General features: G+C 38.0%; 1 protein-coding gene and 1 long non-coding RNA gene across 3 annotated transcripts; one reads left to right on the forward strand and one right to left on the reverse strand.

The window, feature by feature from the left end:
- Window positions 1-9,904: 9,904 nt before the first annotated feature.
- Window positions 9,905-55,251, reverse strand: NDFIP2 (Nedd4 family interacting protein 2). 2 transcript variants are annotated; one of them, XM_054628006.2, is made up of 9 exons: window positions 55,067-55,203; window positions 36,651-36,807; window positions 35,078-35,205; window positions 31,281-31,340; window positions 28,163-28,250; window positions 19,621-19,745; window positions 16,526-16,592; window positions 13,319-13,424; window positions 9,905-11,454 (listed from the first exon to the last, which is right to left on the reverse strand). In XM_054628006.2, exons 1-8 carry the CDS (start codon window positions 55,100-55,102, stop codon window positions 13,321-13,323), a joined length of 765 nt encoding a protein of 254 aa, XP_054483981.1. In that variant the 5' UTR covers window positions 55,103-55,203; the 3' UTR covers window positions 9,905-11,454; window positions 13,319-13,320. The 2 variants fall into 2 exon arrangements, with proteins under 2 accessions (XP_054483981.1, XP_054483983.1); XM_054628008.2 differs by lacking the exon at window positions 31,281-31,340 and having other exon boundaries at window positions 55,067-55,251.
- A 269-nt stretch (window positions 55,252-55,520) lies between these two features.
- Window positions 55,521-60,344, forward strand: LOC143693339 (uncharacterized). Its single transcript, XR_013180897.1, has 2 exons — window positions 55,521-56,215; window positions 56,788-60,344. It is a non-coding gene; the product is annotated as an uncharacterized LOC143693339 (long non-coding RNA).
- Window positions 60,345-68,412: the final 8,068 nt, after the last annotated feature.

A 68,412-nucleotide genomic window follows, 5' to 3' on the forward strand; every position in this document is an offset into this window, starting at 1 on the left:
TTCTCACTTGAGAAAAATTCCCATTTTATCTTTTCCATTTGTATTAAAATGTTTTTAAACAGGAGAGGCTTAATATGCAGGCTGTGCAATAGTGTATGATACAGATAATTTCTCTCGCCATCTAATTTTAACAACATATGGAGACTGGCCTGAGCTGCCAAGGACATAAATCTATCCTTGCCTCCTGGTTTGTTCACTGAATAGCAATTTTCTATTACTGCACATTCCTCCACAGGACTTCACCAAAACACCTGGTAGGGACCTTCCAGATGAAAGAATTTCACTCTTCTCAAAGAAAAGACTCCTCTTCACCCCACCCCCAGAAACAGCCCACCTCCCACCAGTCTCCTTTCCCCCAAATCCAGATTCCCATTTCCATTGATAAAGCACATTCCATTAACAAAACTGATTCATGTCTACCATGTTATATAAATGTCTACAATGTTGTTTGACTTGTGGGTGACTTCAGGGCTCCTGATGGCATGGAGCATTAGTATCAGCTGGAGCAAAACCAGTGGCAGGCAGGTAGTGTGCCAGCTTCCTCACCATTTTGCCAGCTGACCTCACTCCTGACATGCCAGTTGGCTGCTGATCCCTTCCCATGCCAAACTCTGCAGTGGTTTTGAGATGCATACAAATAAACTATCCAAAAGGCTGAATAAACCAATGCTTGAATTCAAGTTCCAGGATGAAGATATTTACACAAACCTTGAACTCTGTTGCAACCAAATTTGGACATTTCAAGGACACTGGACATTACTCTTGTAGCTTTTATTACTTACTGTAGAGAAATAGCAGATGAAATACTGGGGATGAAATGTAATGTAATGACAATTTTGTACAGAGCTGTAAATGGACTTACAGAGCAGTTCGCTGGAAAGCCATGGAAAAGGGAGCAATGCTGCAGACTTGAAATGGGCTTTTTTTTTTCACTTTCCTAGTGCAACTTCAAGACAAACATGGATGGTTTTGTCCTTCTCCTTGCATACAGCATTAAGTGTTGCATTCTTAGGTACATAGACTCTTGCTTGCAATCGACCTATGCCTCTGGTCTCTCACAAAGCCTGGATGTGAACAGTAAAATGGACTCAAATCCAAGCTGTGAAACCCACATCTGCCTCAGGTGAAACCAGATGTTAATTGATGCCTGCTTATTCTCCTCTTTATGTATCCTGTCTCTTTACAACATATGTAATGTACATATTTCATCTTCACTGTAGCAGTATGAATAACTTTCAAGTCTGTCAGAGATGGAGGACTAGGCTGTCATCAATACAGTCTATGAACTCATTTCTGTTAAAGCAAAAGTTAAGTATTTAAAGTCAACTGGTAGAATTTTCTTTAAGAAGGCTTTGCTAACAGTCTGTGGAAAAAATCTGGCCAGAGTTGCCTGTGGAAGTTAATTCAGAACTATTTTAATAAAAAATACCTGGCCTAGTATTGAGCAATAATTCTTTTTTTTTCAGTATTTGCTAGAATAGCATATCATCATATGCCAGATTATTCATTATAAACTTCTGGCATATTGTCTTGCATACTATTAATCCATCTGGATTTGAAAGAATGTGCAAAGTTGCATCTTCACTTTTTCAATCACTCATTAATTATTTTGCTTTGGATTTCGGGCTTCTCCCCCATTTCTAGTTCTTAATCCCATTAGGAACTAGAATACATTATACCTAAATAATATCAGCATGCAAAAAGTATTATCTCAAGGAACTGTGTTTTCTTTTTATGAAGAAATTAATCCAGAGCTTGTGTTTGGAGGAAGAATCCCAAACCTGAGAGCAGCAGGTAGAGGAGGAGGAGGAAGCAGGGCATGTTATGCCCCATCTAGACAGAGGCTGGGGTCTCTCCTTGCAAAGCATGACACGCCAGACCCCAACCCACAGCTTTTTCGGTGCTGGGACGCACCTCACCTTTCACAAGCAGTGAAAGAAAGGAGGCTGCACGGTGCAAACGCGATTTTATCGCTATGTCAACAACAGTGTGGGCCCCAGCATTCAGCAAGAGATGTTTGCATTGGACCTGAGAAGTTCCTCATCAGCCGGGGCAGACAGCACACACCACCAGTTTCACCACAAGGCTCCTGTTTGTTTTGGTGGCGATACAGCAAGGTGCAGAAATGCCTTGTCCAGCTGCTGTATTTCTCAGGTGGCGAGTTCAGGTCGAGCTCTCACTGCCTCAGGCCCCATGGAGAGGGGATGGGAAGGAGGAGGTGGCTGCAGGGCAGAGAGCACAAGGAGCTGCCTCCCATCCACACTGTTTGCCAATGTAGAAAAAAGTCTCACAAATAGGTGACTCATTAAAACTTTATATGGCTGAATTCAGGAAGCCTCTTCTCACTAGAACAATGGCAAAAGGAAAAAAACCAACAAAACAGGTTTTTATAGAGCCTTCTGGGTGGGCACAACCACCAGGGATGAAGACAAAGCCCAGGTGAAGCATTACCTCCCAGATACCCATCCAGCCCCTCAGAGAGCAACTGATTATCCTTTATGCTTGTGCCAACAGCTCTGCCATCGTCTCTGAACCTCATTACAGAAAACCAAATGAGGAAAAACACAACTAAAATATTAAACAAGTCACATTTTCTGTGTTTGTTCCTTAACCAAAAATATTGATTGAGATTTTAAAAAAATCAGAGATAACCTCAACCCCGTAACAAAAAGTGTCTCTTCTAAACTCCCCCACTCTTCAAGAACAAAGGGACCACTTAAAAATGCAAAATGAAGATTATGTGCTAATGTTGGCATGATTTGAGGCCTTACAGCTCACTACCCAAAGGGTGGTCTCCCTGCCTGTGTATTCGGTAACACACCTTCCTTTCATGACTGTTTGGACCCGGTATTTCAGAGCGCAGGATATTTTCAGAGCTCTCTGAAACTGCTTTCCTTTGTGTGGAAACTGCCCTGCCAGAAGATGGGATGTGGAGTGGAGGTGGCAGCAGGCAGGCACTCCTATGTCACACAGAATGAAAATTAAATATTAACATGCTCCTTCTGCTACCTGCCTGGAAATCACACAGTCACAACATTTTAACTCATATAGTGGTGGTGAGGGTAACTTTGAGCTTACTAGTGTTAGGCTCTCCCATTCTCCATTTTGGATCACTTCTCATGTCATGTAACAGATTAAAACATTCAGGCTTAACCTTCCAAACCACATGAAAATCTTGCTTGTTTAGGAAAACTGACTCAGTTTTCTAGAGCTGACAGAAGGAGTCTCCACTACTTAAACAATATGGAGGCTTTTCTCAGGCTTTACCTGATTGAGCTCACAGCAAAGTAAATTTGTGGTGCTGTGAAAATAGGTTTTAAGGTTATGCCCACATTGCTCAATGAAGGAGTCATGGATTGAAAGCAAGCACCAGAGCCCCAGTGTTCTGCACACAGGAGTTGTTAGGTCATTCTCTGGTGCTATTTTGGACTGCTCTGAGTAAGTTCTCTCCCCATTGACTGGACTTGGATGCAGTTCAGGCATGAATTTATTCTAGAGGAGGCTCCCAACAGGCAGGATGACTAAGACTGCACCAGGTTGTACTCTCTTTCCTCTTCTACAGTCTCAGTCCTTCAAACACTATCATCTCAGAAGTCTTAGGACAATTGAGCATTATATATATATATGCAGCATGGATGCAGTCACTCTGCTGCAGGTCTGCTGCATCTGCACAAATGCAAGCTATTCTGCACCACTGGCCTGGGTGTCAAGGATCCCTTTTTGCAGCTACACAGCACTGAGTGTCCCAGGCTGTCTCTGAAAATCAGTTCAATCCATGCCAGTGCCAGTCCCTAACTTTTCCCATCTGGAAAGTGTTGTCTAGCAGCTGAACAGCACTCCTGCAGCAGGATTGTTCTTCTTTGTGCTAAGTGTCTAAGTAAAACTCAAACTGGGGGAGCTCTTGCAGTTACAGAGGAAGGATTCAAGAATCAAATGGAGCTGTACGCCTCGGAGTGCTTGGGTGACCCCTCAAAATCACTCAAGTAGCAAATAATCCCAAAATAACATCCAGAAAGATTGTTCATAAACCAAGTGAATGAGCTGGGAACATGAAAATTTTTGACCAGCAGCTTGCTGTGTGGCACTCTTAATGCACCTTGCCAGCTCTATCATGGAAACATACAGGCCCCCCATACAAGCCACACCAAAAAGTAGCCTGGCTGTGGAAACTGGTTTCTTTGGTCTTTGTAAAGAACTCAGCCACGTTTAATCACAAAAATTACCAAAATACTGGGGGAAGGAGTCCCACAGCTCAATGGTATGTTTTGTGAAAAAATTTTGAAATCTGTATACTTGCTTCATCATGTCCTGACAGCTCTTGGATCAGAAGGGAGCAAACAGCTGATCCTTATTTGCTTATGAAACAAAGTCTGTAGGAAAACAGGATTTCACAAAGCCCAAACCATTCCATTCGAAACACCACAGAGTGAAGTCTATTGCCAAACACAAGGCAGGATCCGGGAGAAACCCAGGGGACTGGCAACTCTGGAAGTTGTGGTATCCTTAGCCACAGGACAGATGTTCCCCAAGGGCAGGAACACTGGAAACCGTGGAAAATTGCACAATTGAATTTCACAGAAAGAAAAGCAATTTTCCTATAACTGAGGAACTCTTCAGCAAGTCCCAGTGACACCAAAAGCTATTGTTTTCTAAAGCACATTTTTTGAAAGGTATTGAAAGGTGCAGTTTATAGTCCCAATGTTTTAAATGCTGATTCCATTGACTCCAGTTTGGACATATGGCTTTGAGTGGAAATAAGCATAATTTGAAATTGCAGTTCTTGATCTGGTGACAGAGTAATCCCTGGCAAGTAGCTTAGACTAGATGGCAAATGAATGCAAACTTTTAGGCAAATGAAATTACATTACATGAGTGCTGTGGCAAGTGATCCAGGCACTTAAACCTACAGTTAGTTAGTCGGAAACAGGAATCATGAGAGAACACCCAGATGCCATGTATTGAGGAAGAGGCCTCATGAGGGAGATAATTTCAGGAGCAATTAAGATTATTCACAGCATCCAGTGCCCTGAGTGCTACAATGCTTAAACAAGCTGGAGGGAAATAGTAGGAGACCCACAATCCTTTTTTCAGTGTTGGAAATGTGAGCAATTCATTAGAATTTGAACATTCTTTCCCTCCAAATGCCTTCTGCCCTTTGTCACTTGACAGCAGAGCAGTTTTCAGGGCTGCTCAGTAACCCAGAGACCTGGGTTACATTTCTGCTCATGGCAGGGTTTCCCTGTCAAGAGAGAGCTCAGAGCTCTGGGGTGCTGTGGAAGGAGGCACTGAGCACATCCCTCATCAAATACTTGGTCAGGGATGACAACACACGGGGATAATCAAGCACTGGGACAAGTCACCCACGGTGTGTGGGAAATTGATGTGCTCTGGGGTTTTTAAGATCCATCTGACAAAGTCTTAAGCAATGTAGTCTGAATTCAGCACCAGTCCTGCTTTGAACAGGAGCTCACAGCAGATTACTTCCTGTGGTCCCCCTCCCACCTGAAAGACTGACTGACTGTGCAGTGAGTGTGGAAACTACCACTCCAAAGGAAGGCAAGTTAAGAAGCTGCCCAATCCTGTAAACAGCACTCATATGGGACCTGGGATTCTTGGGAAAGGTGACATTTATTTATTATAAATGTAGAAATAATCCTGAAAGAAGAAATTCAGGCCAACCCGTTGTACAACCAAGCAATACATCTAAACCTGGCTTCATAAATGAACTTAAATACATCAATCTAATACTCATTTCTCACTATCATAAAAAAGAACTGGCTAAAATAGACAAGTGTGCTGAAGAGAGTGATGCTTATGCTCAACTTGGCCCCAAAGGCGAGTGTTTCAGCCTCACCAAATGTGTTCTACTTGCATTACAATCAGCCATGTCAAACCCAAGCTGGCTCCACACCTAAATTTCTGCACCATAATTCCCAGTAGTCCTGATGATACTAGTCACAGTCTATTAAATTACAGATAGCTCTGGATGCAGCTAGATCAGTTGCAAAGGTCTTATTAGCTCAGGATCAGGGAGGTTGGGTCACTGTGGTAACTTTTCCAACACAAACCTAAAGCCAAGCTCTCAGCATGCTCGCTGTGACTAAACAGATCCAAACACAGACTTGAGTGCCAAACAAGACCAGGGCGGGAGTCAGTCCATGGGATTCACCGTGAAGATAAGCTGCCTCTGGATAGCTGAGAGTTAATAGTATGGTATCTATCATTTGAAGTACAAAACAACTCCATACTAATCAGGAGTACAACTAATACTGGACTGAATTCTATGCATTTCACAAGCCCCAAATCTGGATTAAATCACACATGTGATTTGTAATGTGAGCTGTTTAATCACTCTTGTAACACAGATGGTCTATAATTAGAAGCTCTGAAAAAGATGGGGAGTGGGACTGAGCTGAACACTTGCCCAGCATTAACACAGGCATGAAAAAAAAGGATGAGAAAAAATCCAAGGAAATAAGTATGCAAAAATCACTATTACAATTAACAGTTTAGGGCTGAGATGCAGAAGTAATAAACAGGCTGCTGAAACTTCAAAGTGAAACAAAAGCAAACTTCACTAGACTTTTTATTTTAAAAAACCCACACATCATCTTTTCTCTTGATAACTTAAATGAATACTGCCCACACATAAAATATAGTAGGTCACTTTATAAGCATGAACCACAGACAGACATCAAATTCTATATAAAGTACTTATATAGCACAAATACCATTAGTAAGTCTTTAGAAAAGCCACAGGGAAATAACAAGAAACCAAAAATGCTGTGATAGCATTTATGAAGTTAGTTGTAGGAAACCTTTAAAGGTTATCTAGTAAGAAGGAACATCCTCCAACCTGGCCTTGAACATTTCCACATATGACACATTTACCACCTCCCCAGGCAACCTTTCCAGCAGTTCACCATCCTCATAATAAAAAATTTCTTTCTTAGATCTAGTCTAAATCTAATATATTTCAATTTAAAACCATTACCCCATATCCTATCACAACAGACATTGCTAAAATAGTTTTATCCCATCTTTCCTGTGGGCCTCCTTTAGGCACTGTAAAGTTGCCATAAGGGGTCCCCAGAGCTTTCTTTTCTCCAGGCTGAACAATCCAAATTCTCTCATTCTTTCCTCATAGGACAGCTGCTCCATCCCTCTGATCATTTTGGTGGCGTTCTGGAATCACTCCACCATGCCCATGTCCTCCCTGTGCTGGCACCCCAGAGCTGGATGCAGCATTGCAGGTGGGGTCAGGGCAGAGCAGAGGGGCATGTCTTCCATCATGCACACTCAGATTTAACATCTACAGCCTGCCTTAGGAATTGTACTGGCTTCATGACAACCCATTGAAGAGTCTGATCATGAAGGTAAAAAGAGAATCCCATCAACCCTTTACCCCAGACATTCCTTAGAACTAACAGCAAGTGCAAAAAATTCCAAGTTAATAATTATCATAGGACAGATACCTTCTCAACTAACAAAATCATTAGTTTTCTTTGTAGGGAATTTTTATATAATGAATTATATGTGTGCTCACTGTGGGAAGACTCCAAATACCAATTCAACTATAAGGGCATAATTGTAAGGACACTTTCTTCTGCTGAGTTCTTATTAAGGTCAATGATGTGCAAGGCAAGATATTGCAGGACTGAAGATACTTTTTTATACCCAGGAATGGTGAAAAGTAAAAAAACTGACAGACTTATTTGAGGGAGTAGAGAGAAAAACACACAGTGGCTTTTGCTTTATTTCTTGGGTATACCTCCTTGATCAATTTGATTCTTAAATTCTTGATACTTCATTGCTCGTGAAACTCAGATTCACACCTCAAAAATGCATAAGCCTCTAAGAACAAACAAAGTGACTCAGTCTGACAAGTGTAATGTTCACCATTTAGATGTGTTCATTCGCCATTCACATTAAATGTGAAAATCAAAGTTAGAAGTAAAATAACACTGTAACATAAATAATTTAACATGGTACTCAAGAATTTTCACTCACTGAAAAATGTATCATATTAGACATGATTAGTAAGAAGTGTTATTGTTTTGGTCTATGTTACCCCTACAGCTGTTGCTGTTACTGAAAAGATAACATTTCTAGTACGCAGCAGTTTCCCTTTTAAAAAGTGCTAATTTTATGACTAAAATGTTAATTTCTAAGCAGCCTGTCACAAAATTCACTGATTCTTTGCACCAGATAGTTGTAGAGAAGTCCTGCCAAGATCAGGAACAATTGTCAATGAATGCATCACATCCACTTCTGAGATTTTAAAAAGCATTCAGGGAGGGAACACACCTTTTTCAACCCTAAACTTGTGTAAGTGCCACACTAAGCAAAAGGGTAAGGAAGGCACCAGCATCATGAGATTTGTGACAAAATACAAAGTTGAAAATACTGATTTCTTCATTCATGTAAATTTCAGTGTTGAAAGAGTTGAGTCCATGACATATTATAAAGAAAAAAGATAAGGATCTCTGGATGGTGGAAAAGAATAATATACATTGGAAAAACAGTAGCCTGGATTCTGCTGTTTCTGGGTAGCTATGCCCATGTTAATCATGTTTTAGTGTGATTATAAATATTTTTTTGCCCTAGTAAGAGATATTTACTCCCATATCAGAGATTATTCATCTTCTCTTCAAAAGTCCAGGAAGCTATATATTGTCATTTCATGAGATGAATGTTTTTTGCTCAAGTGAACAATGCAAGCAATGACACAGAAAGGACTAAGGCAGAATATCATGGGAAAATATTCTAAAAAAGTGGGAGAGAGATTAAAAGCTTTCTGATGTTATGATAACACACAAATAAAGCCACTTTTCCTCACCTGTTGTCATCATTCAATGGGAGGGAAGCAGATAGAGAAAGAACAGGGTGTTGAAATCACGTTGAAAGGTGTTGCAGGATGAGGACTGTATCCATACCTTACGTGAGACAGTCAAAAAAGCTTGGAGGCAATCTCTGCTCTGTAAGGGGACTGAAAACATGAATGACTGATCATTTCTGAAATGTGTTAATAGAGTCCCACAGGCTACCTGAATCACATTCAAGATGTCAATCTTCCTGTGGTATCTACAGTAATAGAAGTAGATGACAAAACTAGAAAAATTTCAGTGCCATCTGCTCAAATAAACCAGAACTTTCTCTCCTCACCTCCCTTCTTCAGCTGTTTTAGTCCCAAGCTTCAAAGCCTTATTTGCATTCATGCAAAATCTGTTTACAGTCAACTTCACTGCGATACTGGAGCTTCTCCCCCATACCCCTAAGACACAAAGCAAAGCTGGCCAGGTGTCTCTAAACCACAGAGCCAGCTGCTCCAAACCAAGCTTACAGGAAATAGCAAGGAAAATATGCAGCATTTGACACATCTGGAACAGATTGCAGAGTCTTTGAAAATACTGTCCCAGTTCCCTTCCTCCTGCTGATGAGATTTCAGGCTTCCAAACTGATGCATCAACTATAGAGGATTAGATAACATGTACATTTTTAACTCTGCATATTTTTTCTGACCAAATGAGAATTTTTCCAAGGTAGTACACAAAGTATATGTATGAAGCTTCCTATAAAATGCTTGGACCAAACAGAAGTAATTCTACCAGAAGTTGCTACTTAATATGGGAAAATTGATATAGTTGAAAAATAGTGCTAGCTGATTTTGGTAAGCATAGAAAATGAAGAAATATTGCCTGCTTTGCAAGGTTGCATTAACTCTTTATAAGAAATGTCCTCACAGTTTGTTGCCATAAAACATGAAATGAAAAGGAGCAGGGAGGATTGGTTAGTACCTATTTTGCCAAGTAATTTGTCTGTAATTCCATGTTGACGCAAGTACTGTAGTGTACATTTCTCAACATGGAGTACAAAAAAACCCCAAAAAAGCATTAAGTCATAATTAGCAAAACAAAGCAATGCTTTATTATTCGCTTCTTTTTCATCTGGACAATGAATGCAAAAGAACACAGAAACAAATAGAAGTTTAGAAGGAAATCCCAATAGGATATTGAACATAATACTTAACTTTCTTCTTCCATAAAAAGCTGAGAAGTAGAGGTGCCCCTAAACTTTTAGTCACTAACAGTTATCTCTGAAAGATTAGGAAAATGAAAATGTTTACATATGTATATTTTAAACATTAATTATAGATACAAAACTCAATACAGCACTAGCTTAACACAACATAAACCTCACTGTTTTTAACGTTAGTAATAAAAAACCAGAATTGTAATTAAAAAGAAAAATGGAGGAAACTATTTGTACATTTTTCCTCAAAGGTGCAACCAACAGCCAATGTATTTTTGCAACTGAGATTCCAGTTGTACAAAGGACTGAGAGATGTCGTCTTCTATTTAAAGAAGAAGCATAAATTTCACAAACTTTAAAAGAAACTACACGTGCATGAACTGCAGACAGTACCCCTTAAAGAGATGATATTTATAAGAACCTAATGGCATACCTTAAATGAATAAAGGGAGAAGTAAAACACATTTTCTACTTTCAGAGCTTTAAAAGAATTTTTTCCCTTCATAGATTACTTCCCAAATTACCTTGCATTTAAACTTGTTTAATCTTATGAAATGGCAATATATTTATTCTAAACAAGCATTATAAAGTAGTTGTATGATTTTTTTTTTGAGAAGCACTCAATGTGGATGTTTTATTTATAGTGACCTCAAGAATGCAAACCTCCAAAATTACATCTACTACTAACTAAACCTTTAATAGCCAATTAACAAAAAATATCTATATAGCTCTAGGATTAAACAAAATTTAGAGAATATGCTGTTACAAAATATATTTTGACATATTTCCTAAGAAGCAATTAAAACAGTCATTTATGCAGAGTTATTTACAGGGGACTCAAAGTGTATCAGTTTTAGCACAAACCAGTATATTGGGCTGAATTCAATAAAATACTGGCGAATATAAGTTTGTGACAAGGAATTTTGGGGTTTAGTAAACTTAAAAATGTTCTATACAATCATTAGATGAATCTAAATTATACAAAAAACCTGTCTAAACTGGTTAATCTGAATCATTTAATGCATTTCATTGTACTCAGAAGTGCAGATCACCAAGTCAGTGGTACACACAAGGTGTGAAACAAGTTACCACTCAAATCTTTCAGATACAACAAGCGCAGATTAACTGAGTCTGACTGTACCTAATCTATACTTACAGATAGTTTGTTCTTACTTCAATACTATCTTTGTAACAAGCACATATTCAAATGTGCTAAAACAAAAGGCAGCAATTATAAATATTTACTAGAATGACCAGAACTGGTACTTGATCATAAAGCCATCCTGTCATTCATTTTTGAAGCCATATTTTCATTAATTTGTCTTCTGGTTTTAGTAGTCTTCTGTCTTATTAACTTGGAGGGTTAGAGATCATCTGGAAGTTTCACACCAGCATAGGAAAGGAATGTCTGTTCGATGCAGTCTGGAGATAAAGAAAAATTGTACTTGAGTTCATCACCATGATTCACCAGAAGCAGTGTTGCTAAGTGACCAGCAAACCTGAACTGCAAGTAAAACAGCAGCCTCCCTACCCCCCTATGACAGGATGGGAGAAAAACCACAAACATTTTCTGTTATTCTGTTGCGATTTCAGAAGAACACCTGAGAATATTGCAAACTGTAGGGGTGTTATTATTTATTAAAACTTAGAATTAGTGTAGAGGAGTCACTTTAGAGGAGCTTACTCGTCTATGCAAGAACAAGGACACTTAAATGCGATAGCAATTAATTTGAACTTCTTGTTCCAGTACTTAAGATGCTTCAAAAACATAAATATTATATGTGTTCATCTCTCTGAACAACCCACAGACCTTATAAGCCCACAACCCATGCATCTCAGTGGTGCTTACAGGTAAAGAAAAAATTCAAAGCCACTGAACTCTGATAGGACAGCTCATTAACTTCAGTAAGTCCTGGGTTAAACAGTGATTTGTCCCAACACAGAATTTTAACTGCAGAAGAGCAAGGAATCCCAGCCTGCATTATCCTACACTTTCACTTATTCTCTTCAAACTACAGTTCTCAAATACCATTTAGTCCTAACAACTCTTTTTAAAAACAGTATTTTTAAACTTTACTGTACTGAAAGCTTACAGATATTTTCAGTCACATCTACAAATTACAGTACTCTGAAGAGGTTACCACAACGCTAAGAAAAGAAGCCATATCTAACTGTTGCAAAAAGGCAATGCTGCCATGTAGTTGCTAATTTATATTGATTGCTAAAAAGCAATACACATCTCAGTTAATTAAGTTACTGCGCAATTTGGGGGAAAAAAAAGCACATTTAAAAGAAATGTTATGTCACAGTTACATTAACAGATTTTTTTTCATAATCAAGTGCATATTGTATAGCACACATTCATCATTAGCTGTTTTTAAATGTTTGTGCTTGTCTTATATAAAAAGAACCAGGTTTTTTTTCCCCAGTCAAAGAGTGTCTCTGTTTTCAGACTTTGAAAATGTGTTGCAGGTTAATTCAAATTGATCCTGTGATCAATCCTGAAGAAAATTGATAAAAGACTTTTTTTTTTTTTTACAACAAACATAGTTTCTCGGGTATGTCAAAATACAGTCTTTAAGCATTTTTAGTTAAGTGCAGAGCAATGAAAATGCTGCAATACATATTTCTAGGCTAAATTTATCTTGTCATGCAATTTAAATTTAAAAAAAGTTGAATGTAAATAAAGACCCCTGGTTTAAGTTACGTAGTGAAGTCCAATAAATCCACTTAACGGATAAATGGTATTAAAAAAAAAAAGAGTGGATACGTGCCAGACTGATTAGTCAGCTACCTGAAGGATACATAAAGCACATTGTTGCATACACAATAATCATACTTGTACATGACTGTCTTAATCCAGTCATGTAAAGAGAGACAGTACTCAACTATTGTTTGCATGTTCAGACCCATGTCAATCAGATTTAATATGCAGGCAGATTAGTGCTTCCTAACTTGCTGACGACAGGTTGACTACAAAAGCCAGTTTTTCCAGCACAAAGGACAGTATCCTGACAGCAGCAGATACTGTTTCTTAGGAAAAACATGTTCTTCCTAATTTTTGTTGCTGAACTTTCCAGGGCCAACAAGAAGCATTGAGGATGCTTTCAAGTAAGAAACTTCACACATCTCCAAGCCCATGAAGAATATATATACAGTATTTGTGACAGATGTTTAAAAACCATGCAACATCTGCTTCATGACAGGAGTTTGACTATCTATTTCTAATATTTCTTTCTTCTTCATTTTCCTGGGAAAGATAACCACATCACTAAAAATAGCTTACCTTCAGTACAAGAAAAAAAATCTTGTTCTGTGAGCAGCTGCCATGCTTTCAGACATATTTCTGACTTTAAGATAATTAACAAAGCCCCGAAAGAACAAGAGGAGTCCTGGAAGTGTAGAAAATGCACAAAATTAAGTATATTAACATAAATACACACTATCCCACATTATTCTTATTCGCATAATTTTTAAAACCTAGCCTACAAAGTAAACTGAAGTCTTCATTTATCATTCACAAATTCAACAACTAAGTCAGCTTTCATCTTGTGATGCAAGGATTCAATTTTATGAAAGGTTTTCCACAAATTTTAGTGATTTAGACTTCAAGTCTCATCGGCTAAAACTACTGCTTGAAAATACTTACAAAGATGAAAAAAATCCTGAAACATAAAAGAATCTGTTCTGCAAACTCTTTTCAAGTAGAGCTCTCAAAATAAATTACTAGTGTGTTAGAAGAGTACCTGCTTCACAAAATGTACCTTTAGCAATAAGCACAATAAATATACTGTGAGTCAAAAGAGGGAAAAAAAGAAAGTAAGGATTGCTCTAGCAAGAAGCCAGTAATGAATTACAGTAGATTAGGACTTGAGATTTAGCCATCTGTAAAAAAACCACCAGTCCAAGAGGAGGAAGAACAATTGCCAAAGAAAATTACTCAACATATGTCAATATTACAGTTTTTGTCAACTCTAAATTTCAAAATCTTATAAATTATTTACATTTCACTGCATTTGAAAGAATATTTCAACTAAGAGGAAAAAGATGTACACAATAGTCACAGAGAAGTTCCATTTCCAATAATGGCACCTTGAAGATATACGCTTACGTGAATATACACATGTGCGTTAAAACTCCAAAGGTTCAAATGAAAATCTAAACTGAGGTTCTACAAATTCAGGCAAGGATTTAATTTTTTTTTTTCTACATGATGCACTTTTCCTTCCTGCTATCCTGGATGAGCCCTTGATTTTTTCCAATGATCAATTCCTCTCTAAATTATTTTTCTTTATGATTGTTTTAACTTTCCTCAGTAAGATCTTGACTGCAAGTCTGCTACAAAACTTGCTACCCAAAAGCTACCAGAGACAGTCCCCCTTTCAACTGAAGAGAAGTTGAAACAGCAAAATGAGGGCAGGCAGCTCTTTAGGCGCTTGATAGAGTATTTTTGGCATCATACATGTTGGAAAATCAGTCAAAGTTCAACCCATATTTTACATTTCTCTGTTAAAGGAAGAAAGAAAAACCACTCCACTTTCCATTGTGATCCTCAATAAGAAACACTGGCTAACACTTAAATTTGAAATTTAGAATTGTGTCTCTCCAATTTTTTCACTGATACATGATAGCTCTTTGGAAGTAGACCACTTTGCTCTTCCGTGATGCACAAGCAGATTTTTCCAGCTGTTGAAAGAAAGAAAGCAAGCAGAAACGATCGATGAACAGCAGAAGAGAGGAGATGGCAGTAGGTGGGCTGAAGGATGTCAAAGGGCTATGCAAAAGAAAGACTCCAAGTCATTCCCTTCTGGAGAGAAGCTGGACATAGTACTTTGTGTGCTCTAACAAAAGGTTATCCAAAACAACAAAACACAGATCTGGTTGGCAGTGTTCCCATGACATGATAATACTCCTCCATGTCATTGTAAGAAGCTTTTTTAGGTAGACTCCTTCTATGGTCTTCTAGCAATACCATAAAGCCACTTCATCAGTTTAAAAATTTTGTTGGCATACTTCATGCAAAACCTACATAAGACAAGGGAATGCTGACTGCCAGATGCACACTGTATGCCTCAGAGTGCTTTTTATTCCAACTCGTGATTTAAAGAAAAAATAAACCCTCAAACACTTCAGACCAAAAATAAGGCTTTCCCAAATAAAAGTGAGCTACTTCCTGAATATGTGCAAAAGACTAGTAAAAAGAAAAATGACAGCTTTTTCCATAGAGGGAGCACTAGGGGAAGAACACTATTTTTATCCTAATGAAAAAAGGTATCAAACCTCAATTTCAGGCACCACAGGCTTTGTTTTAATTAAAGACTTATCTGGAGATGTTTGTGCCTGCAAAGAGTCATTTCACCTACTTCAATACAATAACCTCAAAAAATACAAAAGCATTCAAGGGACTGATGCTGTGAGCTGTTAAACATTTGCAGGTTTTATGTACATCAAGCAACCAAGTGCACAAGAGCAGAGCAAGGTGGGCATTAGAGAGTCTGATGAATGCCCTTAAACGCTATTAAGAGGCAGATAGAGAAATTTTTAGGTAATGTTGTTTAAGACTTTTGACATTTCTTGCAAGATAAACAGTGAGTCACAGTGAAGATCTCAGAGTTGGTCTTTTTTCTTAACTTACTCAATGCTTCATTCTAACATTTGCTGTTAGCCACTTGAATCAATTGACTCAAAGGGAAGAGTGCCACCTACTGAACCAGCAACAGTTTACCATGCTTCCAGAGCTGGAAACAGAAATTAAAATGCATAGCAGCATTCACTTCTGTAAAAGAAAATCATTCCAGATTCCATATCCAAATTACAAAATCCACAGCTGGAGAAAAGTTATAGTGGTTGGGCTTTGGTATACCTTCGTTAAAAACAAACACAAGAGCAGAAGATGTGCATCAGACTTGAAACACTGGCAGACAGAGCTCTTAAGAGAAAGCTGACATCATGGGACCACTGTGATCAGCAAGCATGAAACCATTCTCTCATCCTACTGAGCAACTGCTGATGCAGTTTGCATTTCAAAGGACTCAAAAAGGACATTTTGTGACCTGTGCACAAGACAGCAGACTCCACCTTCCTGGGTTCGGACACATTTCTTAAAATTTAATACTTGACATATAGGCTTATACATGTAAATACTACTTAATCACATAAGGCCAAAGTTTCATTACACAGTTCTGCACCCCTAGAACAGTAGAAGCAATTTAAAAAGCACAAGTTACAAGTCTCAGTTTTACACATAATCCCTTATGCAGAACAAAATTTTTTGAGCTGAAGGGTATTTGAACAGTCCACAGTTCACACAATAACACCACTATGGTAACCAATAACCTCATGAATAGTATGGAAATAAAAACAAAACACAAAATTATCAGCAGCTAAGGAAAAGCACATAGCTAAACATGTTACAAAACTCTTATTTACAGCTACATGATTCATCTTTGAGTACTTCCACATCAAAACAGAAATGAATTCAACTGCCACTTACCAAGTACAAGAAATATCCACCAAAGCCAGTACTGTCCATTGAAATATCCAGTAAAATAATCTGAAAACTGAAATTCATAGAGGAGGCTTAACTGTAGTAAGATAGATGACTAAGACATATTTAATGCACTATGCAAATAGAGAAAGCATGGAGAAAAGAGCAAGTTAAAATAAATGTATCCTACTAAAATGCAAAACTAATATATGTACAGCAGTCTATTACACAAATAAAACATTTCTATTGTCAGTTGGTTTGCAGCAAAGTAATGAAAAATCTCTAAAAAATACGTGTGTGTACCCATGTAAAATATATATGTATATATGAAAACACCCTTGTATTACTTGCCAGTAATCTGTCATTTTTTATTATAATGAGTCACCACTTGTTGATTTTCCCCTTTTCCCCTCAGTGCCTGCCATCCCAAACACATTACAGCAGCCTGCTGCTTTAGATATTAACACGAAAAGCCACATTAGTTTAATCTTATCAGACAGGGATGTTCTGCTGACCCTACAAAAGGGGAGCTTTTGACCTTCTGTATACCCCCTACTGTTAATCGCTGCCATGAATACCAGCCCCATAAAGACCCCCAACTCATTAAAGTCTTTTCATTTTCAAACCAGCATTCAGTTCCCAGCAGTGAGCTGAACGCAGCTAAATGAACCTTGAAGTGCCATTTCAACTGTTCCTGCGAGTGACCACGGCAGACAGTTTTGTCCTCCCTGTGATGTGGGAGGCAGCTGGAGGGCAGGGTGTGATCGTACTGGAGACAGGTATCTGTGCCTTTACCAGACTCCAGACTTCATGCTTCACTGATAAAAAGGCTAATCAAATGTCTCCAAAACCCCCACAAAAAGTAGAAATGGGGAGATGAGTGAAGAGTTGCCAAAAGGAGTAAAATAACCTACTCAGCAGCTCTGCACACTTCTATACACTTCTACCCTGCTATCATTCATTATGCTTCCTGCATCCTGACTTTTGTGCTTAGTGCTTCCATTTGCCCTTTCTAGGACATTTCAGTATATCAAACAAGAAGTAATGGGAGGGGAAATAAAAAAACCTGAACAAACAAAAGAACCCCCACAAAAACAACAAAACAAAGGAACCCATCAAAAAAACCCCAACCAAACAAAAGATACTGGGCCTCATATACCACCAGATGAAAATCTAAGACATATAAAGAACTGTAGATAAAGGTGGTTTTTTTCTTCAATTAATCCACGTGTTTGTTCCAGAATAAAGCCAGATTATGTGAACTCTTAGTATATAAGAGTATACTTGTATAAGAGTATGAGTATTCATTTTGACCACCAATCAAAGAAAAAAAAGCAAGAAACAGGACTGCTAAGTTGAACTAAAGAATTGCTATTTTACATTATCCATATATAAATACGCAATTCCTAGGATTTTGACAACACATCGACATTGATCCCATCTCACTTGTTAGTCAGTATTTTCAATTCTCTAAACATTTTATGTGTGTGTGCTTATAAATATATATCTATATACATACACACACAGACATATCAAGATACTTTTCCAATAGTTACCATTTCGTTTAATTGAAAAGAAGATTCACTAAAACCAACAATCAAATACTTGCCCATGTGCATTGCTCTCCTCTCCTACTCTCCTTGGGCAGAATCAGCCACGGCTGCAGAATCTCCCCAATAGCAAAATTGTGCTTTTGTTCCCCCTACCCTTCCTTTTCCCCAGTAAAAACTGATACAGATCAAGCATACATGAATTCAGGCTGTCTAGACACTAAAAAGTTTTGTACAGTTGTGTACTACTGACCCTGAGTGAAAAAGGAAGAGCTTGAAAGAAAAGGACAGAACAATTTGGTGCACACAGGCCTGCTTGTGTGTCACCATTAAAATGACTGTCAACATACTCTTCACGAGCTTTCTGCTCTTGTCTCTAGAAAGGGAGACAATAGAGGAACATTATGATCTTCATTATGAAAAACTCCATCCGTGAGGTCTTGGCATTGGCCAGCTCTAATATTTCGTAATTAATAATGGATTACATACAATAATTTAATTATAGTCTAGAATACAGTAATTCTGTGTTCCAAAGGAAGTTTAGCATATATTAATTTGTATATTTGTTTTGAGCACATTTTCCAGCAGAGAGGAATAATGAAACTGACATAATGAGCAATTTCTCACCTCTGTTCAGTATGCCTTAAGGGAAGCTGAAAATATCCCTAATGAACGCATAGCTGAAAAATTTATGTCTTCTCTCTCTATTAAGATATATTCTATCCCAGCCCCTGAATTCCAACAAACACACCAGAATCACATCTGGTCCAGCAGCATTTCCCTGCTCTGAATGAGCAAAAAGGAAATTAAAAAAAAAAACTTCTAAGAAAGATGCTGTACATGTCCAGGAAGGACCATGCAATCTTCCAACAATTTTTTTACTATCATGCTAAGTCTAAATCAAGTTGCTAACACACACACTGAGAAAAAAAATTTAAAAAAAGATTATTGGTGGCAGAACATGAAAGATATCTAAGTTATCCAAGATCTTTTTCTTCATTAAATGGGGCAGGATTTTAAATGTTGTGCCTCACAGCTAAGCCGAATTCAAGTTCAGAAAGCACCATTACATTTCATCTAGCATCCACTTAGCTAAGTAACTTGCATTTGGCTACTGTACCTTTTGGAAAAGTATCTAGTTTTGCAGTGAAAACATCAAGACTCAAGCATTTAATATTGCAAAAATGTGACTAACTTCATATTTAAGTTGGACTTGGTCCCATATGTATCTTACAAGGAATAAAAGAATCAAATACAAGGAAGAAATGCTTTCTTATATTCCTTTCCCAACAGTCTAAGACATCTATAAATCTTTCATGCTTGACACTATAATACCAGTGATATTTTAGGTACTTGCTCCACTTCTGTAGACTTTTAAATACTTGTACAAGGAATGAGTCATTTGGTATTTATTTTACTAGAAATGTGAACATCAAATGCTATGTCAGGTAAAAAAAGAAAAAATACCGGTTTTCAATTCCCTTATTATATCCTTGAATAAATTATGTGTTTGTTGTACAGAGTCTGTATTGTGTGAATCAAGAAACATACCCGTACAATGAGAATCCATTTGATCAGGGAGAGACCAAATCCACAGATTGCACCATACCTTCCAGCTATGGTATTTGTTATACAGAAGGATAAACAAAATCCAATCCAGTTGAAAATAAATGCCACTATAAAATAAAAGAAACAGTAGCTTCTGTTAATCTGTATAGCTAAGCAAACAGACTTCACAGTAATTTCACTTTTAAACTACTAAGGACATGCTTACACAGTCAGTTAATTCTCTTCCGGTAATTCAGGCTTTCAGAGATTGACTTTGAACCCAGACATTGCCCCTGGTATAGTCACTTAATGACAAAGCAAATGGTAAACAGGCTGGAACCTACTACTTTACACTAGAGAAAATTCCAACATAAAAGAAAGTATTATACTGCCATAGACATCTAACCAGATTATACTGGACATGAAAAGTAAATTCACAAAAAGGACTATAACACACAAGATTTGGATTAAAACAAAGAAGAAAAACCCTTTCTGCACCTTTATAACCAAAAATATAGTTACATGCACACATATGTGCATGTATAAAGGCTGCAATGTTTAGCTTTATCAATTTTCGATCTAACAGAATAAAAGTATCCACTCTTGCTCCAAAAACTTAGTGTAGAAACGAAGGTAAGTTGAGAAGCTGATGTTTCATGGGTCTCTTAGATCTGTATTTATGCCTTCTCTTTTAGCTCTATATTCCTAAGACATAAGTAGCCTTGGCAGCTTTACACAGAAGTTAAAAAAATCAATGAACAAAAAGGACATTGAGCATAACTACCACTATTGCTTCAATTAACACTTTTACACAACCCCCAGTTTAACAATTTAAAGTTTCATATCTGCATATGTACTTGGCAACCAGCATCATCATCTGCATTGACTACAGGTTGCATGCATTATATCAGAGTGTGAGAATTCACAATTAGGGGAATGACCCAGCTTAGAAATCAGTGAGGGCATCCAAAAAGAAAGCCACCAAACAGAAGAGATGGAGGAACTGGTAGAGGAAGCTAACTCAGGAATTCTGGAGAGAACATGACAGTGGAAAATTGAAAACATTAGGGAACTCCACAGTAAACACAAGAATCACAGAGGAGGCTAAAGAGGAATGGAAGAGGGGCAGCATGGAACAAAACCCCTGCCAACAAATTCTCAGTGTTTAAAATCCTATGCTTAGCTACATAAAATTCAGACATTAAATCGTCAGAGGAAAAATGAGTCTGTCTCTTCAGTTAAAGTTTGAACACACAACTAGGAACTGAAAATTGCTCAATAGTTTTCTTTAATTAAAGCATTTTTAAATACTATCTATAAAACCCCATTATTTTATACTTTAAAACCTTATTAAAAATTTTCCAATAGTCTGAAAGAAGATGCAACGATATGCTCACAAATGCAAAATCAAGTCTGTGAAACTGCAGCTGGATTCCATGAACTTTAAACACATGGAAGTTCCAAAAGTTTTGGAGGACTTCAAAATAGTCATTTAGTGCAAGTGGGAAAACATCTTGCATTGCTCAGAGGCATGGGTAAAAGATGGTGGCAACAAGAATTCTTACTTGTATACAATTTACTAATCTAAAAGGACCCCAAGAAACAAAAGTAAAATAAACCCAAAACTTTGAGCAGATGCTGATCCAAACTGGCATAAGCAGAGGAAACAAACAAAACCAATCCAACCCCTGCTAAAAACACCCCTATAGAACAATATTGTGACCCCAACATTTACCAATTTTTCCAAGACACATTTACATTTGAGAGAGCCTAGATAAATTGTTTTGATTTCCCTGTTTTAAGCAAGTTCTCCAAAACCACCATCTTTTAACAGTAACAGATTTCAAAAGCTCCTTATTCAATGCATTCTTGGATCCTGCCTCACCATAAGAGCTCACTGCTCTTTCTCCCCACTACTCAAGCTACCAAGGGTGAGTTTGACTATGGTGAGGTATACCTAAAGACAGGTATCTTAAAAAGGACACAAGATTCACATATTTCTAATGGTCTATGAGCACTAGAGAAATTCTCAGAATATGTACAATTTTAATATATTTTTTTAAATTACCTCAACTCATTTGTAAATGCATTATAAAAATCAGAGATTACCCAATCATAAATACAGGAGGGGAAAAAATTTGCTTTTTTATAATTAAAGAGGAGCACTAACAATTTTACCCTACTTTCAACTTGAACTAAAGGAATATTCAAAATAGATTGCATAAGTCACTGTATAAGTATTTGATGGATGTTTAACATCAAGGTATTTGCCCAACTTTTGAAAGTAAAGGCATCAGCATGTTCCAGTCTTGTTCACAGTAGGGTTTTTTTCTCTCTAATCAGTCTGCTGTTCTATCAAGTTACATAAGTAGCTTTTTACAAGCAGAAAAGACAAACCTTATAAAAATTGTAAACTATGCAAGTTCACATATTCCAATAAAACTGAAGTACATACAGAAGAAAAATCTCATTATTTAGGTTTTTATCTGCAACCATTTGCTAGAAAACTTGTACAGTCAGGACCTAATTAAAAAATCTGTGTCTTCAGCAGCACAAGAAAGATGTTACTTCCACTGCTCTAAAACACAGGCAATCAGGGAGATTCTCCCAAACTGCCTTGATGTTGCATCATTTTAACAAACTTAAGAAAGGCAACTATAATGTCTACATGTTTTCCATATTTGCCATTGCTTCTCTCTTACATCCTATGTCCCACCACTATTTTGAAAATCATTCTCCTTGTTTCATTCTGGTTATGAAATACAATATTGACTTTCAGAAATGCATCTTCTGAGCAGACTGCAATTCCCTCCAATTGCTTTTCTCTATGTCAAGATCAGCCTCATTTGCCCATCTGTATATCTTTTTCCATCATGTGCATCCATGTGTATCTTCTGTCAGCCATGCAAGCTCTGAGCTTAACAGCTTACACTGCATCTGGTAAGAGTTGCTGCAGTCAATTCCTGTATAATTCCTGTCTCAACTTATTACTGCAATGAAAGTTCTTCATAATACTCATCCCTATGTTGTCATAGAGAAGCCATAGCACAAGCTCCCCCATCAAGCTGAGGGAGAAAATAGACCAGTGAGGGGAGTGATCAGTAAAAGGAATTATGCACTAATTTCTCTAGAATTACCAACTTCCTTCTCTAGCTACTAGAGACAATTAAGTCGTTGTACAAGCTCCTTGCTGTAATAAATGCTATCCTCCACTACTTTTCTGCATCCACTTACTTTGTGCAATGTAAATGACACTGCTCAGCTGTTCAAGAGATGATCTCATCCATCACAGAACATATGATCTCATCCATCATGGAACATCAGCTTCCATGACATTCCTGCACAGACAATGTACCTGCCATGACACTAATAATGTGCTGTCATAAGGAAAGCCATTCCTAAATGTGAGGGGGAAAAAATCTGGTGAGGTGCTACAACCACATCATGACCCTAAAAAAGAATTCTTAACTTCTGCTTGCCCATTTTCTACATGCAGCCAGATTCTGTGTGCATCCTGTAGATCTCCTCTGCAAATCAAACCACTGTGCAAGATTTGTTTTCTATCCCAAAAGTGCTTACATGCCTACTTGAGCCCAACTTTCAATTACTGTCAACTTTCCATTAACATATTTCAGACATTTAGACTAAACTCATGCTGACTGCACTGGCATCATGATTTCAGTATCTACTTTTAATACTCTAGACCATTCAGAGAAGTGGGACTGATAAAAGTATGGTTTTTGAATTTTGTAATTCCTGAGGTGATTACAAAAGGAAAAAGTCCATATAAATGCAATTCATATAAAAAGAATATAAGCTTTAGCATTATCTCCTCATGACAACAACTATATGGGTGATAATGACCCACATAAGAAATGGGTTTTTGAGAGGAGGGTTGGACTAAATTCTTTTTTAACAGAGTGTTTGTGATGCAATGTAGTCCCTACATTTATACTGTATTTCTCCTCAAGGTTTTCAGTAAAATAACCCCAGCCAAAATACAAAGTACAAGACTTTTGAGTTGTACATATTGAAATACAACAGATGAAACAATAATGACAAGCACATTACATTGTGATTTTTCCTTAGCTGCTCCAGCACTTCACCTGCTGATCTTTTTTACTTAGCTTTCCCCAACTACACACTATTCACTTAAGTTTTTAAGTATCATGAAAAGAAGGCAGTAAAACTGATTTGAAGCTTTATGTTCCAAATTTTAGCCATGAATCAAGCCTGTAAAAAGATTATAATGGCAACTACATATACAAAAAGCAACTAATGCTCAGTTATAGTCTTTACTCCACAATTTGTTTGTTCATTTACTTGCTATTTTAATATATAGCAAACACCAAAGAGCTTAATGCTTTATACCTGGCCTAGACTTACTAAACATACTGCAATAATAAATAATTCATTCCAGGATTTCATGGCACTAGGAATTGTTCTTCCCACTCCTGCATACAATTTGTTCCATTCTTTAACTGGGATATAGATCTTTGCTCCATTCTGAGGGTTCACTTACAGACTGATGATCATCACTGGAAGTGTTGGCTGTCAGCTTCCACAGAAAATAGATAACTTGTTTCCTAAGTAATTAATGTTCAGAAACATTCCTTGACAATTTATTCCTACTTCTTCATTACTCTTGTTACTATGTTTTTCTTACTACCCAACTAGAAGCTTTCTCGTTCCAATTGTTTTGTATTATATCTAACACATACAGAAAAACTGTGTAAGTCAAATTGTTTCTGCAGTAAGAAAGAAGTTAAGTGACTGTGTATGAAGGTCAGTCAGCCTCCCCTAATAACCAGAGAGAAATAAGAACTCAAAACAGTTTCCCTATCTCCCAACATTTAAAATTTTAATGAAGTAACTTCCCCTCAGCTTCTCTTGCATGACTAAGGGAAACCTGCAGAACATTTGTGATATAGACATGCAGAAGTCAGGTTCCTAAAGTTACACAGAGGAAGCCTCCCATGGGAACTTCAACCATGCTTACCACTCCTCAGGAAGCACATACAAGGAGACTGTGCTCACCCTGAACTTGTGCTACAACTCTGCCTTCCAAATTGGGCCCCCTTGAAACCCCCAAATAAGGTATCCCAGCTTGTGTGCAGTTTATTGACTGCTTGAGACAATTAACAGGTTTGAAAACTGTATGAACATTAATTTACAAAACTTTGGTATGGTAATTTTCTGTTCCGGTATAGTGTCTAGGACATTTTGTACATTTGCATTTCCCTATAAAACCAGGTTTTATTGCAGTGAGTTGTATACAGTGCTTAAATAGCCTAGATGTTCAAAAAGATCAGATTTATATATGAGAATTTAAGCTCTGGTTGTACTACTAAACACTTTTCTTCATTTTTATCTCCTTATTAACCTATCTGTGAAGTTCAAATTCATTTTTCCTATGCTGTAGGGACAACCCAAAACTCCCTTACATGGTTTCAAAGAATTCAGATAAGCTCCACAATTCCTCTTGGGGTCCACAGGAAAAAAGGTTGGTTCTAAAGCATTCCTTAAATATAAAGGAAAACCATATAAGCCTTTTAATAATGTCCAAAAGGATCTCCTTCAGATAACATACCAGCATGAGTTTATCAGACATAATTCAAAAGACTTTCACTACAGGCAGATTAGCAGGAAAACCAAACCCTTTGTTCATGACAGTTACTTGCTGTATCACAATAACAGCTGTGTTCAAATTGGGAAGATACAGCTCAGAAATTCCTCCTTTTGGTTGTGCATACAAAAAAAAAAAAAAAAAAAACACTCCGAGAAACTCACCTACTAACTTCCTCTGGCATTCTAGAAAATTTCTACCATGCTGTACAAGGCACTTAAAAATACAAAATAGAAAAAAAACATATGAAGTGGTCCAATATAATTTTTTTCCATTTTGCCTTCATAGCCAAATGAATATTCACTTATATATTAATTTCCCTCAAAATAAGAAACTGACAGACACCGTCCTGACCATTGGAGAGCAGATTCTTAGCTCATCAACATAATCACAGACTAAGGGCAGCACCAATTTCCTGAAACAGGATTTTACCATATATCGGAAATAAAATTTATTGTTTTTCAAAGTTTTTTCACCAAGTTTCTGGATCAAGCCCAAAAATCCAGCTCTTCATGCAAAGAACTTCACTTCTTGAGTGTGTATTGTATTATTCTGTTTCATCCTGCTAAACAGAACAACACTTTATAGCTTAGATGGGAAACAGGTCTGTAACGGGCATGCAGCAGGCTCCTAAAACAGCCAAAACCTCCCAACAAACAGATCTGGCCACTAGATGGCCTGGAGACAGCAATTTTATGCAACGTGGGCAGCTACCACTAGACGGTGAATACATATCACTAAGTGACTGCAATAGGCAGGTAAGCTCAGTATAAAGTTTATTTTGCTACACTTCACTTGCATAAAATGAAATTAAAGAATTCTTACTTATTCTTATACTTAAAGCTACCTGCCCCTGCTTCCATCCCCAAGATCTTCCAATGCTGTACTTGACAGTCAGGGAGGAAGTGGGAGAGCATATCTGGAACAAGACATTTGTTCATTCTCCTTTCACTAGAGAGCAGTTCCTGATACAGTTCTCTTACATTTTACCTATGCCAGGGAGTTTATTTGAAGCTTTCTGTGATCTGCCAACTCTACTTGCATTTAAAGATATCCCACTCTGGGGAAAAACCCAAAAGATAGTCTTATAATAAATTTCATTTTAATTGCTGGTCTCCCGAATCTGCATACATCAACTTCCTGGAGACTTTTATCTCCTTATTCGACAAGCATGAATACACAACCCACACATAAAGTATACCCCCATTATGTTAAGATCATTTTTAATTTAATTCACCAATTTCCTAAGAAAAATTACTAAAAACTAACATTTCAGGTCTATTACTATCTACAACTGGTTTTGTGAACTCCTCATACTATGAGCACAAACAGCAAGTAAAGTTTATCAATTTCCCTGTGTAACCAGTATCCATTATAACCAACACATTCCAATTAAAAACACACTTGCATAAATACCTTACAATGTGTACACACTCATTTTATGCATTTCCTTCATAGGCAAGCAAAGTTTGTAATAAAATAGTCTCAGAACAATCATGAAAAATTATGATCTACAGAGTATTTTTGTCCAATGTTTAAGAGTACTGTTCTGTGCACTCAGACTCAGCTAAATACCTATTTGAAGAGAAGGTTGCCAATTTATCCAAGTACATACTTGCATTTTTGAAGGTGGACACCAGGTTCTGGGAATCCAATTTTGGACATCTGTGACTTAAAGGACTTAAGACATATTAAAGCAAACAATTCCCTTGGCCTCCTAGTGCAGTGCTAATGAAGGCCTGAACCAGAATTTAAAAGGAAGAAGAAGTTCACACAATAAAGGAACAAAATAGGTTAAATACAAAAAGTTATAGAACATAGAAAAGGGAAAAGAAAATAAAGCAAAAATGAAAAATTAAGTCATACCTCCCTTTGACCCCAAGAATATACTTTTTCTATGCTCCAACTACAGAAAGAGGTCAGACTACAAAACTCACTTTGCTACTCTATAAACATCTTTATAGATTTGTTTTGTGAGGCAGACACATATATTTTGATCCCAAGATGCAAACGCCACATCATATACCAACATGAAAAAACCTTCTGTGAAAGCATTGTAACCTGCATCTGCAACTGTTAAAGAGATTGCAAAAAAGATTACAGAAGAACTTCTACAAAACCTAAGGTAAAAGACATAATTGAGGCTTCAGTGGATAATCAATCAGCTTTAATCATGATGAATTCTCAGCAGAACAGGTATATTCTCAACACCAAACTTCCATCCAGGTTGCCAAACATTTATTTCAGAAAGGGAAAAACCCTCAGAAATTCAGAATAAATAAGCAATTGGTAAAACTAACGCAGCTTCCTCGTAGAAACAGCTTCTAGCTGCTAAATCTAACTTTGCTTAATGCAGTACACAAGTTACAAGACATGCACAGTGTACACACAGTACATGACAAAGAGCTACAGGAGGGCTTGTTGAAATCAGAGATTAGCTGAAAACAATGCATTTTTATATAAACAGTGGTTAGTTCAACCTGAAAATGAGCATGGTTGGATTTGTTCCAAAAAATCAATCCATGGCTGTTTAATTCACTACACTAACACCAGCAACTTTTATACAGCACATCACCTCTCTCAATTTTTTTCTAGTTAAAAATCAATTGCCAGATTTCTGTGATCTGATCTTTAATTCAAGTTGGTGGTCTAACCAGAAGATGATAGAATTTCCAGTGCTAGACTTTCAAGCATTTATTATAATTTTGCTTTGTCTCCTTATCTGTGACAGATGCCACCAAAAAAAAGGCAACATATTTGCTGTATCTGGAACAGGAAGTGTTTATATTTGAGCACAGGCAGAAAAATCTGTTCATTACAGTACATTATTGCAATTCATCACAGCTCTCTTTTATATTCCATAGGAAAAAGGCACAATTAATATATACCTCAGTAGGTCTGGGATACAAGATAACTTACTGAAAAATGCCAACATGAAGATGCCATCATTGCCCACTCTAAGCTGATCTGCATCACTGAAATCATCCCGTGGTGGATACTCTTCTTCCTGGATTTACAGGTTAGTGATAATTTAGTGAAAAGTTTAGAATAACTACCTATAGGATAAAGTATTAATCATGTTTCTAAAGCTAGAAGAAAATTGACATTCCTGTAACATGTCCACATAAAGGAAGTTTTAAAAAAATAATTTATAAGTAAAAAACAAATCTTATTTGTTGTTTATATTGACAGAGCCCAAATTTTCTGTAGAAGATATGTACATACTGTCTATTCATCTTAAATGAAGCTAGAATTATTCCAGATTAGTACTTTGACAATGAAAACCAACATACATTTTTTTTAAGGTAACTATCTTGATATGTAGCCAAACTATTAAATATTTTTTTGAAAAGACATCACACAGTATACTCTATACTTTTCCTGCTGGAAAGGTCTTCTAATAATTTCCTTAATATAAAATAAAAGTTATAGCATAAGGTTAGTACCTTAAGTTTAAGTGCTGATGCAACAGCACTGCACTAACCAATTTTATAACCCACAGAAAAACATAAGGAAGGCAAAGAACACCTCCAGGGTCACTAGAGGGCGCGAGCACATTAAAAGTGTCTAAAAGGCTTCCAAACTCAAAAGGCACAGCGCTTGAAGTAAGACAAAAGCAAACAGAGACGTCAGTCAAAACGATCCAAAGATTTCTCCCATTGAGTCAAAATGTTGGACCTTAAAATACTGAAAGTGAGTTCTGCTTTATTTCTCAGCACTCGATTTTGAACAGAACTTGGCAGATATTATATATGCAGTTTTGGGCACAGGTGGAAGATTGCTCCAGCTGTAGACTGGTAAACACAAAAGTTTTCACAATGACAGTTTTCATCAGGCTCTTTAGGAAGTGCTAACACCAATTAAACACCATTTTTAAACTTAAATGAGTAACATCAAAACAATGCAGGATGATACAAGTTAAATAATGTTGTCAGTAGCAGCAGTAAAATGGTCTAAGCAGAAGCACAGGTAATTCTTTTCCTAATTTTTCCTCCTATTACCATAATGTATTGGAACTGACATAAGAAATTTCCAATAAAAATAAATGAAATCAAGAGTGATCAAGGGAAGTTTACTTGGCTGTTTCACCCACAAGCACTTACTACAGAAATAATGTTTATGACTAAAAGGGCACTAAACAAGCACAGTGACCTAAAGCTCTGTCACATGTTCCCCTTTGTCAATAGAGCAAAATAATTTACCAGGGCATGGCAATTAGGTTAAAAATATCCTTGAATGACTGCTGTACCAACTCAGAGCAGTCAGCTTCACCCTTAGTGATACGGCTATGAAATTCCAGCTGTGCTCTGTATTTCAGATTAATTAACCAAGACACTGTATCAGATAACTTTTTTTTAAAAAACACTGCTATTCACACAGACAATTCCAATGGAAGCACAAAAAGCCAGTTAAGCGAGAATTCTAAGGGGCTATAATTCAGCTCCACATGATTTCAGGCATTCCTAAATGGTCATCTTAAGTGACTAAAAAAGCATCAGTTTGTTCAGCTCAACTTTGCTGCAGATACAACACTGATGGAGAGGAAGGGAACGGGAAGGAAAGAAGGGCTGAAAAAGCATGAAAAAAAGAGCCGCATTTGAATGTGTTTATCTCTGAAATGCATGCCATAAAACTTCCGTTTTCATGTCGGACAAAAAAAGCGCATTTTCAATTTTAATTTCACAAGGTCTACAAAACCCATACATAATAATTTTGGACTTTTTAAAAATTGTCTGCTAACTATTGTACTTCATACTGGCATTTCCAAAACAATTAGTGAATTATGCCCCATGTAAAAGCTGCCTCAGAAAAAAGGAAATTTTGCTCAATGACAGTAACAAATTTAGTTGAGGCTTCTCTGATGCTTACACATGTGAGAAACACAGGTCAATAAATACAGCTCAGGAACATGAGATATTTGCAAGAAGCAGATATTTGCAAGAAGCACTGTTGTATTAAGTGCGAACAAGTATTAATTAATCACATTCCATGTCAAAAAGAAAGATTAAAGTGAGTTCTCTTTACTGTCTACAAAAACCAGTGTACAAAAATTATAAGTGTTTAAGAAATTAAATCAGCCTATATCCACATCATTGAGGATTTTGAGGTTTTATGAGCAGTCCTGCAGACAGAAAACACTAACTGACCACTGCTCAAGCCCCACTAATACTGACTGTCTTTCAGTGCTCTCTTTTGATCTGGTTGGTGTCAATTACCCTAGTCTTTCTTCAAAATATAACTGTTTGCCACCATGTATTGAGGAATGAAAACGGGCAATGAAGAACAACTGTCCTCTACGCTGATGCTCAGAGTTAAACAGATTTTTACAAAATGCTTCTATTAGATAGTGACATTTTAATCAATGAGGTCATATATTTTATTTATATTTTTCTTTTGAATGAGAAGAATGTAACACAACACACACATATCTGTAGGATATGTAACACTGTTTCAGTATACCATTGGTTTTTGGCAAATTTAGCCAAATTAAGGAAGATGGACAGCATTCTTGCTTTCGAAATAAGTTGACATCTGTAGGAACAGAAAGTTTACTGCTCCTATGACCAGAGAAACATCTGAACAGCAAATTATATTATCAACATAAATGGCATGTCACAGAGTAATTTCTCTAAACAAAAGAACATCAAATGGTACAGAGCATCTATTGAAGTTGAATCTATTAAACCCCCATAAACTTCAGTGCTCTCTGTAGTACTCTGCAAGAGGAGAACTGCTTTTTCTCCTCAATGTTTTTTAGTTTTTTTTTCCAAACAGAAATCTAGCATGGCATATAGGGAGACAACCATCCTAATAAAGTAAAGAGTGATATAACTCTTCACAATGCAGTGTTTATAGAGAAAAACTTCTGAGGAAAGGGTCAAATTACTTAATAAACCCCATAAATTATACCTTCAGCATACAAACCAATAGGGAGAAATTAATAATGGGGAAAAAAGGCACAATTAACCCCAGAAGCATTTGTTTGCCAGCAGGAAAATTCATAGCAAAGTCTAAACTAGAGAGAACTATACCATACCTCTGGACGACTGAGGAATATTTCATCAAACAGACTCCTAGATTCCCTAAACTGGGCGTGCTAAGCATGTAAAAACAGAAAAACATAAGACAAATGCAACTGAAAAGCATTAAGTAAAAGCCATTCATTGCAACATACAAACAAAGTCATTAAACTGTTAGCAGCATTTTTGTCCATTTAAATTGCCCTTTCAAAACTGACCTTGAGGATTTGAAAAGAAAAAGCCAGGATTACTAATGCTATCACCACTGGTGACACAGGGCTAGTACAATTTCTTTGAAAAAATGGGATCTCTGGGAGCATTTGAAAGGAACACATGTTTATACACAATCTATTCCTGCAAGACAAGCTATACAAAGAACTGTAAAATTATTGAAAGTTTCAGTAAATGTTAAGTTTAGAATTTTCATATTATCTGTTAATACAGGGCCTATGATGAAATATTTCATATGATCACATTAAGGATCTTTTGAAGTGGCCTACATGATCTGGGGGAAAAAATTTGAAAGCTGTGTAATAAGTGTGCTGCCCTTCCATGTCATTTTCCACTCTTTTGCTTAATGAGTAGATTTAAACCTTCACTGCACACTTTGGGGTACACCATGAAAGTGATCACCCTCACACATTGCTCAAGGTAACATAAGGACATTCAACTTTTTCCAATTGTTTACATTATTGCAGCAAAGAGGCAATATATCCTCATATACAAGGAAGAAACCAGAAGCTTAGAACACAGCAGAATTCACATCTGTAAGAGCACTAATTTCATAAGGCTGAAAATAAAAACTGAAAAATCTACATGTTACATCATTTGTCTATGTTTTGCAAAGTGTGTAACATGCAGGTCAGATAATGTCTGCAGCTGTTACTTGTGAAAATGAGAAAACAATTGAACTTTGCACTACTGTTACATAATTAAGTTACTTATCTGTTCTTCCATGGGTATTCAGAAATAAATCCTTCCCCTAACGATGGCAAAGCACCACTCAAACTGTAACAAGAGCCTTCTTTCTTATTCCAGCCATCTGCCACATTAAGACAGCCTTATTACACAGTCTTAGTCTATCTCAGTGTAAGTCCAGAGGTAAATAAGGTAGGGATTTTGTGGAAGCATCACGTGGTAAGATAATTAAAACAGCAGTAATTAAAACTGCACTGGCACTTAATTTTAATATTATCTACAAAGCTGAAACTCAGCTTCAGCATTTCTTACTTTTTCCCCAAATCCCAACTTTGCAACCTTAATGCCACTTCTCAAATACAGCTTGTGTGTGTGCACGCATTTGCTAAAAAAAGAAAAAAAAAGAGGAAAAAAACCCAAAAAAACAGAAGCAAACTAAGCAGAATTACTGATAAATGTGAGCTCTTCATCAGTCAACAAGCATGTGACTTTCAGATACACTTCTGATACTAACTTAATATTGCCATTAAGTCTAGAATCTTTTAGTCCATCTCTGCTTTGAGGGAATGATGTGTTCCTACTGATTTTTCATAAGTGAAATTCTTGTGGTGTCATGTAGTTCTTGAATTTCAAGCTCTCCTGTGTGTTCTAGCAAAGCAGTCTGTGAAAAAGTTTATTTCTCACTTCATCACTGTATCCAACTCTCTTGCCTCTTATCTCCAGATTCTTTTTCCCTCCCTGGTCTTCTTTTCTCACACACCAGCTTCAGTTCCTTTCCTAGTACTACATTTTGTCCCCACTTGGGTTCCTTTCTCCTCCCATCTCAGTTAAGGCTTTTCCCTTCTGTCTCTCATTTAAGTCCTTCTACCCTGTCCATACCATTGCCTTCCATTCATCCTTGCCTTTTCCTATTTTGACTTAGACTCTGGTCCTTTCTAGTTACCTCCCTACTCAATCAAAACCAGACTTCTCTTCCCACAACATGTAAGTTTCAGAGGCTCAGCCATTGTCCTTCTTCCCCCCACCCACCACTAAAGAGAGCTGAATATAGTGGCTTTCCCCTTCCCTTCTAACCGAAGGTTAAGAATAATAAATCTGCTTCAGGGAACACCAAAAATTGATATTTCTCAGGTCCAATGTTTTCACCAAAAGCAGCAAAGAGCAGCCATAAGGTGTACCTACTTTTAGTTCTGTAATTCTACTCTGATACAGAACATTTGAGAATGCTCTCTGGGAACAGCACATCTGAAGTCCCATCCCCTTCAGAGCTATGAGCAGCCTAAACTTTCTCATGCAAGACCATCTCCATGCATTTACAAAACTTGAAGCTGTATTTATCAACTGAGGAAACTAATTTTTCAAAAATTTGTGGTTTGACCAAAAGCAGGCAGATTGCTTGAGGAAGGGCAAAAGATGTTTCTGTTACAGTGACCTGAACTTTTAAGAAAGAGTAAATAAAAGTTTAAAATGACAAGACTAAAAATACTTGCTCTGTTTTGGGGTTTCGTTTGTTTTGCTTAGCTTTATTCTGGAAATTGCCTGAACCTCAGGCTGAGTCATCAAGGGAGATTGCTTGTATGTCTGAAATTTGTGCATCATAGGGTTCTAGATGTGAGAGCAAGAATCTTGCAAGAGTTGCACATCCTGTCTGCAGTGTCACAGGTACTCTGCAAGTTAGAGTTTGGGTTTTTAATGCTCCAAATTTGTTATTTCAGAATAAGGATTTGAATCAGACCAGTATTTCAGCAAAAGTTTTACTTATGTGACAAGCAGTAAAGACAGACTACAAAGAATCCATGCTCCTGTTAGAGCAGATAAAATGTGACAATGGAGATCATCCCCTCACTACTAAAACTTGGCAAGTCAAATCTCCGTGGTTTCCTACTGAATTCAGTCAAACAGCTTTGTGTGACACCGTCATTGGTGATGTTACACAAACCTACTTTAACATCAGCTGTGCATACCTCAAAGTGAGTGTTGTGCATTGCAAGCACTGTGAAGCAGTCAAGGAAGGACCTGCCTCCTGCTGAGTAAGTAAAGGTTTTTTTCCCAGTCACAAGCACACCACAGCCACTAAGATTTTAAATGTATATCAAATATAATCACATCTGACCTCAAGGAAGACATTTTTAGTGAAAGCACTGGAAGCCTATTTTGGGTATAGTATATTATGGTCAATAGCAGCAGAATTTCCACAACCCAGAACTTCAGAGAAAAGATGAAACTTGCTTACAAAACTAACATTTACCACTAACTGCAGATACCAATCTTCGATTTTAAAGACTGTATTCTTCATAAGATTAATTCTTACAAAACTAGAGACACTGGATATCTGCCTATTCATTGTTTACCACAACTCACGTAGGGGCTTTTTTAAGTACTTGGAACATTTCTTTGAACTTCAGTATTTAAGTTTCCATAGATCAAACAACAGGAACCTTTCTTTTTAAAAGCTATCTACACGATTTTGGGTCATATCTCTTCCAGACTGTTGAAATTCTCCCTTCCTCTCTAAAGGTATTTGGTAATTCTTTCATTTTTACCATCCACAACAGTACACATTAGTGATAACTCTACAAAGTAATATTAGTAGGGGATACCTGATTAAGAGTTGACAAAATACTGGATAAACTAGTAAAACAGGGTAAAAATTGGCTTTTAAAGCTGTTTAGACAGCTATGTCTTTCAAAAGACTGAATATGATGTGCTTTTTATAGTATTCACAAGTAACATACACTACCTATATAAACATTCAAATATTCCTAAACATCCAAAATATTTAAATCATCAACCCACCATTATTATAGTCATGGGTCATAAAATGGGCCAAATTGTTACCAATAAATAGCCTAACACGTTTCACAAAACCGAAATACAGCAGAACTGTATCACTTACTCGCTGGGCAACTTCAGCTGCTGCAGCTGCTATGGCTGCAGCTTTGGCCTTCTCCGCTTCATCGTACGTAGGAAGAGAGGTAGCTACACTGTATGGAGGTGGCACAGGATAAAACTCATTGTGTGTGTCTGTTCAAAATAAAGAAGTTATTTATTTTTAAACCAGAAAGGTGTCAAGAATATTAACTTTCACATGCACATAATTATTTACCTCTAAAGTATATTTTTTACAGAGGCTAAAACTGAGGATATTTGCATTTGAAGTTCTTAAGAATATTTTTAAAAGAAAAACTTTTAACAGTTTGATGGTACTTTTAGCTGCTACCCAAGGCAGAAACCTTAACACAGATGTTGGCAAGAAATCAACAAATTCATGAAGAAAAAAATTATATTTAGTTAGTTATATCCCCAGGCATTCCAACCAAATACTTTTTATCTAACCATACATAGATATACACACAAAAATCTTTTTTTAAAAAAGTTTTTAAGTATCAGCATCAATCTATTACTTCAGTGCAGTAATAGCCATGCTGTATTCTTATTAGTGCAGCCTTGTTGCCAACTCTGGTTGCTCTCGGAAAATCAATTTTTCCAAGATTTCAATTTCAACACATTCTTTTAAAAATTGTTCCTTCCATCAAAATCAACCACGGACTTCATTCTTCTGTGTTGTAACAGTAAGACATCACCACATAGAATAGAATTATTAACAATATTAATTGAAAGTACTTAAAATATGCCATGAGCTTCATCCTACAGCCAGCAGTAGCTCGTTAAAAGGCTGTTTACATGATAAAGATTTGTCAGCACAGGTCACATGGCCAACAGATTTGTCAGCACACCAACACAAGGATGTTATATATAGGGATAATTCCACACAGCTATGTATTATACTTGCAAACACTGTCTCCAAGAACAGGGACGGGAAACTGTTCTTTTAACAAACACTTAAAAAAATTAAGTTGGCAGCTACTCCTAAAATATTTATTTGGCACATGGGAGACACAGATCCATGTAACTTTACTTAAACAGGAACTTCAATGTTGCTTGCTGCTAAATCTCCCATATCCCCAAGAAAAGCCACAATCTCCTAAGAAAAGGAGCAGTGAATAAATGAATAAAGAGAAGTTTTATCTTTCATGAGAAGTTTTATCAAGAGCCTTTTGAGCAAAATTAACCTTTTCATGGCAATATTATCACCAAACCATGTCACACACCAAAGAAGTCTGAAGAGTTTTTATAAAGAGGCAATGAAACTTGCTCATGAGGTCTACTAATGGAGCACTACTCAAAGATGTAGTGTATTAAATGTGGAAATGAACTATAAGCAGATTTGAATAAAACCTATTGAGCTAATTAATGACCATCCATTTCGCCTAGCAATTTGGAACAATCATCGTAATTTACAAGAGTGCTTCTTCTGAACAAACCAAAGGGCTGCACATCAAAGGACAGCTTTTTACTGCAATTGTGTGCATGGAAAAGAAAACCTACATGGCAGCATCAGACCACTTTGAACCAAGAGCTGATTCATACATGCTCATCCCTGACAAGCTGCTATTTGAGAAAAATACCTGAGGTTGCAGCTGCTTCCACAGCTATGCTACAGTAAGGAGGAGGGGAAGTATCTGCCTCAGGTGAAGCTGCTGGCTGCGGAGCCTGCGGAGTCTCTGCAGACGTGGAAGGCTGCTCAGCTGCTGAAGACTCTGGGGGGTCATCCTCATTGTGAAGCTTAGGAAAAAAACACACACACATTTCAGAGGCATTCAGGGAATACTTCCCATGACAACCTAATACGTGCAGAGACATGTTCAAAGAGAGACAAGATCACTCTCATCAACAAAACAAATTATTTACAAAACAGCATGTGACCACTTCAAATAGTCCAGCTAAATTCTTTTAGGCAATTAGCAAAAGATTATGTTAGCTGCCTTGCCTTTGTTTTTTCCCCGGTAATGTTCTTCTTCTCAGTGATTTTCAGGGAGTCTCAAAAATCTGGAGTTTTCCATGTTTACTATATGGTAAAATACTATTATTAATATTTTAATACAACTATATTTTTATTCTTATGTACAGTCATAAAATGTATCAACGTATTTTAAATAACTTCAGGTGAGAAATACTATTATTTATTGTATTTATCTTGAAGAAAAATAATTAAGACACAGATCTACTTCTGTAACTGGGACCTTCATTATCTTGCATCTTGTCAAAGAGCTTCTCCATGCAAATTCTAAAACTTCAAACTATTCTGCTTTTCTTTACACTCTAGAAACAATCCTTTCCCTACAAAGCCTCAAGTTGTTGGTTTGGTTTTATTTTTCCTTGATTAAGATGCAGTTTTAAAAAGACATGTCCACTAAAGCATATATAGAAATAAGAATTTGGATAAGGAAGAATGCTGATTGAAACTGTGGAATTCAGATCCAGCTGCTAATATCTTTTCTTAGAGAAGATATTTTTATTATTTTAGCTAACTTGATAGTTCTTAGAACGTATCAAGCTTTTGAAAAGAAAGAGTACTAGAATTAGAGAAGTGCTAGTTCCCAGTAGTGTGAACTAAAAGATAAGATTCCTAGAAGGCAGCAGCTGAAGCACCACATGTAAAACCCAGACCAAAAAATAAGATTGTAAAACATATCTAAAAGAAGAATTCTATAACCTCAAGTTGGTACTTTTTACAAACACCCTACAGCAAAATATTATTTCAGTAACAAATATAAAGAATATAACTACAATTATTTTCTATTAGGCACAATACAATCAGGTTACTGGGAAAAGTGCCTTCTAAGAAGAACACTAAATTTCTTATTGAGCACTGTAATACTGACACCAAAATTGCTTTAATATCCAGATTATATCAAAGTTCACAGAATGGTTGACGCTGAACGGGACCTCTGAGCCCATCTAGTTCAACCTCTCTGCTCAAGGAGAAGCATCTACAGCTGGATGTACGAGACCGCATCCAAATATCTTTTGAATACCTTCAAGGATAGAGACTACACGAGCTATACAGAAAACATCTTCCCAGGCTCAGTCACCTTCACATTACTAAAAATAAGGAAAAAAAAAAAAAAGTTTTCTGATGCTCAGAGGTCACCTTCAAATGAAATGATAGGTGTTTTTGAGGGTTTCTGGGTCCTGAGCAATCAGGTCATTTAATGCCTAATCAGCGATCCAGAAGGAGCAGCAATATGAGAAATATTTTTAGCCATTTGAGTAGCTAAAGCCAAAGAAAACAAAAGCACTTCAAAATAACCTAATATATTCCAGGATACAGAAAGCAAGTGAGAACACAAACCAGTCAACTCTAAAAAGGTCGATCAGATCAGAAAAGCAAGCTGAGAGCTATAAATGTTATGGTTCTAAATTAAGTACAATAATTCACAAGAAAAATCTAGTGTTGCAATGGATATAGCCAAAATAAGCCCATTCTTAAATAAAACTAATTTGATTATTTAAGGTATAATGAGCAAAACACTACTGGTATAGTTCTTACACTAATGGCTGGTACACTCACACTCATTTGGGATGTGTGTGTAGTTCTGACTACCCCACCAAAACAACCTGGTCTTTGGGCAGGGGAAAAACTAAAACAAACTCAAATGGATCTCTGTTACTTCCATTCTTTCTCTCCTGCCCTCTTTCCTCTTCAATCATAGCAACATTTTTTTCTTACCACACCACAGTAAATGCTGTCACAGAGATCCACAAGCACATCATTGGTCAAAGAGCATATTACTCCTAAAAAAAAAACAAACCGACAAACAAAACCAAAAAACTTTGCCATTACCCAGAAATTTAATTTTACAACTTCTACATGCTTTCTTGAAAGCTGCTTTACTCCAAATTATCTGTTATATACTAACAGTGGAGTAATTTAGTAGATGATGGAATTAACATGAAGATCAGACAAGACAAATGTACATGAGACTTCTTGCCTTCAAAGACAAAGTTAATGAGTCATTCAATGGTTATAGCAACTGCAATTAGGAAATGGAAAAATTCCATCCTAAGGGTTCCATATAATAGAGACATGTTATACCCTTAAGTGCTGCTCACAGTGCCTTATTTTGTAAGACTTATACTTAGGAACCATATTTCTATTTATCCTCTCTTTTATTATAAAGGTCTCTCGGAAATTCTGAAAAGCACCAATGTTACCCTAATGCAGCAACTTAAAAAGAAACCTTCACCCCTTTTATTAAAAAAAAGGCAACATCAAATAAAACAACAACAACCCCACAATAACTGGATTAAGTAGCTTGAGTGCTTACAGCTAGAATAATAAACACAAGTTGTTCCATGAACACAAACTAGCTTTTGTTAGTTCTTGTTCAAGTGTCCTGTATCCCACTCTCTCCTCAGTAACTTCAGTTTCTTTCAGAGGACTACTTCACTAGGGCAAAAAAAACCAAAACCAAACCCTCCAACTGCAGCAGAACTTGCCTCAGTAAACTGGAATATTTGCCCACACCAGCAGGGTAGACAGCAGTGATTATATCATTTTGTCCTGTAGCAACTCTGCCTTGTCTTCACAGAGCATTGACTCTCTAGAGTCACCAGCTTGCTCGAAACCAGTAGGAATCTGACTACCTTTGAGCCTCCCCCTTCACATTTTATTTTGGCTTCTACTGGAGGTAAATTTAGAAGTTATTTTTGGAGACAGGGGAAGAAGAGGCCTGACACTCTTCATAGGCTTCATTGCCATAGAAACCAAGCTAAAAACACCCAAAAAGGAACAGAAAATGTCTGTTTCAAGGCATTACTTATGCTATGTACTTAAATGTCACCTGAAGCAGCATTTTACATTGAAAGTACATAAATAGTATCCAAGATTTTCTTTTTCCAATAGTAAGACTGTTTCACCAAACATTTAATTAAGGGACTGAGGAGAACTGGCAGTTCATTATCTCAGCCCCTCCCATGCCTCCAATGAACCATAATTTGGTAGTAGGCAATATAGTTGCTTTTGTCAACATTATGATCAAAACAATTACCAAGACCTATTAAACCACAGAGAACTGTAAATTAGTACCTTCCCCTATTCTCTCCCTCACATTTTAAAAGTGGGTGACACTGAAATTTTTTTCCTTCATGGTTTAGTCTGTACTTGGGGTATCTGGCTGACTACATGAAGCTTCACTATAAAAAGAAAAAGTGAGAACTTTGCTATTAGACACATTACTCTTAAACTGTTAATGCCAGTATTTCAATCCCTGCTTTTGCAGCCCTCAAACTACAGTACATTACAGGCCCATATTCTCAAAAAGTGTCCATGATAGGACACATAAACTTCAAAGACCAGTCAAGGAGCAACAGCTGTTCTGCCAACAATGACTCAGTCTCAAGGTAGCTACGAAAGGGTGAACAACACAGGAAAACATAATAGTTTCCTTCATATGATTTTTACCTTACACTATCTTCAGTTTCCTTCCCAGAAAAGATCTACAAAACAGTGACTCACTATTTCATTTCAGAAGAAGTTAAAATCAATGCCAGACCTTTCAGCACCAAAATATTGTATAAAATACAGTCATATTTATTTTCTACTTTTACATTAATATTTTTGAAAGACATTATTCTTATACAATATACACAATTATTCCTTCTACAATTGATTTCCTTAAGTCTGTTATTTTGTATAATTATTTCCTAAGTAATCAGATGCAACATCTGAAGTCAGCTGACAGCTTACAAAGAAACATGACCCACGAGAAAGTGCTTAGAGAACAGAAGCTTTTACTGAGGGGCTGGATTCAGATACTTTTTAGTGTTTAGGCTTACCAAAATAAAAACTAAAAGTGGAAGATCTTACTATCTACTTAACAATTTTATCTATCTACAGATAGCAACTTTATCTGACCTACAGATGTTTGCTTTCCAGGCTAATCAGAGTTTGCTTCATTTCTGATGAACTGACTGATTGTACAAGAGTGGTGGTATAAACAAGTTATTCAATTATAAAATAAAAAAAAAAAAAACAGAGGAAAAGGATATAATAAGATAGCTGTTATCACCTGTACCAAAAATGCACAAGATTAGAATGATGGTCTCTGATCAAGTGCATTGAAGTAGCACAAGCTAATTCTAGCCACAGTGTACAAACACCACTCAATTTCTTACCTGATTTTACATTTCAAAAGCTGCTCTTTACTTCTTTCATAAAATATGATTATGGAAATCAATATATTATAAAATTATTGCAACACAATTAATTTCAACAGCATATTGCACATATTTTTAAAATCCTTTTTCTTTTAAACATTTTTTTTTCACTCTGCTTACATAATTTCTTTAGTGTAGCAAAAAATTATGTGGGGGATACTGCCATACAAGTTAAAAACAAAACAAAATCTCAAACAACTAGCCAGCTTTCTTGTCCTGTTTCTTTTAATACCTTTATTACCAGCTCATCTTGTCAAAATGTGACTTTTAAGTAAACTTTCACAGTGATGGCTCTGTCTGGGGCACCACAGAGCTACAGAAAATTCTCATTAGCAATCATAAATTACAAAGCACTTTAAACAAATCCTTCTTTCTACCTTTCAAATGAAATTACATTTTCAAAGAAGTTTTGCCTCGTCCAGTTTTGACCTTACACTGACAAGTTCATGGGTTCTTCCAAACTGTATTGAAACTAATACAATACACAGAAATTACATGATGTTGGACTAAAATTTTGCTTCAAATAAAACTGTGGAGACAGCCAAGTAGATCATCTAAGTTCAACCTTTGTATGCAAAACAGTCATTGATGCACTTTCTTCACAAAAAGAAACACTCTTGGCAACTAAGATTTATCTTCTTCACTCGGTAGAAGTTACTTTGGTCTTCTAGTATCAATTATTCAGATTATGACAAAAGGTCAACTAAAAATATCCATTTATTGCAGCTTCTAGCATTGGAGGGAAATGCATGACAGACTCAAGATTGCCAGTGTAGTGCACAAAAAGAACTCTGAAATTTCTGCATTAGCTTCATGACATATTCCATACTGGTACACACACATATTTATTCCACAGAAACCATAACATTGCAAATATGATAGGTGCAACAAACAGTGGGTTAAAATAAAAGCTAGTCTCTTCAAAAAGCTAACAGGGAGCTTTTCACATCTGTGTTTCAACTGATGCTTTCATTTGCTGAAAAATTCAAGTCCTTTTACACTTGCCTACTGGTAGTGATTTCTAAGTCTGCAATAAACTGCTCTCTACAAATGAGGCATGAAAGCAGAGATCTCTTGCTACATAAAAATAACTTCAACAAATACAGGCTGCAAATTTAATGCTTGTTTTATAACCACATACTGCATTTTTCAGCTTTACTAGTCTAAAAATAAGATTTATTTATCTGTAAATAGCAAAATCTTAATCTTGGGATTTTCAAGGCAAAAAAAAAGATCTTGAAATAAAATTTGATTCTGAACCCATTAGAAAAACACTTCTTGATGTTTCTGTTTTCTGAATGCCACCTACTCGTATCAATAGCTCATACTATCAGCTACTATGTTTTTGTTTTTAGAAAAACATGTAAAACTGATATCATTAAACCATTATCCCCAAGAATAGAATCACAGAATGATCTGTGTTGGAAGGGAGCTTAAAGATAACATAGTTCCAAATTGCCCCACCAGGGACAAGGACACCTTCCACTAGGCCAGGCTGCTCAGAGCCCACTCCACCCCGGCCTTAAACACTTCCTCACATGGGGTGCTCACAGCTTCTCCACACAACATGTTCCAGTGCCTCACACCCTTCACAGGAAACCATTTCTTCCTATATCTAACACAAACCTACCCTCCTCCATTCTCCCTTGTCCTATCACTGCATCTCCTTGTAAGAAGACCCTCTCTGGCTTTCTTGCACAGCCCCTTCAGGCACAGTAAGGCTTCCATAAGGACTCCCTGGAGCCTTCTCTTCTCCAGACTGAACAATCCAAACTCACACAGCTTTTCCACATACAAGAGCAGCTCCATCCCTCTGATCATTTTGGTGTCTCTCCTCCAGACTCACTCCAACAGGTCCACGTCCTTCCTGTGCTGGGAACCTAACCCTAACCCCACCCAGAGCTGATGCAGCCCTGCAGATGGGCTTTCCCCAGAGCAGAGGGGCAGAATCCCCTCCCTGTCCCTGCTGCCCACGCTGCTTTGGATGCAGCCCAGGACATGTTTGGCTTTCTGGGCTGTGAGTGCCCATGGCTGGGTCATGCCCAGCCTCTCACCCACCAGCACCCCCAAGCCCTTCTTGGCAGGGCTGGTCTGCATCTGTTCATCCCCAGCCTGTGTTTGTGCTTGGGATTGCCCCAGTCCAGGCACAGGACCTTATACACTGGGCCTTGTTGAAATTCTTGATGTTTGCACCCACCCACCTCTCAAGGTCCTTCTGGGTGGCATCCCTTCCCTCCAGCATGTCAACCACACCACACAGCTTGGTGTCACCAGCAAACTTGCTGAAGGCTAAGATCAATCAGCTCTGATTCAGGTCACTAGTAGCCACTGAAAAATCAAAACTAAACCAAATAATCTGTAATTACACTTAGAGAATAATTTTAAGAGCAGAAGAGCTAAATAAGTCTTTCTGCAAAACAAATGTTTTCATTTTCTTGTTTATTTGGAAAAAAAAACATACCCACAACAGCTTTTTGAAAGTAATATTTCACAGTTTTCTAGAATACAAGGATTATTGAGAAAATAGGCCAAACAAGCCACATTGCAATTTAACTTACTAGCTTTCTCCACAGTATCAGGTTTTTTTTTCTCCACAAATAAGGTAGTTTACAACATGCTTTTTTCTTCAAATGTGTGTTTTAACACCAATCTCCCATGAACCCATGCAGACCAGCTAGCAGGAAGGCAACTATTTCCAGCTCTCAACCAAATGCATGCTCTGCTGCAATATAGTCCTGGCCATAGCCACAAGCCCTCCAGAGAAACACCATCCTCTAAAGACTGGTGAACCTTAAGATCAATAAACACTGAACTACTAAGCAATTGAGTTTATAAGGCATTTCAGTAAAATGCAGAAGTATACAAATTTCCAGCTACTTTTTCCTTTTATGTATTCAAAACTAAGAGATCAAATCTGATTAGAATTTTTGACTGCACAGAACAGATGCACATAATTTTCTTTTCCTCACCATCCCATCACTTGGCAAGCATCAGCCATCCAACGCCCAGATCTAGCAGTACCCCCTTCATGATAACCAAGTGGGTTGGCATGTTGTTTGTTTCTGTTGTTTTTTGTTGTTTTTTTTTTTTTTTACAAGGCATCTCTGCAGAAAGTTTTCAACAATATGTCAGAAGGTCAAAGGTGTAAATCTGCACTAGAAGCAGGAAAGCTGACAGAAGTCCATTGCTGCCATTCCACAGCTGTGTGGAAATACCAAGTGTGTCTGTTAAACAGGGATTAGATACCATGGAAACCCAGAACCTCTGGAGGAAAACTTCAACTGAAAAAGAAATGAAAAGAAGCCAGAGATTTATACTGAATGTTGGTGGAAATAAGTTGCCAAAAGAATGGCTTTTCTACCACAGTGTGCAAAAATTAACTAATCTGTAGCAAGTGAAAGTGCTTCACATGTATTTAAGCAACCCTTAAATTATCTTAGTACTCTTTTAGCTAGGGATCTTTAGGCTATTGAATTTTTCAAGGTTTTTTAAAAGAGTCTCATAAATCTGATTTAAAAAAACAACAAACCAAATAAAACAATGGTGATCAGGACTTTGTGAAGGAAAAGAAAATAAAAATATTATAATGTATGTGTAGATAGAGCTACACAGACGTGTCTCTCTGTCCATCCCAACAACCACCTCACTTTTAACATTTTATATGTATTATAATTCAGATTTAACCAATTAATTACACATTTAGAAGCACGACATACAAAGCTGCATTCATTCCCTATGGCTTTTATTGAGATGTATTCCTTCTAATCCCTCCCATTAACAGTAAAAGTAGAGGCATTGGTGAATATGAGAACATATCTGGTGTGAATGAGTGAACTCTTCTGGAAAAGTAAATGTTCTAAGACTAATGATGCTAAAAGTATGGTCTTATTCTTCAAAGTATATCCATTTCTATCCCCTTTTCTTGAAGGTTTCTTGTCTACTAAAGAATAATGCCACAATAATTTTGAATACTGGAATTTTGGTATGATCCCAACAGATACATGCTTCATATTCATTGTAAAATTATAAACTGGGCATTGTTTCCTAGAGTTCTTCATATTACATAGTTATAGGAATTAACAGAGAAACATGCCAACAAAAAGCTGATATGACTAAATACTAATAAAAACAATGTCTGGGACCAACATTTTCAAATCTTCACACATGATATAAAAAAATTCTAGGAAAAAGAAGTTGTTAAAAGCTTACTCTAAAGCTTGTACAGAATGAGGTATTGCAACTCGGACCTACTTCAGAATGTAGAAGCTACTAAAAACATAACCACCTATCATGTAGCCTTCTGTTTGTCAAATAGTAACTTGAGAATAGCTTGAGGAACTGGTTTAATCTATAAACAAAGTATAAAATGAGGTTTTCCTCCTTGAACACTTTCTAGATAGAAGAAACTCAGTAACAAAACAGAAGCGTGCTACCGAGACCAGAGGTCAGTCTAAGGGCGTGTTCTGTCTCCAGCACAATCATCAGCACACCAGCCTTAATCACTTCTCTGGCAACCATTTTCCTCAGATTCCCCAGTATGCACAGCAGCTCCATTACAGCTGGTGAAGTGTACATCTCTGCCTATTCCACTTGCATCTCTTACAGATTTGATGCATGGGAGTTTGTTTTCTTGAATCTGCTGGTACAATCTGCCTGTATAATCTTGTGTATCAAAAAACTGCATATGTTTGCTTCTCCTGTGTACTTTCTTTTCTAAATCAAACATCAGTGAATGCTCTACAATTTTAATATTGCACAATTTGGTGAATAACAGCTCCACAACTGCTTTTACCCACTGCCTTGGTGACTCTGCAGGTGTTAGTGACTTCAATTCCCGTCACTTATTTCAGAGCACTTTCAAGAAGTCAACTTCCCCTTCCTTTCTGTAGCTCCCCTTGTGAGCAACCAAAACTGTGGACAGTACCCAACACAAGGGCAGGTCTTGTGTCTCATACAATACTTCCTGTTCATTCTCCCTGTACTCCCTAATGATGGACAGTGCTGCATCAGGATTTGCTGGCAGCTGCCACTAACCAACAGCTTCAGCAAACCACCAGTCACAGGTCATGTCTTGACTCAGCAGCAGCTTTATAGAATCAGAACAGAAAGTAGATCCTGGTCACTCTTAAATCACATAGAACACACACAACATGAAAACTGTTGAAAGTAGAGGGAACAGCCTGTAAAATCAGGAAACATCACCAAGAGCAGACTCAATATTCAACAATTAGTTCAATTTCCATTTTAGCTTCCATTCATTTGGGCTGCAAAATTCAATGTTGATTGAAAATGCTGAATATTACTCTAAATGTTATACATATTTCAGTTAAAGTACAATGAGAGAGCTTAAGAACAAAAATGTCTTAAAGACAATGCAGGAGGATGCTAACATGATACATTTATTTTAAGAGGGAATAACAAAGATGAAGAAGACTCTCTTCCTGGAAATGTATTATGGAAACTGAACTGCAGAAGCAGCATACAGTTTCACCTCAAGCCTCTGATTTGAAAGAAGTAGGGAAAAAAGGACTCAAGTGTCTGTCTCCTGTACCATGCATAAGTGTTGTTGAAAATTTTTCAGAAAAAATATGAAGAACTTAAAAAGTCTCAAGATTACTGACAAACCATATTATGTATTACATATTAGCATGTGTACTTAAATAAAGCCAGCCTAGCAAAAGAGTTTCCTACTCAACAATATGGCTCAGTAGCCCAACATGAAATCATTAATTAAAAAAAATATAAATCACAGGACACTATTAATCAATAAGAGCAAACTCTATTCTTATTAGCAGGTCAGTCATGCTTGACTTTTTCAGTATAACCCATTTTCTTAGTAACAGAAATGGAGTAGTTGAGCTCCTCAACTTACAGAGATAATACAGACAAATTTCGACAGCTTAAAAAAACACACATACACAACACCAGCTGAACACACTTACTGTGAATTTCACGAACAGGCTCTTGTGAAAATATTGTCATTTTGATTTGCAACTCACACAACACTTATAAACACTCAGGGTCGTTCCTTTAAAAAAAAAGCATGTTTAGGTCTCAACAGGTAGTTGGGAATTTTTTCAACACTACGGTTAAAGAGTACTGACTGAGCATTTCAAAGCAATCCAGCAAAATATGCGGCACAAAGGACCATTCTCTGGACCTCTCAATTGCCAGCGAGATAATGCACACACCTGAAAGCAGGCACTTCCCAGCAGGTTGGTTGATTATAAGGCAGCTAAACAAAACAAAGCACACAAGAGGCACACAAGAAAGGAACATAATCCGCACTGTTCAACATCAGCTGTGGCCCAGCACTGCAGGGATTTAGTGGCCAGCTCCTTTATTTGAATTATGCACTCATTCTAGAATTTGGAACAGATTTCAAGGAGCAAACAGCTTGTGCAAGTCTTTTTTCCTAACCATGTATTCCATGTATTTGATGCAAGTCAATTTTATGACCACAACTCTGGAGATTCAATTAAGAGCCTCAAAGCTTCAGTACATTCCTTGAAAAATACCTTAAGGACTGCTTCTGGTAAATTTCAAGATACAATAATTGATTCCTAAGTACCACAATCAAAATGGACAATTGGCTTCAGTATCAGCCAAGACCCCAAACCCAATTGTTTCATGTTTTACCAAAGGCATCACTTATTCCTCAGAGATGACAAGTGTTAATTAAACTAACCATTGCCAAAGCAATGTTTGTCCACCAGCTTGCACCACTTCAAAAGAACCCTAAACTTCTTTCCTGCAGGAAAGAAAGAACTGCTACTATATAGTACCCTCTTTTCAATAACCTCTCTTCAAGGCCCTTTCCTACATTATCTTTTCAGATTAATCAGGGAAAAGCAAAAGCATGTTCAATAGCTGAATCTACATATACATCTTTATCAAGGACATGACTCTGACCTCCCCTACAAGAACAATCAGTGAACATTTATAGGATTACTTTCAACAGGTAAATATTGCTCAAAGCTAAAATGGACAAACCATGTTTGTGAATATGTTAAGTTACCCTGCAATAGTGGGGAGACCAACTTTTTCTTCATTTTTTTACAAGAAATGCACATTTTATAAGTAAGAAGGTGCTGCCAAGCACCTAGTAACTAAAGAAAAATAAAGATGGGTTTACAAAGAAAAATAAAGCAATATACAGCTTATTGCAGATATTATTTCGTCTACATCACTCAAAGTTCAGAGGACTTTTTAAAAATTGTTCTGTGCATTCCAAACACAGCTGGAGGCACAACCATGGATGAGGTTGGGGGCATGACTCAATATCTAATGTTTTGGCTATGAAGTGGTTGAGGAGTAAGTTAAACTATCTCAGTTTTAGGCTAATCATAGCGTACGATAATGGAAACAATACCTAAGTATTGTAAGTGGAATAAAGAGTTACACGTTAAAATGGAAACTTATTTTTCACTTTCACTGCAAATCAGACATGCTCTGAGTGCAGGCTGTGCCTGACAAGACTTAAGCACAAACCAGAAAAAGTTAGTCATTCTCATTAAAAAACACAGCTGCTGAAGGGGGTGCCCAATTTACTAAAATCAGCTACTTGTGACAGCACTTGCCCAGGAAGTGGGAGACCCAAGCCTGAGGCAGATCAAACCCACAGCCTTGGCTCTGCAGTAGTTCAGTTTCAGTAGGAAAAGTTGGCAGTGCTTCTGCGACTTTATAAGTTGCCAATTTTTTTCATTCTTTTTTACTCAATCTCTTAGGATTGCTTTTCTTCATTTGAAAATGGCTTCCCTGATTTGAGTGTACTGGTATATGTTCATTCCCATTTTCAAAATAGCTAGATATCTAGAGGGAGATTTGAGGCTATGAAACTTCAGAAAACACTGGAATCTATGACTAAGTTGAACACTGAGGTCTCACAAAGTTAAGTATGACAACATTACCGGTTGCCACATCTTCCTTGTTTTGTCCACACTGTCACAGGGAAGAAAATTTCAAAATATGCCTGTAATTAGCCATTTGTCAAAAATAACTCATTTTCCCCATCTAGAAGACTACTACTAACATTTTGTATTAATGCAGTGCTTGACTTCTGAGGTTATGCTGATGTGGTCCCTACTACATTTTCAGATACAAACGAGCTGAGAGAAGGCTTACAGCTTCTCCTTTTTCAAGTACCACAGAAAGAACATCAAGTTTGGCCATAACACAGCTGACTCCTGCTCAGAACCTTGCTATTTGAAGTAATTTTATTCATGTTACTGAACTTTTCTAATATGATTAGAAAACTTACTAGATGTGACACACACGCCACAGCCTTTTTACATTATGTGACTTCATGCCACTGCACAAATCAGGTAACTCCTTTTTCAGGCTTCATGCATCTTTCAAGAACCTAAAAATCCCCCTGTTTCACAAGATGGGCTCAGCCACACCAAGATCACGCTGCCACTAGAAAGGTCAGTCCTGCTCCCAGCCTCTCCTCCTGCGCTACCTTTGCACAGATTCAACCTTAGATTCTGGCCTACCAAGACCTTTGGTGAAAAACCTGAGTGGAGCAACCCGGGCAACACTTTGAGTGGAGCAACACTTTGCTGCTTTTACTTTTTTTTTTTTTTTTTTTTTTTGCTCAGTATGGTAAAGCTTATGAAACTAAGCCAATTTGTGTGCAAAATTGCTTAGGTCATTCTATGCCCACATCAAAATGAAAGGCCACTGCCCACATAAAAACCCAGAAAGTTATTGTAATAACCACTGATATTCCTGGGTACCAGTGAGCCAGGGTTTCCTCCTATGAATCAGCTGCAGTGCAGGGTGTTATGTCTGTGGCCCTCCAAGAGATTAAAAAATCAGATAGTAACAGCAAAACACAGCTAAACTGACCTGCTTTAAATGTATACAAAAAATATTGGATTTGTCCAGTACCTCAGCACCTTTATTAGAAGCCACATATCAAGAGACTTGAAATTTATTTCCTTGTCCATATAAAATGAGAAAGTACTAATAAATTTAAATAAAAAGTGAAAAAAAAAAGTAAAATGTAGTCCTTTAAGTATTAACTGCATCCCTACTGTATCTGTGAATGTTTCAACAGTTATAATCTTCCCTGTTTGTAGCAGGAATCTTCTGTAAAAATAGCAAAAGATGTTTACAAAAATATTAAAGCTATTCATTCAAGAGAGAAACTACTGTTTAATAGACAAATTTCTAACAAGTAAGTGCTACAAAAATAAATCTAAAAATTTAAATGGCTAATATTACAGCCCAAAAAATAACTAAGATGCAAGGACAGATCATTGTCTGAAGGCACCATTTACCTAATTTCAGGAGAGTCTCATTTGCTTTTTAAACCATTAAAAGTCTAATCTGGGTGTTTCATGTGCAAAAAGTCAGTGCAATGAAAAATTGTATCTTCTTATGATTGAGGCTCCTACCTCTAAAAATATCTGTGCAACTATTACAAGTAAGCAACTGTAACACTTATCAGTTAATGCATCTTTCCTCAGTACTTTTCAGTATTGTAAACTTAGTGCTCCAGATGTAGAATTTTATCTTTCCATTATGACATCACCCCATATCTGTGGAAAGCAGCAGAATTTCCCGAAGCTAGCTTGAGCTGTTCAGTTACACCAATTACATAAGAGTTTTTCTAAGACAATAAATACTGTAGAAAATACAGTAGATATATAGATATAAGTTAGCAGTCTTACATCAAAGCCATAGAATTTGGGAGTTTATTTGCTAATCACTATTAGGCTCAGTCCCTGGAAGAGAAAGAAGGAAGAGATTTTTTTTGTTCATATTTCCTGCATAGGTTGACTTTCATGAGAGTTACAAAGACAACTTGACTTTGATCAAGGTTTTTAACTAAGTAACATTGGGAGAGTAAAGAGTCAGCGACAATAGAGGTAACAGATACAGAAAACAAAGCCTTATCTTAGTTTGTTTTTTGCTATAGTGTTTACAGAACAAATTTTCATCTCTTAGCCCCATTTCTATAAGCACACACAACTTATACAAGACTAAGATCCCTTTTAAAAAGCCACAATTTCTTTATCCCTGCATAGTGCCATACAACAGCAGGCTGCCATCAGAGTCTTGCCTCAACCATCACTTACAAATCCCACAAAAACCAAGTGCCACAGAGGCATGGCAAGTTCAGCAACAGCTGAAGTGACATTGTGGAGAGCTGCCTTTGGCCCCACCCAAATCGGTTTGCTACCTTCCCATTTTAGCACTTACCTGTTTAGCTCTGACCAAACCCTAACTCAAAGACTCAAGACTACCTGACCCCAAACTTTAATCAAGAAAGACTGGTTATTATAATTCATGAGCAGTACAGCTTGTAAGTCCTGCAGCCTTCAATACAATTTCTGTGCCTAAATCACTCACATGCACACAAAGTCTTCCCTCATGACTCAGTTATCTGGAAAGCCACATTTCTAAGTAAAAAAAGCAAACTTGAGCTTTAAAGCCTAGCTGCTCTCTCAGTTTTACGTGCTGCAGAAAACAGCTGCATTTCCTCCTCTTTGTTCCAGTACAGATTCACAAAGCATCATTCCAATCACTTTTTCTGCAAACAGGCTGGACTAGAAGCAGACATTTCAGACAAGATGGTAATGCTATTAAGGTCAGATGACAAAGAATTAGAAGGTAAAAACAATCAGGAGAATGATTACTGAAGAATTTTTATTGTATTTTTCCTAAACTTGATGCCTTATCCAACAAAGAGCAGAATCGGGAAAGAAATAGAAAAAATACAACAATAAGTAAATGATACAGCTGTAACTGACTTTTACCTGCAAGGAATGTCAAATGTAAAATTTAAGATACATTCACCAACAGGAATGCAGTCATTCAAGTGACTAAGGAAAAGAAAAAAGGAAGTAAAGCAAGACAACAAAGGTTGGCTAATTTACTTCTAATGTCATACTCCTGCAGGGAAGCATGACAAATTCTTACCCATCAATTATTTGTCTTTTTGCCCTACGAAGAGAGACAAAACAGGAGGGCCAGAAAGCAATACAAATCACACATGCCCGCGGCAGAGAGTTACGTAATGCTGACGTACTGCCTGCTCTTTGCTCACAACACTTACTTTGCTGCAATTCCAAGTACCAGCTTTTAACAGCTGCCCGGTTTGAACACTGCTTTGTAAATAAAATGCAGACACACAAAGAAGAACAAGATACAGAATGAAGCTTTGGAGCTATTTCCAACAGAGATAAAAATAAGAAAAGCGGAGGGTTAGCTTTATGATGAGACATTTTCTGTTTCATAAGAAAATGTCATAGAACTGGCTTTTTGTGCTAAAACTCAAAACTAAACTGCCTGCCAATCTAAAGCCTTTTAATTTAACTAACTTGAAGAAACCACAAATAAGAAGAGAAAGATAGCTCCTTCAACTTCACTGAAGTGCTACTACCAGGAAATACAAGGCAGTAACTTTTTGATAATAAAACACACCTAGAAATCTTTCTATTTAGAAAAGAACTTGCCCTGAATAGACTCGAACTGATTAGCTAGAAGTAAAGACAGAATAGGTACAAGCAGGGCCAAAAAGTATTTATTACCAATCATGGGAGAAAGAAAAAAATCCAAAACAAATAAAAAAATAGTGTACACAGCAGAACTGGCAAGATCTCACAAAACTCAATTCATAAAACATTTATAAAATGTGGTATTAGCCATATTAAGTCATCTTTTTTTCCTACATTTTGTCTTTAAAAACTAGGACAGAACCATAAAATCTGCAATAATCTATTGCTCAGTACCTATCATAGCCATTATGTAAGCAAATACATCACAACACTTGAGATCACATGCTTGAATAATCAGCTGCTAATTAAGTATATCTGCAATTGCCTTGGTCCTTCCTTTCTCTGACCCAAAACAGTAAGTAAACAACATTACAAAAATCTCAGTCTTCAGCAGTCAGATATAACAAAGAAACCAAAACAATATGCTCCTTCCTATGGGGCAGTAATCAGTAAGGCTGTATTTTAAACTCCGGAGCACAGCAGACTGATTTATAACAAATGACTACACAATTTAATGTACACAGCAAACTGAGGAAGCCAACTCATGCAGACAAACATTAAGCTAAGCCCTTTTGGAAGGCCACACCAAATAGTTTTTACCCAAAGCTGGGCATCAGCACCATCACTGGAAGTTCCTAACAAGCATAAGAAAAAATATTACAGAGACAAATTATTTCTTCATGTGTTGGGTTTTTTTTTTACTCCTTTGAGTAACTAAATTAAAGTTTCCCTTCTACCTGTCTGACCTCTAATAACATATGCTCTTTCAAGGCCTCTTAAAACATGCCCAGGTTACCTCAGGCCTCGAGGAAGATAGTGTTTGTAGGCTCTTAAGAAAATGCTCTGCCAGCATTTTTCTTCTCTGTTGCAGAGAAGGAGGAATGACTTTAGGACTTCTACTGATTTCAAGTTATGGAAGCACAGTGCCAGAAAAAAAGCAGCTGGTGACCAACTACCGCCCTAAAGGAATACGTCACAGGGTGTGTGGTGAGTTCATCACCTCTATGACAATCCCTGTATCTAAGTGCCCAAAAGCATACAGAAATTTACAGTGCTGTAAGACTATCAAAATAAATATTCCAAATATAATAAAAGTGTTTCCTATTATTTTTTCTTAAATCATAACCTAGGAACAATCTAAATATAAATACCACTATTTACATATGGACAGACATAAGTGTGATTACTTCTGTGGACATTCTTTTCACTACTCAAGCTGTAAAACACAAACACTAAGATAAATAATTTAGGATTTAGCTAGAAGACTGCAGTAGAAATTTGAATCACAGAGAGTAACAAAGATTTCAGACTTCTTTATCTTTATATTCATAGCAAAGCTATTAAGTACAAGGAGTTTAAGGATAAAATTTAAACTTTTGAGGAGACTGACTGCACCTAAGTCATTTTTACACCAAATAATCACGAAAGTTTACATATTTTGAGTATAATTGACCTTAAGCTCATGACTGCAAGATTTATGTAAGTGACATTAAACTGATGACTGCGAGAAACAAACAAGACAATCAATTCGGGCAGGACAAAAATCTTTGTATTCTAAATTATTACTTCCATGATTAAGTTCAGGAGCAAAAGAAAAATTGGTCTCAGTGACCCACAAAGCTGCAGACCATTCTTGAGAAGAGCCTGTTCGTGCATGAGCATACACACAGACACAAACACACACAAACACACTGAAGGTCAGTCTTCTCCCTGAATTTCACACTTCCCTCCCTCCCTCTAATCTTCACACAGGCCTTGCACTCCATCCCTGTGCCAGACATCTACGGGCTTTTAGAAATCTCAAGGTTTCAGCTGTTCGCTCCGTGGCACGTACTGAGCCGAGACAAGGACCCCTGCCCCTTCCTCTCCCGGCCGCTCCGCACCGGCGCGCCCCGCTCTCCTCCCCGGCCGCGCTCTCCCGGGAGCCGCCATCCGCTCCCGGCCGGGGGAGGCGCCCAGGAAGATCCACCGAGCCCGGGCCGGGACCGGCGGCCGCGGAGCCGGCGGGAGGGGAGAGGGAGGCCGGCAAAGGCGGCTTCCCGAGCAGGCCGGGCAGCCGCCCCCTCCGAGGCCGGGGCTGCCGGGGGGGCGAGGGAGGCAGCCCCCGCCGCCCGAGCAAGGCCCGGCTGTCAGAGCCTCTCCGTGGGACGGCCCGCGCTTGGCCCCGGCCCCGGTCCTGGTCCCTGCCAGACCCTCGCCCATAGGACCCGAGAAGCGGGGGCGGGGGAAGGGCGCCCCGGTCGCACCGTGCCCGCCGCGCCGGCCCGAGGGGCGGGGGAAGGCGAGCGGGGCCTCGCCAGGGACTCCGCACTCACCACTTGGTAGCGGCTGACGGGCTGGTGGTGATCCATCCTGGCCGCCCGCCGACACGCACGGGCGCGGCCGCAGCTCCTCCGACCTGGCGCCGCGTAGCTCGTTCGGTCGGTCCTTCCCTTCTTCCTTCCTTCCTTCCCCCGCCCGTTCGCCCGGCGCCGCCGCCGCCCGGCCTGGCCCTGCCCCGCTGCGGCCGCCCCCCGCCCGCCCCCGCGGCGGCGGAGCGGCCCAGGCCCCGCCCCGCCGGGAGCCGCGCTGGCTCGGCCCGGGGGGCTGGCTCGGCCCGGGGGGCTGGCTCGGCCCGGGGGGCTGGCTCGGCCCGGGGGGCTGGCTCGGCCCGGGGGGCTGGCTCGGCCCGGGGGGCTGGCTCGGCCCGGGGGGCTGGCTCGGCCCGGGGGGCTGGCTCGGCCCGGGGGGCTGGCTCGGCCCGGGGGGCTGGCTCGGCCCGGGGGGCTGGCTCGGCCCGGGGGGCCGGGCGTGCGCGCCCTTCGCCCTCGGCCGCTCGGGCGCTTCTACCGCGGCTGCCGGGAGCGGGTGTTCGTCGATCACCGCTCTTCGCTCGGCAGCAGTGTTCTGTGAGGCTGTTACATCCCAAGCCCAGGCCTTGCCTGGATATTTATCGCTCTTGATCACCGCAGGGCAAGAAGAAGTACAATATGGCACAGAAGACATACTGGGGACCCGGAGAGCGATTTTGAATTGGCATCTACCTAAAGTGATTAAGAATGCTGAGCCCGTTTGCCTGCTGTTCTTGTGAAGGCAAAGCACCGTTCTGTGGCAAGGAAATGTGATTTTCCTCTTCTCTCTTCTTCCTAAAACTAAATATTTAGATGTTTATGACCTCCTGGAGTAAAACCAGTTAAAAACGCCCACACCCATAAAGGTGTATGGGATGAGACTGGCTCATTTCTAGGTTCCCGAACTGCCAGATGTGTAGCTGTGGCACTCAACAACTTCAAATAGCCGGAGATTCATCTCTTGGCTGCAGCGGAGAGGAGCGTTCGCGAGTGCTGCTCTGTAGCCGATCTGCAAGGCAAATGCCCTCGCAATGCTGGCTTCTGGCTTCGCTAATGGCCGGCACGCAGAACCTCATCCTTGCAGCTCAGGTCACCATCACCTTTCCGCAGCTGCCTGCTGACCTGAGCAGCAGGGTGAGGGTTCCTGTGCAGGCAGCCATCCCTGCCGAGCGGGGTGAAGCGCCACTACGTGCCTGTGGGAGGGCAGGGAAGTGGAGCGAGCTCCATTGTTGGAGTTATGTTTCTAGATGGGGGTGGGAGTGAAGATAGGCAGGATTATAAGGGAGGAGGAGGTGGAGGCGTGAGACGTTGTGTGTGTGCCTGGGACCTTGCTTGCAGCCCATACCGGGCTAATGCAGCAGTTACTAAAGCTATCCAAATGAAAAGAAAAACGTGTTTGGAAAGTTCAGGCCTATTCTGTTGGTTGCATTTGTTTTGTTTCTTGTACAACTGTGTTGCACATCAAATACATCAGCAGTTAGGAAACAAAGCTGGTTAGAAATGGATGGGATTCTATAGGTAAGAAAGGAATTAATATTATTTTCCTAACAGAATTTTCTCTTATTCCTTCATTATGCATAATAAATGTTTAATTATTCTGTCCTTTAAAGAACAGTTATTAGTAAAGGTCATCTTGAGTTTAAGAAAGTTTGTACAGAGTATTGCAGCATGTTTCAGTTACCAAACCCTCTTAATTATATTTCCAGATTTCACGGGACATGGAAATTGGACCATTGGTATAATTAGTTTAACATCTTCTCTGTCGTTAGCAACAATTATCTCCAAAGCAAACTTTTTCTGAAGTGCTGCATGTGACATCTCAGCTCAAGAAGTTGTCACCTGATCTCCATGGCTTTTTAAGTGCTGTGTCTCAGCTCTGCCATACAATCCTAGAAATTCCAACTAGTTAAGAGCTGCCAAATGGAATTTGACACTGCAAATGCTGGAATACAATTGACTGACCATTTATTAAGATGAATTCAGTTTTGAACCTGTGCAATTTATGTCTTTTAATGGAAGAAAGGACAATAGGGGAGAACCAAGGTGCATTTAATAGGAAAATAGTCCATAGTGCTTGGGAAAAGAGTCAGCAGAGGCAGGAGCAGATTCAGTAGAGGTAATGCAGTTGTGAATGGAGAGGGAGTTTCATATTTAGGGACAAATTTTGGATGGATGGTCTAGCTTATATACAGAGACCAAACTTCTTTTACTTCAGGAATATAAGTGTAGTTATGGGACTTAAAGCAGGCCATGTGACCAATTTAGGCTTTAAATATGCCTTCTTTTGATTCTCATTCTTTCTGGAACATCAAAATATAAAAACAGATAATGCAATTTTTTTCAGACCTGTATATTTTCAAAAAAGTGTTATCTGCATTTTTTAATTTACTGTCTGATCCCAGATGTTTTTACTATGGCATAATATTAATCTATAATTCAAAGCAATTAGCAAACACTAAGGTTCCTTAAAATCATAGAACCACAGAATGGTTGGGGTTGGAAGGGACCTCTGGAGGCCATCTGCTCAAGCTGGGGATACCTGGAGCAGGCTGCCCAGGACCAGAGGGTTTCTGAATATCTCTGAGAATGGAGTCTCCACAAATCCTCGGGACAACTTAAGTGCTCAGTCACTCTCACAGTAAAAAACATTCCTCATGTTCAGAGGGAGCCTCCAGTGCTTCTGTGTGGGCCCATTGTGCTGGTTTTGACACTGAGCACTGCTGAGAAGAGCCTGGCTCCATCTGCTAAGCAGCTTCCCTTCAGGTATTTGTATAAATTGATGGGATCCCCCGTGAGGCATTTCTGCTCCAGGCTGCAGGGCCCAAGTCTGCAAGACTTGCTTCGCAGGGAAGATGCTCCAGTCCCTTCATCACCCTCATGGCTCTTTGCTGGACTCTCTCCCATGAGTCCACATTTCTTCTGTACTCTCTTGTACAGAACATATATTGAATGTAGGATATGTGTCTTTCAGAAGTGCTAGGACTTTATTACTTAGATGAACAAATCATGTGGACTGTCCTATTGACTAAAACCCTTGAATGCTAGTTTTAAGATTGACTTTTTTGTTTTGACCTTCTTAAACCTTAGCAGGCCTGCCATAACAGTAATGGTTAGGACTATATTTTTGATCCTGAAAATATTGTTTTTCTGTCAAAGAACTGTATTTAAAGAAACAGAAATAACGCTCTAAATAGCATGTAATCAAAATAGTTTCAAATTTACATTTAAAAGGAAGTATTGCTTCAGACAGGTTTTTTAGAAAAAAAAAAAAAACAAACCTTAATTGCTGTTAGTCAGCAAACTTACAATAGTTTAAACTTTGTTCCACCATGAAAATGAGCCAAGAAAAGATTCTTGGTAACAACAGCTCTTGCAAGCCCAGTTCTGTGAAAAGTTGTCTTGAAGGATGGCATCTGAACTCAGGCAAGTCTGAACTGCACAAAGGCAAGGACTGTTAGAAATTTTAATCGTGTTTTTCATTCATTATTCAATCAATGGCCAGCAAATAAAAAAAGCACAGTATTTATCTTTACATTCATTCACCAGTTTCTTCTTCAGTATTTATCTTCATTTCTTCATTCAAATTTTTAAGGTTTCTTATGGAACTTACAGAGCAGGTAGGTTTCAGAACTAAGTTAATTTTATCTTAATAAAGATACACAAACAAATACTTATATTGGTTATATACAAATATTTATATTACTTATAGTACATAATTTTGTACTATTTTAAGTAAATATTGCAGTTACTATAGTATACTTGCTGTACCATATAAATAATTTAAAAAATTAAAAATAAAAGCTGTACATACCTTTCCAAAACCTGGGAAACAAATAAAATTTCAGGTTTTATAGCTTTGTTTTATGCCTTTAGCATGTGTTTTTAAATGTCTAATACAGATAATGTCAGTGAGAAATAAATGTTTTTTCCCAAATGTAAATCTAATTAAATTAATGTACTTAATTTACTCATGGACCAATCCTAAAGCAGGCTGTGAATTTATTGACTGTATTTGTTTTCCTCTGTATTTTCAAACTCCTTTTATGAGCTGTTTGGTTTTAGTTCTATGTTCCTTGTTATGTAAACTGCACAAAATTTGCAATCTCTGTATGGCCTTAGATAGTTACTTTAAGCAGGAAGTTGGCTTAAACAAACCACTGGGACTGAATTTCTTAGAAAGAAACAGCAGGACTTTGGCTTGGTTTTCTTCTCCTTTTTTTTTAGGCAACATAGGCAATGCCAGAGCCATCACTAGCAGGAACACTGGGTTTCTTTGAAGATTTTGTAGCCGAATGTAGATTTTCAATTGCATTATCATCATCTGTGTTCAGTGTGTATATACATGGGTACAGTCCTGCAAACCTGGCCTTTGGATATGTCCAAATACCATGCAGATGTGCCTAACCAGGTCTAAAAGTCATTACTGCAACACAGACCTCAGGCTGGGAAATATCTCAAATATTTGCCTTGGTCTAGGACAGATTTTGCAGCCTACATGGATCTCTTTACTGCTGCAGCTATTTCCTGCTAAGTCACAGAGACAGTTCTGAACTAGCTCAGCTGTATTCTGACAAGCTCCACACAGCTGTGTTGCACAGCTGTACTTTGTCTAAGCTGGTAGCATGGTTAGATCCCTACATCTCTGTTGTCTCCCTTGCAGCCTACATTAATTACCTTTGCTGACTTTGCTGCACAGTTAAAGCAGGACACCACAGAAGTGAAGGAACACCATCTTTTAAAAAGTCTTCAGACAAATTCAGGGAGCCAATGCTCACATTAGCAGCAGTACAGCTTCTTCAGTACAGCTCAATGGTTTTGTAAGGAGAAAAAAAAAAGCATAATGAGCTGCCACTGCAAGATGATTGCTTAGCCAGTTCTGTGCAGTAAGCCATGAGTCTAGAGGAAATAGTACAGGGTCCATAAATAAAATCTGAGGCAGTGTGTGCTTGTCTCTCAGAGTAGATTCTTCTTAAAAGTCATATTTCCATATAATATGACACAATGAGAATGAATGCAAAGGCTGCTGGTGTTCCACACAGGTGATAGGGAAGGGTCTAACCACGGGAAAAAAGGACCTGGCAAGTCTCACCTTTCTGGAGAGGCACATGTACATGAGAGAAATCAGTTTAAAGTAGGATAATCACAGGAATAGACACATGAGTGTGTGTCAGTTTGAAGTTGTTCACTTTAAAACTAGATTCTCTCCTTAAAAATTAGTTTATAATTTTTTTTAATCCCTTGTAATAAAATATAATAATTTAAATATTTGTGTGTGATGAACACTGATGGTGGACACTACCTAAACACACCACATATGTCAAAAACTGAGAAATAACTAGAATTTTCTAAAATTTTTATGGCCTAGCTTTTCACTGTGTTTTCAGCTACAGATCTGATGTTAAAAACCTGATGTTGACAGTTGCCAACATGTGCTATTATGTAAATTCACAATGTTTAACAAATAAAAAAAATCCCTCTATGGCTTTGAAGTTTTCATGTAACAAGTGAGGTTGAACAGAATGTGCAGAAGTCAGTCAGAGTTGATGAAACTGATTACAGTAAATTCGAAATACAGAATAAAGAATGTAAATATACACGGAACTGTGAAGGAATGTGGGAAATATGTGAGAAAAGACCTCCAGCTGGAAACCAATGAACAAAGCAGTCCCCAAACCCTTGAAATCTGTTGGGGGAAAAATGGAGGAAATGGTAGAAAATACAGATATCTGTAAGCTTAGTGCATCAGAAGTCAATAGAGATACATGCTACAAGAAGAAATCCAATGCTGTTATGAAGTCTTATTTGGACAAGATATTTCTATTCTGATCTTGGCAATACTTTTCATTTTTGTAACATCAATATGGCATGATTAAGTAGAAAACAGTTTTAGCATATATTCTGTAGGAAAAAAATTATTCAAATATTTGTTAATCCAGTTATCTGAAAGTTACTTTGATATTAAATTGGCTGTATGCAAAACAAAATCCAGTCGGTTGAGGACTTGATGTTATCTGAAAATCATTTTCTTATACAACTAGAAAAGGATAGACTAAGCAATAGATACACAGGTAACTCCATGCTCTTGTAGTGCCAATGTTGCTGTAAGTATTAACTGCAAAGCATAGTCTCTGTCCTAAAGGAACAGAAGGAAGCTGGATATATGTTCACAATAATTTACTGCTAGATCAGTTAAGTCTGAAGTGTTGGCATTTCTCCTAATGCTTACAACACAATATAAAGATCTATTTGAAAAAGCTATAAGATGAAAATTATCTCTTCAGTAATCCAAATGATGCTGATTATTCAAATCAGATGTGCTGTAACACTGCCCAGCACAGTACTGTTAGTGGGTTTTTCTAAATAACTTTTAGTTGTTCATCACTATGTTCTCCATTTATACAGCTCTTGAGCAGGCTTTGTGCCCAAATTGATTTTCTTCAGCATAAAATACAGCTCCGCATAAATTATAAACCTCTTTTATTATGAACTCCCCCCCTTGTATTCTGTGTTTGTAATGCAACTGCATTAAAAACCAAACAGTGGTTTCAGAGCCGTTGAGCTGTTAAAGTGGCTCCTTGTAATGCCAGCTTAGTCTCCTTTGATCATAAGGCAGAATACAAACAGAAATAGAGCAGAATATAACAGAAGTGTTGTTAACCACCAGATCATCAACCAGACCTAGCCAGCGAGTGCTAACTCAGCCGAAATTCTGGCTAAGGCCCCATGCCTCGAGTTTCCTATTGAGTAAGCATTCGGTTTCTTGGTTCAAATGACTCCTCAAATGACTTTCAGAGGATTTCTGATGTACATAGATTTTACCTATTATTTACCACATAAGCTTAGGTAGCATGTGAATACAACCACTTACCTCAACAGATAGTTTCTTAAGCATGAAGAAAAATGTTCTTTTTCACTGCTCCACCATGCTGACAGTCAAACAACATTGTGTCCCATTGTCAGAATAGACACTGCTATTTCAGATACACTTGCCTCAATTTTATTCAGTCACTGCTCAGGAACTAGTAATATGCAAACACATAAAAGTTGCTCAGGTCTTTTGCATACTCTTGTTTTGAGAAGTATGTAGCTCTGCAAAAAATGCTTCCTTTGGTGAATCTGAGTGGAAGTCTCCATCAAGATCTGATTTGACCCAGGGCTGCAGTGGCAGAAAGGAAAAATAAATGTTGAGAAATAATCTTCAGTGTAGATTTCCACTGAAGCTAGCTTTTGTTCCATTGTGTGGTATGTGTAGGTAGCTTCAGGCATGATATTTCAGCATTCCTGTCAATTTGGAGACAAAGAAAGCAGTGCTATGCTTGAAAGTCTTAAATGCTGCTCATAATATGCAGAAGGGCTCTAAACCAAGCAGGTCAGTAAGGGTCAGATCCCGCATGTACTAATTGAAAGGAGGAACACTCATCTTGAAATATTTGTCAGCTGTGTTGCCCTGATTTATTCTACTACAGAGCAGTCAGCTCACCTAAATTTAGATGTTTCTGTCACAGATGTCTGCATTGGATCCAGATATCTGGGTATTTTTTATAGTGAGCGGAGGAAAAAAGGCACTTTCATGATGCAATTAATCTCATTCTAAGATACACTCCTGGTCTTGTCACTGGGCACTGCTGGAAAATGTGTGGCCACCTTTTCTTCATTCTCCCCCTGCAGGTAATTATACACATGGGCGGAATTCCCCTCAGCCTTTCTTCTCCGTGCCAACTCTCTCAGCCTCCTCAAGGAGCCAACAATGAAAGGTGCTTTTCTGAACTTCATAGTTATTAACAAGGAATAATTGGCCAGGGATATGAAAGTTGGAGCAGCGTTACTTGCAGTGGCATATCACCACTGGAGTAACAGGATTCAGAAGGCTACAGGGGGAAGAATATCCAGAGAGGAGGGAGAAGGGCAAAAGTCAGGACTACAAGCCTGCATTTTGGGAGCTCAGACTCCAACTTCTTCAGAGAACTTCTTGGAATAATCCCATAGGATCTGACCCTTGACCCTAGATAGAAGAAGGTTCCAGGAGAGCTGGTTTAAATTCCAGTATCACCTCCTTCAAGCTTAAGAAAGCTCCACTCCAACAAGTAAGACATCAAACGAAGGCAGCAGGAATCCTGCATGGATGAGCAGAGAGCTCCTAAACTAATTCAGATATAAAAAAAGAAGTGTATGAGATGAGGGAAATGACAGGTGACCCACAGGGTATGCAGAATGTATCTTTAATAAGGGTATGTTTTTCAAAAAAATAGCAAAAGGTACTTTACTTCAGTGTTGGAGCTGTTTTATTTTGTTGTATTTTATTTTATTGTATTTTGATATCTCATTTGATTAGCCCTTTCTACCTGGAAAGTTGAGGGAAAGGATGTTTAGGGGCTATTTTTTTTCACCACAAAATAAGGGAGAAAAGATGAAAGAGGGAAAGGATATTCAAAAATTTGAACAGGAGATAAGTCTCCTGTGCTTCTGGAAATGTGTTCACATGCCAGCTGTATTCTCTTGGAGATGAGAACCTTGTGGGAATCAACCACCATGCTAGTTCTGCAATGTGGCCAAAGCAGAAATTTAAAAAAACAGACCAAAAACCAGGTACATATCTCAGAAAAGAGAATGAGTAACTAGAGATCAGGACCATGGCATGTTCCAGCCATAAGTCTATAAGTACACTGAGTAACAATTAAGTGAGGTTATTTCCATGTAATTTGGAAAGCTCTTCAGTGAGATCTTCCAGAAGTGCTGGGTCATGTGCTAACAATACTGCTATTAAGATGATGGGAACTGGAAATGGAAACCTCTGTAAAACTGCAGGCAAGATTCAAATATTGAGTCTCAGAAAGAAGAACAGGCACTAGAGAAGGAGAAAAAGGTGGAAAATCATTTGCAAAAGTGTTTGGAAACTTGGAAACCAACAAATGGGAGAAACCATATTGTCTAAGATGCTGGCCGATACTTTGAGAGAGTTTGACTAGAAATAAGAAATAGTCCTTTGCTCCCAATACTTAAGAGATCTAAGACTGCTTTCCTTGGTACAGTTTCCCTTGACCATATCCCAACTCCATTTGAGGGACACACACAGGCACACATTATACCAAATTCCCTAGCCTTTGATATTTAGCATACCATGTTTCAATTGAAACAAAGCCAGGACTTTAGAACTGAATGGGACCCATAGTGTTTTACAGCATCTTTTTCTGGTATTTCCAACTGGAATTGTGCCAGAATCCCAGTAAAATTAAATCTACACATAGCACCTGTAGTTAGAACTCAAGAAATGCTACAGGAACAGGACTTCAATTCAGGTGTTAACAAGTAACACAGAATGTTTAACTCAGCACAGAAATGTCCACTTGGCAGGACATGCTGGTCTCAACTACTTTCACTCTGCGACAGATGTCCCAGTCATGCAGGAAGTGTGGCATTTGTTTGGCTCATTGGGACATCAGACTTGATAGAAAACTTGGTTCCAAATGGGTTCCAAATGTGGAATATACCAGTTGTTCTGATGTATGAGCTCTTGCTGACGTAAAGCGTCTGAGATAAGACCATGGTATTTGCATATCAAAACAGTTTTGCCAAGCATGTGCCTTTCAGGATGACTTTTAGAAACATTAGTTTATCTGAGCACTATCAGAACTAGGTAAAGTAAATGTTAATAATTCACTCTCCTTGAGGACCAAGAGATACAGTCATAACTCTGAGCATTCATCACCAGGATTCAAATCTTTTTCAGGACATTATAGGCAGGACTGGGTGCCTCAAATGGAGGCATTTGCTCAGAGTGAGCTGAGTTATCTGTCCAGATCCTTCAGCCTTACAGCCCAGCACATGCAGTACTAGTATGAGTAGCAGGCTGCAGGCTCTGTGTGTTTTAAGCTGACAACACAATTATTAAGACATATCAGGATTCATGTGGACTTGCCTTGACCTGCCTGAAGGTTGAGGTTAGTTTGTTTAGCTGTAACAGCTGTTGTCTGATAACCAGCTGACAGTTACCTGATTTGTTTCAGCCTTTACTTATCTTTGTGCAGCTGAATGGTATAAGGCTTATTACAATATATATTTTTATAAATATACATGTAAATGCAGCATGTAATTTGTCTTTCTTTAGTGATCTATGATGATGCTACAATAAAAACACAGGGTAGAGATGTACAGGCAATGGATGATAACTGAGCCTTAACAGTGGAGACACAGGTTGATAACAGAGGCCTCTGGTTGTAAACAACTTGGGAGCAGACAGTTACTGGCTGCCAAAGGAATGCTGCCTTGGCAGATGGGTAAAATGATTTAGGGGTGACAAAAAGAGGAAAGAAAGGTATCTGATACATGTTAAAACACGTACATAGTAGATTTTGCTGTAATAGGGAGCTGTGAACCAATAACTAAGAACCAAGTAAATCATGTTAGGAAGTACATAATTATGACACTAAGAAAACCCAAGAGTGAGGAGGAGAAAACCATCAATAACAACACCATATTTTCAGTAAAGAGAAATAAGAAACCCTCCACATCACATCTCTTCCATGGATGTCTTGCCATGACACACCCAGACAGAAGCTATCAACTTCAGGACAGGATCTCTATGTCACCAGAGTAACACTGGAAGGGTGAGCATAATACCAGAGAAAGGGACAACTACTATAAAGTTTAAGTATTTTCACCCCATGATTATAGGGATGAGCCATAATGTTTGGATAATTGGAATTAAAATTGCTAGTATCATTATGTTCAGGCTAATAAAAATTCTTTGATTAGACTATCGAGACAAGAATTAGACTAGCAGTAAATTCCCAATTTGCATAAAATGTAAGTGACCCACATAAACTGCATAAGCTGTATTGCACCAAATTGGTGACCTAAGTTATAATTTAAATGCAAAAAATCAGTATTAATTTTTTAATACAGGATAAATAAATTAATTGATTTATAATTAAATACAGGAGGACCTATATTGTGGGCCTAAATCCTTAAAACTTGATACAGCTACCAACTCTATTGATTTGGTGTCCACAGACTGTGATGGGAGGTGCAGTGTCAAGCTCATATACAGGCATCTAGCTATATCCTGTTTGCTGTCAAAAGGATACTGAATGTGTGTTTTGACATTCTCATTTACAGCTGAAGAAATGCCAGATGCTAGCAGTCAATTCATGAAGGCTAAGTACAACAATCAGAGTCACAGAATCATGTGGCTTATATGAGACATGCAAAGCTCAGCTAGGCCAATTCTGCACAAAGCAGGTCAAGTAAGGTCAGGTTGCTCAGACCTTACCCAGTCAAATTTTGGATATCTCCCAGGATGGAGAATCTGTTTCAACTGTAAAACATTAATTCTGTTCTCTCAGTTGGCTATAAGAAGGGCTTCTCTGGTAGCTTTAGACAAGGATTAATGAAACACTGAGGAACTCAATGTAAAATCACAGTGGAATGTGTAATTGTGGATTGGTGTCATGGAGACAATGATGGTCTAAATGTTTGTGGTGGAGTTTTTTTGTCTGACTCAGTCTAGTTATAATGCTTTTATACAATCTCAACTTTCTTCCTTCTTCAGCAGTTTTAGAGATACAGTCATAACTCTGAGCAAGCACTCACAAGGAGGAAAGTTCCTCTCATATAAACTCCTCATAGATTTTTTTAGCAAAAGAAGCCAATGGACACAAAAAAATTGGAATCATACCAAGTCATGAATATTTTTAGTACCAGATGTCTGAATGAACTAGAAGACCCTTAATTCCATCTGAAACAGATGTCCATAAGACCAGAGCTAAGAGGGGAAAAATACAGCTTTTCAAGCTGCCTTTTTTTTTTTCCCCCTCCCTGGAAAGAAAGGTATGGCTTAAATAGGAAATATTTTTTTCATGGGAGTTTAGGGATCTGTCATGTGATTAACCCCTTCTAGTTATGAGAAGGCTGCTAATCACCAGTATGGATCTTTGCTGCAACTTGTTACTCTGCTGTTTCTAAACATTATACCTCACATATGTTACTTAAAAGTATAGTGATTCATATTACAGAGAGAATAATAGTGGTGCAGTTCAGGAAATCAGTGCCAGTATCCTCTATTTTTCAAGATAAAGAGGCTATTTTGCCCAAATCTGGCCGGCAAATTAATATATCAAATAGATCAAGTTGCTAATTCATTTCACTAGTAGTACTGTTGCCACTAAAAGCACATAATTACATTTAGTGCTTCCATTTGTAAACCCCATTAGAATTGGCTTATGTGATCATCTCACAGCCTGGCTATAAGAGCTCATAAATCTGAAAAATTTAGATTAAATGCCTCTATCAGGAAAAAAAATACTGTCTGTACAGAAACAAATGACTAAGGCAAAAATGGCAATGAGTCAGTCCACGGATGGCCCCAGCAGTTAGTGACTGGCTTATTTCCCAACAGCATGAGTAGGGAAAAAACCAAACCACTGTGTGGTGATTAGGCTTCTTTCATTCTTTGTATTTTCAGTACAGAAATCTGCCAATACTTAGGATGCAAGCACAATCCCCATGGACATTGCTAACTAGAATATATCTTAAATACTGCACTATATACACCACAGGTGGAATATTCATAGCCAAATGCTCCAATTTGGTTCTTCAGAAAAATAAATAACAGTATGTCGACTTTGTATTGAATGTCATGCAGAGTTCAAGGTTTGGAGTACCTGCCTCCGGACTGTGACATATTTATTTATGTCCACAATAACCAGGAAAAGTTGCAGATCTTAAACAACTCACTGTTTGCACAAAATGAAGCATGCAAGAACAAGTGTAATGACTGCTTGTGACTTTCAAATAGTTTCTATATGATCCAAAATCTATTGTAGATGCAAAAATCTGCCACAATTTCCTCCTCTTTTTACTTCAAAGTCCAAGGTGCAATCTAATTTTCTTTCATGATAACACATTGTCAATGGTACAAACTGACCAATTTCCCATTATGAGAGCAAAATAGAAGCAGCATCTAATGTGCAGCCCCTCAGCACCAGTTATCCCCTCAAGAAGGTGGCAATGAATACAAAAACACATGAATTTAAGTTGTTTGTAGTTTTAGGAAAATACATAGAGTTAGTTCACTAAGGTAGGAGGACCTTAAATGTCTGTCATGATTTAAAGACAAATAAACACACGTAGTTGACAACAATGAGAGTTTAAGGTTATTTCTGAATTGCAGGTAAATGTAGTGAAATTGCTATTGCTGTAAACCTTGCTATAGAAAACTCATAAATGCACAGGAATGAACTCTTCCTTAAGGACCACTTCCTTCCTGTAAATTTCTATGGAACAAAAGCAGATTTCCTGAAAAAACACTTCACCTGAATGAGAGCAAAACTGGC

Source organism: Agelaius phoeniceus, chromosome 2 (assembly GCF_051311805.1).
Source record: "Agelaius phoeniceus isolate bAgePho1 chromosome 2, bAgePho1.hap1, whole genome shotgun sequence".
Lineage (NCBI taxonomy): Eukaryota > Metazoa > Chordata > Aves > Passeriformes > Icteridae > Agelaius > Agelaius phoeniceus.

Bases quoted from the DNA above. Each gene is read 5' to 3' on its own strand.
- NDFIP2 (XM_054628006.2), bottom strand. From the start codon at position 55,102: ATGGATCACCACCAGCCCGTCAGCCGCTACCAAGTG. The intron at 36,808-55,066 runs GTGAGTGCGGAG...TTTTTTCCTAAG, and splicing joins CCGTCAGCCGCTACCAAGTG to CTTCACAATGAGGATGACCC. The intron at 19,746-28,162 runs GTAAGTTATCTT...TTTATTTTATAG, and splicing joins CTTCATGTTGGCATTTTTCA to TGGCATTTATTTTCAACTGG.